General features: G+C 38.8%; 2 protein-coding genes across 3 annotated transcripts; both read right to left on the reverse strand.

Moving 5' to 3' along the window:
* Positions 1-5692: 5692 nt before the first annotated feature.
* KIAA0408 (KIAA0408 ortholog) lies at positions 5693-26056 on the reverse strand. The gene is made up of 5 exons (XM_060692222.2): positions 25821-26056; positions 24168-24476; positions 15848-15927; positions 13653-14901; positions 5693-8612 (listed from the first exon to the last, which is right to left on the reverse strand). Exons 1-5 carry the CDS (start codon positions 25956-25958, stop codon positions 8466-8468), a joined length of 1923 nt encoding a protein of 640 aa, XP_060548205.2. The 5' UTR covers positions 25959-26056; the 3' UTR covers positions 5693-8465.
* Positions 26057-31652: 5596 nt separating this feature from the next.
* On the reverse strand, positions 31653-60573 carry MTCL3 (MTCL family member 3). Of its 2 annotated transcripts, none has more exons than XM_087882782.1 (11): positions 59997-60573; positions 55829-57280; positions 54036-54260; positions 51957-52115; positions 50897-50965; positions 48421-49596; positions 45990-46344; positions 39307-39584; positions 34088-34181; positions 32594-32767; positions 31653-31759 (listed from the first exon to the last, which is right to left on the reverse strand). In XM_087882782.1, the coding sequence occupies exons 2-7, from the start codon at positions 56762-56764 to the stop codon at positions 46234-46236; spliced, it is 2676 nt and encodes an 891-aa protein (XP_087738908.1). In that variant the 5' UTR covers positions 56765-57280; positions 59997-60573; the 3' UTR covers positions 31653-31759; positions 32594-32767; positions 34088-34181; positions 39307-39584; positions 45990-46233. The 2 variants fall into 2 exon arrangements, with proteins under 2 accessions (XP_087738908.1, XP_087738909.1); XM_087882783.1 differs by lacking the exon at positions 59997-60573 and adding an exon at positions 59155-59218.
* Positions 60574-60948: the final 375 nt, after the last annotated feature.

Raw genomic sequence — 60948 nt, forward strand, 5'->3', positions numbered from 1 at the left:
TTTTCAAAAAGGAGACATGTGCAGCGTGCCTTCACCCAGAAGGATTATACTGGTACTTTTTAACATGTTTACAAGTGTGACTTGTAGCTACAGATGATGGATGAGGTAGGGAGAGATCCTTGGTGTTCTCTGAGCTTGCTTATTTTCTTGCAAATGTTTCATTACCCAAACTTGGTAACATCATCAGCACTGATGATGTTACCTAGTTTGGGTAATGAAATGTCTACAAGAAAATAAGCAAACTCAGAGAGCACCAAGGGCCCCTCATTTCTTCAAGACCGCCTTCTACCACATAGCTCCTAGTGACTGGTGAGATCCCACAGAGTTGGTCTTCTCCGGGTCCCATCAGCTAAACAATGCCGGCTGGCGGGCCCATGGGGGAGGGCCGTCTCTGTGGCTGCCCCAGCTCTCTGGAACCAGTTACCTCCTGAGGTCCGGACCACCCCCACCCTATTGGCCTTCCGAAAAGCGGTGAAGACCTGGCTTTTCCGGCAGGCCTGGGGCCGTTGATCTCGCTGTTGTTATCTTGTGAGATCCGGCCATGAATGGTGTATATGGGTTTTAATGTTTTAATGATGTTTTTTTTTTAATGCATTGTAAGCCGCCCTGAGTCTCCGGAGAAGGGCGGCATATAAATTGAATTAATAAATAATAATAAATAATAAATTTCAACCCTGAGCTACAGATATTCTCCTTTATTGGATAAGATAGTGTGGTGAAATATCTAGCAAACTCTGAGAAAAGAAAGAAGAACACAGTACAACTGTGGAAGACAAATCCAACCCAAGTGAGAAGGAAGGGAAGTGTGGAGAAAAAAAGAGCAACTCTGCCTGATTTATGCTGAGCATAAGTTAATAAGGAGAACTGCTCTGACAATCCTTCAAACTAGAGTTCCATATTGGCAATAAATAACTTTCTACAAGTCTAAGAGGTTCTTGTTTCTTAATTTTGCCAGACTTGCAAGGTTTAAAAGACCTCCAACTAGCTGAATGGCAAACTGAATGAAAGCAAGTTTATGGCAATAAGAACAACAACAGCAATGGTTTTCCTAATGGAGTTGGAGATAGCAGTGCAATTGCTATAAAGGGAGAGTACGTTCCATAATAAGTTGCAAATGTACTCCAAATTGCTAACATATTAATGCTCTTCTATAAATCTATGGCGTGATAATAGTTGGAGTATACAGTTTTGGTCACTGCACATTTTATAGTAAATCCTTGAACTGGCAAAAATGGCAAAAAGAAGTTAACCAAAAGACTAGAAAACGTGTACAGCAAGGAAAAATGACATTTGTGTTTTTGTTTTGTTGTTCTGCTTAGAAAGAAGTTAACTACTGTATATATAATGTTTGATATAAAAAAGAGGAGATAAAATTCTTTCCCCCTTCCTATGATTTCAACTCAGAGTAATCCACTGAAACTAAATGGAAAGGACCATTATTAAAAATAAAATAATGAATAAAATAAATGGAAAGGACCAATTAAAAGAAGTGCTTCGCAACCACCTCATACAAATATGGAGATAATTCTTCTGATAGCCCTCAATTTAATTGCTTTAGAAGGACACAACAAATCTATGATAGACTTATCAGCAGCTACTCCACTGAAGAAGTATATTGCTCCTTGAATCACAAACTGTATTCTTAAATGCCACTACTGTTGATCCACTGTGGAAGTGGATTACCACTATCATATCCTTCTCATTAGCTTCTTGGCCTCTCTGAGAATGGGTTTTTATCTGATCCAAGGAGGAATAGGTTTCAGTTCTCATAGTTTAGTTTTCTTTAGTTCTAGATGTAAAAGAATACTGGCATCAAATTATAATAGTACTAGCTTCATACTGTGGTCCAAACTTTTGTTGTTTTATGCACAAGAATGGAAACATTGACTTCAGGCCATCAACAACGAGATGAATCATAGCACAACCCAAGACCTAGCAGTTAAAAGGAAGAGACAGCTGCGATCTCACATTGCTCCTGGAAGCACGAAGCCGAGAACACCAGCCTGAAGATGACGAATGAGACTTCGTCGAAACGTCGCCAAGACACTTCCAATTTTACGTGGGAGAAGACCCGAATAACCAAAGACCTACATACAAACACCCGCAAAAACCTGAGAAAACATATAAAGTTTTGGTCTTTGTATCAGGCCTCAGTCTAGCATTTGTTTTTATTGCTAAGTCTCAGTTCTGCAACTGTGAATGGATAGAAGTTGTCAACAGCAAAAAGCACGTAGATCTAATTCTTCTCCCCCCTTGCTGCAGATGTCATATTTTATTGCAGAAATTGCAGTCGCATCTAAGCTGTGTAGGGGTTTTCTATTTCAACTCAGACAAGGTGACAATGTCTGACAACTTCTATGTAAGGGACCGTGAAGGAGCCATTGCACACAAAGATTAGCTAAGATTAAAGAACACTCGATATGGACAGTGTTTATAGGGACTGTTGACCCCCTCAATCATGCAGGCTATATACCTTGGCAAAATTTCAAGTCACTCTTCCAAAAGAAGAAATAGGATAGAACATTTCAACAAAACAAATAGAAAAATGTAACTGTGGACAAAATATTGTTTTTTCATTGTACCTTTTGTATTTTTGATTTTTAGAAAAAGAAAGAACGAATTGCTGGAGGGGCGCAATATCCTCTTAAATTTCTTCTCTGTTATTTTTCCATATTCAGTCTTGGGAATAAAATTTTACCATGCTAAATTAATTAGTTCTCATCCTTTGGTGATTTGTCTTTGTTTTCTGCTGGGGCTGGCATTAAAATGAGCTATTGCAGTTGTGTGACTACCGCCTACACAAGGAATCCTAAACACGGTTTGTAAAATACTCACAGAACAAGGAATATTGCTCTATGTTCCTAGAAACAACCCAGAATTTGAACAGATTTAATATATTCTGTACCAAAATGCAGACCTGTTCTAATAAATGACACTATAACAACCAACAGCTCATTATAGGTTGAACAATAGAGATTTAATCATGTAAGGAGAAATGGGCAGCCATTTGGTTGAGACTTTACAGTAACAATACCTTTCCAAGATACTATTAACTGAAGGTAATTAAGGCACAAACCTCAGTTTGATGAAACCTCAAGATATAACAGGGACATAAATATTAGATGATGCAGTATGTCCCACCATCCTATGCAGATTTATTTCTAAGGTGACCTGCCACAGTTCTTGGAGTAATAAAAATCTCCATCTCCTCTTTCCACATAATAGAAAAATGAGTATTGAGGTATCACTGTACTTTGTACTCTGGCACTGTGCAGAGACACACAAGCATTCCAGAACAATCCTGTCAGGCCCAGAAGCCATCTTTTTCATTGGATCTTCAGGCCTGCCACATTTACTACTGTGGGAAACTGGGAGGGGGATTGTATGGAGCCAGGGTGATATGTAGTCATAATAACGTTCCTTTCTCAGAAAGTCAAGGACATCTTGCCCTGCACCTGGGAGGCATCTCCAATTGGGATGGTGCTTTGATTGGACCATGTGATGGACATGTAGGTGTTGGGCAGGGACTTGAACTTTCCATTGGGTGGGGAAAACCTGGAAGCTTTCAGATTCGGGTTTTCCCAGATGTGTCAATATGACATCTCTAATAAAATGGAACTTTGAGGAAACTCAAGTCTCTGAGTTTTCTTTGGTTGGGAGTGTTACTTGGAACCCTGACAAATACTTTCTCTTCCTAAGTTTTTGTTCCCTGCAAATTTTGGAAGAGTGTGGTCACATTTTTGCAACCATGAATTTTCATGAAAGGTCTAGTTATGACTACACAAATGATTGCCTCAATACGTGTATGTTGATGTGTGTGGGGGACAGTAATAAAAACCAGATCTAGAAGATCCACCAAGCAGGAATTCACTCCTTATATAAGTGGAGAAAATCAGGCCAGGCTGTTTTAAAGGGGATCCTGAAGCAACTAGAAGGATTCAGACTGGGTTTACAGCAGTGATAATGCTGCAGGCAATTCCCATTTAATATTACAATAACAAATAAAGGTTGCTAAGTAAGTAAGAGTTCAGTTGTAATCTGAAGCTAGAAAATGTGGAGAAGCAAGAATAATGCCAACAAAAATACAGACTCCCAATACTAACAATAAAACAAGATGCAGTTTTGTTCTGATTTTACATAAATCAACCAGGTACACAAGGTCAGATTTGATTTCTAAATAAATCAATGTGATATTGATGGGCAAATCCAAAACTAGATTCAAGGTGTTTCCATATGTTTGACAAATGAGCAGAGGGAGTTTTTTTGCAACAGTTGCAACTACTATCCCCAACAACATTTGTGAATGCTCAGATTAGCAAATTGTTCTAGGCTCTGAAAATAATTTCATCTTTTACTGTTCAGGATTTGACAATGGAACGTGTATGTGACAAAAATTCTGGGGTGAACTTGTATCATGTTCTAAAGCTGCTAAATTGCAGCAGTATGGATGTGACTTGGGAAATGCAGAGATTGTTTTAAAAATTATCTTTCCCACTGACTGGAAATTACTGTGAGGGACCCTGGTGGCACTTTTTTGGGCCAGTAAATGGGGAGGCTTCTTATACCAGCAAAGCTAGATCATATTGAGGTCCCCATGTAAGAACAGGAAATCCATTGGTGGAAGGCATTCTGTATTTTCTACATTGCTACAATAAACTGTTATTTTGCCAGTATACAAATAACAGAGTTGTAAGAGAACAAAAAGAAGCAAATATATTACTATGCAGAGCAGTTACACATGTAAAAAAATAACTTGGAATTTATAGGAATTGGAGAAGCCCACATCCTTAGAATTTTAGCTCTCCCTTAAAGAAAAACAAAACTTGTCACTGGAGTTGGATGGGCAATTCTTCATAAAATGTCCAAAGCTTATGGGGGAAGAAAAAAGATTGAATAGTTTGCAGTATTTTTTGTTACTCATTAAAGAAAGGTAAAGATTTCCCATGTCTGGTCATGCCAACTCCAGGGGGCAGTGCTCATCTCCATTTTTTAGCCGAGGGAGTCATCATTGTCCAAAGACACTTCTGTGGTCATGTGCCCACCATGACTATATGCCAAGGTGCACAGAATGCTGTTACTTTCCCACTGAAGTGGTATTTATCTACTTGCCTTTACACGCTTTCAAACTACTAGGTGGGCAGGAGCTGGGATGAGTAATGGGAGCAGCTCACCCTGTAATATGGTACTTGGGTCTTGAACTGCCAACCTTCTGGTTGATAAACTCAGCGTCTTAACCGCTAGCCACCATGCCCCCCTATTTTGTTACTCACTATGAATAGCAATATCATAAAACATGGGAATGTGAAACTGAATCATTGACACGGGGCTCCACATCAGAATAAGACCTATGGATTTCTGTGAGAAGGTTCAATAAAATTAATTACTGCATTATACATGCCAAGCAATTCTGTCCGGGTGTTATGGCAAGGCAATAATAATATAATTTCTGTCTGAAAAATACAACAATTTTCTTCAAGGTTTCATGATTACTTCACAAAAGCAATTGAAGGGTCTCCTTTTCTTTGCTATCTTAGGAACAGACCCCTTAGATATGTCAGAGATGTTATGGCCCGAAATGCTACTTTTTCTCATGTGTGGTGGAGGAGAGATTAAAGACCAAGCTGATATAACAGAACTGACTCTTTGTTCTAGCTCAGCCAGGTAATTGCCATTCAATGATTGGATGGACCCCTAAAGAGGAAGAAGATTTTTAATGACTTTCAATAAGGCAGCTTTGCAGAATTGATATTTCATTCAGTTGCTGGTAAGAGAAATAAACCAGGCTACATACATAGCATATCAACAGCCAACAACACAGAGATAGATTAAGGGAAATACATGCCTGTAATGGCATTCGTCTAGGATTTCTGGCACCACAGCAATCCCATCTGGACGCAATATTTACACACTCTGTCAAGCTTGTGCCAAAATCAAGTGAACTCATAACTGACAGCCATTTCTATCAGTCAGGGAGCAGAATTACGGAGTTGCCTTGGCTATCTGAAGTTCAGTAAAATAAAGCCTTCCTTAAATCAAGCTCAACTTCTGACAGCTATGTAGACATGACCCTTTGTTCACTTAACAAACAGAGTAGAATGGTTTGCCATTGATTTTGGTAGTGGGTTTCAATTTCGGCTGCTACCGGTTTGCTCATGGGAGCGCGCACGCTTGTGCACACAGAAACTTCTGTGCATGCACAGAGATGTCCGAGTGGGTGGGCAGAGCCTCCTGCCGTGGCCGTTACCGGTTCGCCCGACCCGGGTCGAACCGGTAGCAACCCACCGCTGATTGATTTTTTTTCTGACAGTTGTTTTGGATTTCTCATCTAATATAGAGCGCTGGGATTCCTGGTGAGCTTCCATTCAAGTACTCGCCACAGCTGGTTCTATTTATTATGGTAAGCTGGTAGCTGTCGTCTCTGCTGAGTACAAGTCCAAAAAAGTAGGTTCATGGCAGATAGCCATAATATTGCTTATCTATCTGCCTCCATCCTTTAACTTTGCTTTACTAAAGACCAGAATCTCTAAGTGCAGGTAGGCAATCAAATAAGAAAGTAATTGAATCCATATGAAGAAATCCTTATCCAGGAAAATCTTAATGTTAATTCTGTATGTGATTTCACTATTCCTTTAAAACATACTGGGTGTCCCACAAGGTGGACTAGGCTATGAAACCAATATCATATAGATCAAGACTACTTTTATTGTAACAGCTATAGTAACAGAATCTTGCAAATATGAATGTGCTTCCCCTTTGCTCATTTCATCTGGATGAACTAGGGAGAAGCTTGTCAAAAACATTTTCTCACATTGCTTTTTTAGCCTGGGCTCAAAACCTGATTGTGTGGCCGTTTCCTTGTTGACAGCTCTTCCTCCTATCTTTCAAGGCTATTTCCTATACTTTCACATTGAGGCAAATGGAGAAAAAGGCTAATAAGTGGAATTAAAAAACTACATGAGCCATCATGCGATCACAACTACCATTTGTAAAGCTTGTCTCCATGCCATTAATTTATCTGTTTGCACGTCTAGACATTGTTATAATGCACATTTATCTATCCCTGGGTGCAGCTGGCACAAGCGGTCATATCAGGACAAGGGATAAGTTGCATGGAAAGATCTGTGTCTCTTGATAAGTTTAGCTTTACTTTTGAGATGCTGAGTAGACATCTGTCTCCTTCTTTCCCCAGACTCAACCCATGCTGCTGATCAAATAAGCTTCCCAAGGCTGTCAAGAACTACTGCATGTTATCTCCAAGTCCAAAAACAGACTACTTGAAATACTAACTGCTAGGGGTGTAAAGAAGAGGCTTTCCACTTCATGTCCTACTGCATAGGGTTGGTCACAGGGACAGGATGGGCATTTTGACACGATCCAACCATTTCTTCTGATGCTATTATCTGAGTCTAGTTTCTAAGACATATACAGTAATACTGAATGAAATAATAGAAGTTCTTTTTAGAAATGCTTGTACATTCAGGAAAGCTAATACTTATAAGTAGATGCTTTGAATTGGAAAAAAAAATGTTAGTAAAACATCAGATTGAGCATTGCAACATTTCAAGAATGGCAGATTAAAAGTGACACGTGAAGCATGAATGAAAAACCAGTCCATTCAGCTTCTATGACATCATTGCAAATAACTTTCTATCTGCTAGCATGCATTTTTTTTAAAAAATGCATAAAGTTAATTTTTTTTATATTAAATACTAGACCTGTAAAGCCTATAAAAGATATACAGAATGTAAGTATTGGCAGGAATATATTTCCCTGGGATGTATTGGTCCCTGGGAGACATAGCATGTTGGACTAGATGGGCTTTTGCATAATCCAGCAGGTCACTTTTTATGCATTCTCCCAGGGACTATATTGATATATTCATTCATTCATTCATTCATTCATTCATTCATTCATTCATTCATTCATTCATACGTACGTACCTTGAAACAAATCTCAAACTTTGAAAACTGCATGACTATATGTAGGCATCTTGGTATGGCAATAATCTTTTCTATAGTAGTTACAAACTAAATGCACTTGCTATTTCAACACATGCATCTAACATGACATGATCATGCACACAGCATTTCTTCCTACCCTTTGTGGGGGAAGTCAGAATGTACAGCACTCAATTTAAATTAAAAACAGATTAAGGAGATGAATAATGACATGATATTCAAAGAAAAATTACTACGAGTAATATATGTATACATATACATACATACACATACACATTCAGGGAAAAGGGAATCCTTATCTAACTGATAAAACACTGAAGACAGTAAGAATGATCCAAGAATCCAAAGAGTTTTTCAGCAAGTCAAAAAGATAGTTATTATTGACCGATGTAGTAGAGTTGCATAGAACTAGTTCTGGTTGTGAATATGGAAAAGTGTGTTTCAAAAAACATGGTACTTTCACATCAGTCCTGAATCCAGAAGTACGTTCAGACCCACTGAAATGTCTCAAGCCATTTCATTCAAAAGTGTTCTTCTCATTGCTGGTGGTGCTGATGGAGACCTGGAGGCCCATCTGGAAGGTAAGCGTCTGTTTGCTGGGAGAGTTGGCCGCGAGAATGCCTTGCCATTTGACTGCTTGGCCGCCAGAGATACCTATAACACAAATGTGTTTGCTTGGGTTAAGATCTCCAAACAAAACCCTTCAAAAGTATCCAAGGAATCTGAAGAGAATGGCATGGTGAATGTGGTTGGCTTTACAACAGGTGGCCTCAAGCTATTAAAAGATCTGGAGAATGTATCCACCATTTACATAGTAATGTATAGATGTAATGACCAAATAACTCTTGCACATGTCAAAGAAGTATGTGACATGTAAGTAAGACACAAAATGCATAAGTGGCTTTAATTTAGAATGAAAGCAGATTACCCTCTTTTTGCCCCGCCAACTGCTAGAAAGAGCTGAGCTGCAAAGTAAATGGCCATTTGATGACTTTGTCATGCATGCAAATCCTCTGTCAACATGTACTCAGGATCTTAAATGCGTAAACAATTTATTGCACCCTAAAATAAGGCACTGAAGGATTAAATGGCAACTTGTCTGCACATTACCCATTAGGATCTTTGAAGGCTTCCTGAAATTGCTTTTGCTGTATTTAAGTACTTTATGGATAAAAAGTCATGACAAGGTATGCATGTGTGCATTACACTTACAGCCTTTTCACCCATACAAATAGAGACTGAGTTTCACAGTTGTCACCTCCCCTTAAACAGCTTCCATTCAAATTATGCAAAAAATTCTGTATCTGGCTTTACTTGGGTTAAATCTGCATGTTATGTTGAAATGCAGATAATACTAGATGTCTATGGAGATTCTCAATCATCCAGGTCATGGTTGTCCCAAAGATGCTTTTTCAAAAGGCAACTGGACTTCATTTTTCCCTTGAAGTCGTTTTGCTTCTCACCCAAGCAGCTTCCTAGATGAGAAGCGAAACTGCTTCAAGGAAAAACAAAGTCCACTTACCTTTTGAAAAAAGCATCTTTGGGACAACATGACCTGGATGACTGAGAATCTCCATAGACATTTAGTATTATGTGCATTTCAACATAACATGGAGATTTTAATCCAAGTAAAGCACATAATACTAGCTCAATTTTAATTTAAAAGATTTGCCTCAGGTAAGAACATTAAATATTATGTGTGTATTCTTAAATCTCTTCCTTTCTTCTTCCCAATGAAAAATGCAATTAAAAAAAGAGCAGCATTGGCTCAAGGGCATTATGCTGCTCCTAAGCCACAATGATTGATGGTGCCAACTCCTGCCAATGCAGAGATGTGGCTATTTAAAATAATTGGAAAGGATGGGCAGCATTGGTGCCCTTTTAAGTTTTGGTGTCCTTTAAACCTTAGTTTAAAGCTGGCCCTGCTAATATAGGTTTACATACTGAACATACTGCCAATCCAAGGAGACTGTATATATTTTCTTGAAAGTATATCCATGACAAGTTAGTCATGGAATCACTAAATAACTGTATGTATATTACAACTGTAATTTACAAGCAGTTTAGAAATGTTTGTGTTTTTCTCCATTTGTAATTATCCTCACTGTTTCAACACAACAGTAGTAGTTGTTGTGTCTACCTACACACTGAGGTATCCTGTTTTCCCCAAAATAAGACATCCCCTGATAATAAGCACAATCAGGCTTTTAAGTGCATGGCAATAAGGCCAAGCGCTTATTTCAGGGTTCAAAAAAATATAAGACCGGGTCTTATTTTCGGGGAAACACGGTAGACAGCTGCCTACCTCAGAAGATCACACTCAATTCTGGAATTTCTCTTCTGGACAGTTTATAAATCAGCAGTTTGACATAGTTAATCAAGCATCCATCCATATAATCAGGGCATCTTATATTTTTTCCACAAACCATATTTTCCTATAAGTACAAATGCTATCTTTTTCATTATATTATGTATGGTACCATAGATATACCAAAATGATTATCTAAAAGTATTAGTGCCACTGATCCTTTTTTGTCCTGTTTCTGAGGAGAAAACAGTTAAAACCATACATCGTTTTCTAAAAATTTGAGGATATTGATTAAAAATAATGCCATAGCAATTTATACTGTAATAACATAAATAAGGTTAATTCTTGCCGTAATCAAGACTATGTTATCTTCTTGGAATAGCAGGATACATGTTACAGTTAAAAATCATTAAAAAAAAACCCTAATTACTATTTTTTTCCAGTTGAATTCCTACAGAATGGTAAAGCAGCAGCATTTTTCATAGCAGGCCTAGCTTTTACTTACATTCCAAACAGTTGTCTGTATTTATCAGCTGTGGAGGATCTGAGGAGAATAATTAGAATAGCATGCTGCTTGCGCCCTGAAGAATTCTGACTTTGTTCTATGCATATTTTTTGCTGGCTGCCTAGACCCTCGACCAGAAGTCCCAAAGATGCAGTCTGGAAGCTTTATATGACTCACTTGCATCCTTTCTGTGGACTTCAGATCTTATTTCCTATATCTGGGGGAGTTTGGGGGAGTTTTAAGGGGGAAATTTAGGTGCCATTCTGTTGCAGAATGGCTTATGGTTTAAGGGACCATTTCTTCCCTCAAAAAATCCTGAAACTTGTTCCAAATGTGAACCTGGCTCCCACTCACTTTTAGAGCAAACAAAGCAGAGCAATTTCATCTACCTACACTTTAGGTGGTAGAAGATCATCCAAACAATCCCAAAGAGTTGACTATGTATGAAATATCCCTCAACTTTGCTCAGTTTTAGGCATCCATCTTTGAAAGTGGCAGTTCTGCCCTAAGAGACTCCGTTTCCTCTGTTTCATATAAACAAAAAGCCCCCTGGGTTTAGGCAGAATTGTGTTTTAGTAGACGCTTCTGTAGTGCTTCTTTTAACTTCTGCACTTCTCTCTGTACTGATTATATATTTTGGTCGGGTTTAATCACTTTAATTCCTCTTCAGAGTATGTAAATATCAGAATTGCAAATTAAATAAATATTAAATAAAAATAGAATAGAATAGAATAACAGAGTTGGTTGGAAGGGACTTTGGAGATCTTCTAGTCCAACCCCTTGCTTAGGCAGGAAACCCTATACCATTTCAGACAAATGGTTATCCAATCTCTTCTTTAAAACTTCCAGTGTTGGAGCATTCACAACTTCTGGAGGCAAATCGTTACACTTATTAATTGTTCTAACTCTCAGGAAATTTCTCCTTAGTCCTAGGTTGCTTCTCTCCTTGATTAGTTTCCACCTATTGCTTCTTGTCTTGCCCTCAGGTGCTTTGGAGAATAGCTTGACTCTCTTTTCTTTGTGGCAGTCCCTGAGATATTGGAACACTGCTATCATGTCACCCCTAGTCCTTCTTTTCATCAAACTAGATATACCCAATTCCAGGAATTGTTCTTTATATGTTTTAACCTCCAGTCTCCTAATCATCTTTGTTGCTCTTCTCTGCACTCTTTCTAGAGTCTCAACATCTTTTTTACATTGTGGCGACCAAAACGGGATGCAATATTCCAAAAGTGGCCTTACCAAGGCATTATAAAGTAGTATTAACACTTCACTTGATCTTGATCTATCCCTCTGTTTATGCAGCCTAGAACTGTGTTAGCTTTTTTGGCAGCTGCAGCACACTGCTGGCTCATGTTGCCCGATGGGAGCTGGCTTTCTCAGGGACTATCTATACAAAATGAGTCTGTCTGATCTGTTAGTCATCAAGCAATGGTTCTGCTCAGGGAGCCACCCCAGCATGAAGTGAGGGGGCAGGAACCAGAAGACAGGCCTTTTTGGCTGTAGCTCCAGCTCTATGAGATCAAGAGAGAGCTGGCCTCCTGCCCTTATACCTTACAGGGGGCTCTTAAAAACCTTCACTGTTAAGCAGCCCTTGGAGACCTTGGAAACTTAGTGGGAGAGCACCATGCCTGTTTTATTAATGTTTTCATTACTTTATTGAATTAATGTTTAGACTATAAGATTGCCAAGAGTGGGACAACACAGATGTTACGTTAATACTGTAGATAAATGAAATATTATATTACTAATTGGAATGCATTATCACTTCAGCCTAGTCCTGGAAGTTTATTCCCAAGAAAAGACTGTGTATAGTTAATTGTACAACTTATCATAACTAAATACACTATCTACAATATTCTTTCTGCATTTATTTTAGAATAGGCCCTTGGACTTATTTTTGTTTAAACACACATCTCTGCATCTTCATGTAGTTGGTCCAGATTGTGTGCGTTCTGCTCTTTTTAACAACTCTGCTGTGGTTTTAAAGAATTTAGGGATCAAAATTCTGTGCAGAAGAGAAATAATAAAGAAACCTGGACAACATTTTTACCATGGTTGTCTATGTAAAATGCATATGGAATACAAGTGTCTGGCATCCGATATTTAACTTCTAACACCCAGTTACACAGTTTGCTTTATGACCTTGACTTGGCCACTGTGTCCTCCTACCACCTTCCTGTTTAGATCTTGGCTTATTAAATCACTTTCTCAACCTTTCTTTTCATTTCTGTCCACCGTTATTTTTATTTCAATACTTCTGAGCCCTAGCTGACTACGGGCATCCATCCTGGTTCGGAGTTGGGAGTTTTAATTTTGTTTTCTATGTTTTTGTTTTTGAAACTGTTCTGTTTTCTGTTTCTTTGATGTTGCACATTGCCTAGAGTTCTTTGGAACTGAGAGGAGGGGTTATAAAGTAAAACAATAAAATAATCTTGCTCACTCCCATCCCATACAGTTTGATGGTTAATGGGAAAGAATACGCCTTTCCTTTTCTCACACTTAAATCCAGGATGAGGAAATTGGCACTCTGCTCAGTGAACACCTCAGAATTCTCACTTGATTCATTTTTCAGGGACAGTGTCTCTCCAGGGATCTACAGATAGTAGTCATGCCTGAATCTCAACTTGACAGCTTTCTGAACAGGCGCTAAGCCATCATCCTTGGATGTAAATTTGAGATAGGAGGTGTCAGCAGAAAAAGATACTTGGCAACCAGCATCAGCCCCCATAGATCCTGCCCCAATCTTCATGACTGGAATTCAGATGTAGGTCCTGAAGTCCAGTTTAACAGACTCAATGATATGTTTCAAAATTTTTGAAGGATAACATGTGCAGTTTAAAGAAGTTAAAAGTAGACCAATGTCATGTTCAAAGCATACCTCAGGAAATTTCTGCTTCTCTTTTCCATGCTTGGTATACAGTCCAAGGTGTCTCACTGAACTCTTCTGCTGCTCCTGCTTTCCTTGCTCTGTCTGGATTACTGGATAATGACCCATTTTTTTGCAGCTGCCCTCAGTAAATTCAGCCTGCACTTGTTTTTCATAGTTTTTCAGCAACTTCTCAACAACACCATAGTTGGACCTTGAATCAGCTGATCGTGGACGACCAGACAAATTACTTGGCCTCCAGTCATATTCATGAAGCATGTGCTGGTAGCCACTTAAAACTCCATTTATTTGCTTTTGTTGTCGTTTTGTTTTGACATCTTTACTGGGCCTGTTTGCTTTTTCTTCCTTCTTTGAAGACAGCTTGGAATTCAAATCGTAAGTCAACTCTTCATTTGGTGTCCCATTGTTCAGACTGTCCAGCAGTCCACAGTGGGCTTTAGGAACACCAGGCAGCTCTGTTTGGTTCTGCAGCAAACATTTTTTACCTTTATCTGTATGAAATACAGTCCGGTTGAACTCATCAATTTTAGCTTCCAGTGTTTCATTGCGTTGAGTTTTTCCAGTTTCATACCCAGAATCTTCCAGTGTATCACATGCTACAATGTAAGAATTACTGGTACCATGTCCACTACTTTGAAATTTGGGATGCTGTTTTGGGGTCATCATATATCCATCAGAAGAACACTTCTGGAGAGCATGTCTGGAAGAGCCATTTTCAGGTCCATTTTCAAATTTACTTGCCTCACAAGACCACACACTGTGAAGAATTGCTGCTGGAAGTTTGCGGTCATTATGCTGATCCTGATTTTTGGTAGGCCCACTAAGAGATTTACATTCATCTGACATTGTCAGTGGAGCAGCTGGATAGATTAATGGACTTCCATCTGGATGTTCTTGGGTTGTGCAGCTATTTCTTTGCTCAACATGCTTAGCTAATGCTTCGGAAACATCTGCAAGAGAGCTTGTCAAATGCCGAGAGGTGCTTCTGGGGGGAACAGGAGGCCCTTCTTGTCTTTGCCAAGGCAAAAAGCTGGTTTCCTCAACCTCAGAAAGAGCAGTTGATGGAGTTTCCTTCAAATGCCTGTTGGTGCTAATCAGATTCCTTCTGTTATTTTGCTTTTCCGTCTCAGAGGCAACTGCAGCCAGTGATGGGCTCTTATAATATACATGACTTGTCTCTTGGGTGATCGATGCATTCCCACTTTCAATGGATTCTCCAAGGAAAGGAAAATTTTTTTTCCTGTATGGGGAAGAAAAACAGTTAAATAATAAATTATTTGAAATTAATAGAAATTATGATGTTAGCATCATAAAGCCGCAATTTTCCCCCAACTGATATCAAAGAAGTACAATTAAAGATTTGTCCTGTACTTCTAAAAGTACCTTTCATGCCACTCAAAAACTCAGGAAGTCTTTTGGCAGTTTCTCAGTCACTTCTTGGGGAGAAACAGGATGTTCTTGGAGGGGACAGTGGAGCTATGTTCACATCCCATGCTTATCTTTCATTTATCTAATTATGCTTCCTGACTTAATTAACTAACTCAATGATTAGTATGCACAGCTCTTTGAACCATAACTAGTCCTGCTGATTGGGTTTCTATCACACTAATCAATCTAGTCCAGTGATGACTAACCTTTTCCAGACTGAGTGCCCAAAGCATGTGCAGGCACGCACAAATGCATGTGTGCCCAAACCCCCTAAATGCAATGTACGCAGAGCCCCGTACATGTGACCCGCCCCTGTGCATGCACTTGCTGCCTCCTGCACATGTGCGCCCATGGCCCCCCACATGCTCCCCTCATGCATGCACTTGCTGCCCTGCCACATGAGCCCCGCCCCTCCACGCATGCGCGGCAGAGACCTGAAGACCAGCTGGCCAGCGGGAGGCGCACGCACATGTACGGTGGAGCTGAATGGGGCGACGGCTCGTGTGCCATCAGAGAGGGCAGTGTGTGTCACCTCTGGCACGTATGCCATAAGTTCGCCATCACAGATCTAGTCTATTATAGAAATGTATTACATGCTCATAAGTGTCTGTCTAATTTCTATCATGGGATGAATGCTTCTGCAAAAGTGCTGGCAGCTTTCAACTCAGGAAACTTAATTTCAGGCAGAAAGTAGGACTTGGGGTACTTTATCTTCTTTCATTAGAAGAGCAAATCTTTTTAAAATTGGATCATTTTACCTTCTATGGTTGGCTTTCTTACGGATTTCTTCTTGGTAGGTGCACAAGTCTTCACTTACTTTGGCAAGTTCTTTAAGGGCCTTGAGAAATAGAAAGTGCAATATCTGAGTATAATTCAGTTCCTATAGAATATGTAGAATAATGTAGAATTATGTTATTGGGGATGTCCAATCTTTCTAAATATAGACAAGCAACTAAATTATGGCTTTATTATGTTCATGATTTTGTGCTACAGCATTTTCTTGTGAACCACCTTGGTACTTATTGTAGAAAAGCAAGATTTAAGTTACCGAAATAAATCAGAAGTAGCTTTTTATAATTCTTGGACACCAGCTCAGGAAAACAAACAGCAAGATATTTGGAGAATTGTAATTCAAAATATATATTTGACATCATACCACTCATATCGGCAAACAAGCTAGCCCACTACATTCTGCCATTTGCAAATCATGTGCCAACTCTTAGCTAGGAATTTTTTATTATTATTATTATTATTTTTTTTTAAATTTGATTTATATGCCGCCCTTCTCCGAAGACTCAGGGCGGCTTACAATGTGCTCAGCAATAGCCTTCATCCTTTTTTGTATATTTATACAAAGTCAGCTTATTGCCCCCACAAACTGGGTCCTCATTTCACCTACCTTAGAAAGGATGGAAGGCTGAGTCAACCTTGAGCCTTGGCTAAATTCGAACCCTGCAGTAATTGCAGGCAGCTGGTCCTTAATAACCAGCTTAATAACAGGGTGCCTTAAACCCCTGTACTACCAAGGCTCTTCTAGAAATTCTAGAAATTGTGGTCCCAACACAGCACAAGGACATATGATGGGGAAGACCCATACTTTCACTGTGTTTACTCCTCCCACTGCCATTGATTTCAAAGCATAGGGAATATTCTGAGAACTCCATGGGCTATTCTCCAGCACCAACTGAACAATGCAAAAAAAAATAAAATCCTCAACTGCCTAGTCCTCAAAAATCAAAAATCTTCTCTCCCCTCGTCTACGCAAAGCATAAAATAAAACAAATGGTTTTTGGCCCTTCCACAACTTGCAACAATAGGAAGTTACATGAGAGATGATGGCTTGTTAAAGAAAAGCCAGACACACTCACATCACCTTGCAATGATCATAGAGCTGCATAGGAAAGCATCTGAAGTTATCATGTCTATTAATGGTTTGGCAACTAAATTATTTCCCAATCCTTTAACAATGGATTCAGAGAGAGAAATAGAGGCTGAACAATGGGTTTGTGAACACTTACACAATCCTACTACTGTCAGGTTCCAAGAAAACCATTTTAAAATGCAACTAGGACTGAAACAGACTGTTTTCAGTATTTGCAGATCTTCACCTTTTTTTTTTTTTTGCATATGCATGATAACCCAATTCTGTCAGTTTCCTCCTTTTCTGTTCTGTAATACCATTCAAACTTAGGGTATTTCCCCCCTAAGCAACTACTTTAAAATGAAATTGCTTACTTGAATCCAGGAACTAGGAAACAAAGGGAGGCAAGAATTTCTGCTTATAAGGGAATGGGTAGACTGCAAGCTCTATTACTGCAAAAGAAAATAGCAGTTTTGTTCTGGTTTTAAATGAACTGGCCCAAAGCCAGGAAAGAAAAAGAGGATTCAGCATGAGAATCAAGCGAATATCATCTGATCAGACATATACAGAGCCAGTTTTGAGCTGTCACAAAGTCTTTGTGAGGAGACACCCTCTTTTTCCATTTCTTTGAGCTCCCCCCCCACCTTTTAAGCATTAGCTAGCTTTGTGCTGCATAATCATTGGCATAACTGTGATTACTGAAAGTCCAGATCCTCTTATTAATCAGGGTTTATAACTAGATTTTTGTAGCATCATAGTGATGGAGTCTGGCTTACCTTAGCAATGATAAAAGACTGGGCCTTTGCATTTTTAATTTCCAATTCATATTTCTTAAGCAAATTTATATATATATTTTAAAGTGAATGTGTTGACTTTCTTGCAATTCACAAATCATTAGAGTAATGGAACAAAAGATTATAAGATCAGAAAAATCAGGAAAAAAAATGTAATAATAAAAAAAAAACCTATGATTAATGCCATGAAGAGTGTTGCAATATTTTCAGGATCAGACTCAATAATAATAATAAGAGTTAGAGGTTTAAATATATTTCTCTTTAATTATAATAGGCATTCTATATTCACTGAATATTCACAGATAGAAGCAAAGAAAATGGTGAAGGTGGCTCCTTATATATACAAAGGGTGGAGCCAAGAGTGGGAGTGGTGAATTATGAATACATTAAGAGTCAAAGAATAAGTTAACCCCTGATATCCCATATATACATTATTTACACATTAGGGAATAAGGCATTTACATCTGACAAATCCCCCTCTAAATGCCGGTTCGCTATACAACACCAATTACATTCAGATTCAGGACAATATAAGACATACAATTTGGAAGTTAAGTATTTGTGCTGTTTAGAAGGTAAGGGCTTCGTCAATATGTCAGCTAATTGTTCAGAGGTATCACAATGCACTGCTTTGATAAATCCATCTTGAGACAATTGTCTCACATGCTTAAATTTTATATCTATATGCCTGGATCTTTGTCCAATGGCATCGGATCTAGATATTTCAATGGCTGCTTTATTGTCTTCATGCATAACAAAAGGCAAAGCAGGTTTTTTCCAAACATCTGAAATTAAATCATTAAACCATACAAGGTTATTTGCAGCTTTGGATAAACAAACATATTCCGCTTCTGTGGTTGAAGTGGCTACCAGTTCTTGTTTACCAGTGTACCAGTAAACTGGACAGTCATTTAACAGAAAAATATAACCAGAAGTACTTTTTCTGCATGATATATCTCCAGCCCAATCCGCATCTGCGTAACATGTAAGTTTTGGTTCTTTATTATCACTAGGTTCTAATACTAGGCAAAAGTCTAATGTACTTTTCAGATATCTTAAAATTCTTTTGACAGCTTCCCAGTGATACATTGTTGGTTTGCTAACGTGCCTTGATAATAAATTGAGTGGTAATGCAATATCTGGTCTAGTCCAATTAGATATATAAAGAAGTGAACCTATGACTGATCTATAAAATGTATTATCCTTGAATTCAGGGGAAGATTCATCAGTATTTCTAAGGAAATCAGTTTGCATAGGAGTATCACAGGGTTTGGCATTGTTTAAATTGCATTTGTTTAGAAGTTCAATAATCTTATCTTTCTGAGTAAGTTTGAATCCCCTTCTAGTTTTGTTAATTTGAACACCAAGGTATTTGTTTACTTTACCTAGAGATTTCAACGAGAAATGTTCATTTAGCTTGTTTACAAAGATTTCTCTTCTCTCTTTGTGTTTTCCTATATATAAAATATCGTCTACATAAATCAATACAAATTCAATGTAATCATCACTCTTTTTGACAAAGAAACAGTTATCAGCAGTGGTAGCGTTGAAATCCATGGTCTTAAGTACTTTTACCAAGCAATCGTACCATCTTTTGCCAGATTGCTTTAATCCGTATAAACTCTTGTTCAATAGCCAAATTTCATTTTTATTAGTGTATTGACTGTGAGGTGCTCTTACATATATTTCCTTATCTAGTTTTGCGTGTAGATACGCAGTCTGTATGTCATATTGAAATACATCAAGATTGAGTGCGGATGCTACTACTAGAGCTGTTTTAACACTCTCTGTTCTTACTGTGGGGGAGTACGTGTCAGTATAGTCCTCCGGATATTTTTGTGCATAACCTTGTGCAACCAATCTAGCTTTGTATAGGGTATTGCCTCCTTCTAGGTTCTTAATTTTATAAATCCACCTGGTACCAATAATTGTTTTATCTTTAGGTGCAATCGCAGGTGTGAATACATTTAATCCTTGCAAACTTTCCATCTCTTTTTTCATAGCTAGTTCCCATTTTTCTTTTTCTTCACGAGGGAGTTTTAATACTTCCTCATATGTATTAGGTGTTATTTGTTCACCATCCATATGCATTATGTAATCTCTGTATTTATTTGGTATTTGATTTCTGTTGTTCCTAATAGCTCTTTCAGGTTTGCTATGGTAGTCATGCAAATATCTTGCTTCCTTTTTTGTTAATGTGTCTGTCTTTATTTTGTGTTGACTATTTGTCCATGTTTTGGTTTTGTTTTTATTTTTGTTGATATTTTGATTTTCTATTGTCCCTTCCTCACGAGATTTTGTATCTTTGCATTTATTTGGAAATATTTCATTAAGATGTAATTTAGACCAGTTGGCCTGTTCATGGAACACAGCTGTTCTGGAAACTATAAATTTGTTATTATTATCAATGAATCTGTACCCTTTGGTGCCAGTTTCATATCCCATAAATCTTAGTCTTCTGGATACGTTTTCTCCCTTTCTTCTCAACTGTTTAGGTATGTGTACATCTGCAGTGACCCCAAATATGTGCATGTGTGCTAATTTTGGTTTCCTATTATACATCACCTCATATGGTGTCTTATTCACAATACTGGACCAGGTTCTATTTTGAGTGTAATTTGAATAATGTAAGGCTTCTGACCAAAATTGTTTGCCTAAACCAGCATCCTCTAATGTGCACCTAATCATGGTTTGTAATGTGGAATTCTTTCTCTCTGCAATCCCGTTCTGGAACGCAGAAAATGGACTAGACGTGTAATGTAGCATTCCTCTATCCTTTAACCATTGGGAGAATTCTTTAGACATGAATTCACATCCCCTATCTGTCATAATTTGTTTTATTCTGATATTATGTTGTGTTTCTATGCGTTTGTAAAATTCCTTAAATTTTTGAAAGGTTTCATCCTTGTGTTTTAATGTGTAAACAAAACCATAGCGACTGTAATCGTCTACTATTGTTAGGAAGTAACGTTTTCTATAAGTGATTGATGGAGTTAATGGGCCAACTAAGTCCATGTGTACTAAGTCAAAAATTTTGTTAGTTGATCTGGTGGATTTTTTTGGCCTGGGACTAGTTTTTAGTTTAGTAGATTTACATACTGAGCATTCCAAATAATTTTCACAATTTTTTATTTTGACACCTTCTGCGTGTTCAGTCATTTTTTGTACTACAGGAAAACTTGCATGTCCTAACTTCCTATGTAAGATGTGAGCACACTCGTCATGAATTGGTTTACCTATTTTTGGTTTCTTCTCATTGTGTGTATCTGTGTGATCATGAGATATTTTACATTCATCATTGTCACTGTTACTAATATTTTCATCATCTGCCTCAATACAATCTTCCATATTTGAATCAATGTTATGTAACCATCTTTCTTTTGTTATCAGATAGGGTAGGCCTCCTTTAATCATCACAGTGCCTACATTTGTTTTATTCTTCTCTAAAGTTGCTTTTCCCTTTGAGAAAACTATATTGATGTCAGAATCTCTGCTTAGTTTTATGGCACTTAGTATGTTATGAGGTATTTCTGGTATTAACAATACCCCCTCTATTTTTCCTAGACCAGGCAAGGTCACATTCCCTCTGCCTAATACTTGAACTTTTTCTTGATTAGCTACCTTTATTACAAACTTATCTTCTGTAAATGAAGACAATATATTTTTGTTATTAGTGGTGTGATTAGTTGCCCCAGAATCAATAAGCCAATTATTGTTCTCATTTTGTTGCGTTTTAGTGCTGTCTTGTTTATTTAGTCCATTCAGTGAACCAGATTTTCTCTCTTTTGAATTTTCTCTGCCCCCTCTACTTTCTCTGTAATTTGGTGGGCTTCTATATTTATGTCTATCTGTGGAAGACTGTCTATAATTGTATTTATTCCTATATTCTGACCTATGTCTTTCCTTTGAAATTTTGGGACAATCTCTTCTATTGTGTTCCCTGGACCCACAATTGTGGCATTTAAAAGTTTCATTATATTTTTCTTGGAAAGCTACCTTCCTAAAAGATTTGTGTTCTGTGTGATTGCTATAACGATTTTTTCTTGAATTGTCTTCTGCTATCAATTTGTTAGACAGACTTTCTATTGATAAATATCCTAGATTGATGGTGTCTAAGTGTGACATAAAACTATCCCATGATGAATCAAGTGAGTTGATAATAACACTTTTCATTGTTTGATCTGAAATCACTTCCCCCCTCAAATGCAGCTCAGCTCTTATTTTGTTTAAAGATATTAAATGCTCACTTATGGAAACCCCTGGTTTTACTCTGGAAGAAAAGAAGTCCTTAGACATTCTTGTGGTGGTAGCTACACTATCGCTGTGAAACAAATTAAACATGCGTTGAATTATTTCTGAAACAGTTAGATTTGGTTTGATGCTATGATACATTGCAGGAGACACGCTAGATATTATTAAGAAAAATGCCTTATGGTGTAAACAATCTATTTTTAAAGTCCAAGGTCTTCTTGGGGGACTAGTGATAAAAAATAGTAAATTTTCTTTCATAAAGACAACCTGGAGCTGTTGATACCATTCTTGCAAATTAATGCCATCAACCCTAAGTTTTGGGAAGTCACTGGGTAAGTTTCCCACATTATTTTGTCCATTACTTACAACCTGAGGTAGTCCGTGGTCTCGCAAGTGTAGGAAATTGCAAAACGGCATGGGGATGCTCGCAACGAGTCTGCGCGGTTCTCTGGCCAGTTCAAGTCTTTCCGGACCGTCTACGTAGTTTCGCACATGCGCGTTATTTCATTTCTTCTTTGGCGTCGTCGTGGAAGGTTCTCTCCATTGTAGCTCGCTCGCTCCGCTCCTCTTCAGACGAGTCGGTCCCTGGCTCGGTCTTAGGAGTTCTGATGGCGGCGACTGTTCTTCTCTTTCTTTTGGGTGCGTTGGCACTTGCTTCGGTCTGCGGTGTAGGGCGGAATCGACATGGCTCTCTGGGCTCGGGCGTCGTCGCTCTCGAAGTCAGGATGGGAGCGTGCAGGTCTTGAAGTATCGGCTTGTTCGCTTGCTTCTTTGTTGGCGCTTTGGAAATTTTTAATTTTGGCCCGAATGCGGCAAAAAGTGTCTTCATTGCTGACTTTACTTGGGATTTTGTTAAGTCGTCTTCACTTTCTGATTCTGGCTCTTCCGAAGAGTTTGAATCCTCCTTTTCACTTTCGTTGTCTGATAACGTTTTTCGCGCCAGAAATTTTGAACTGAGCATTTTGATTGGCTCTGCTTCGCTCACTTTGGAGGCTTGTTGAAACCAAGATGGCTGCCATTCAAAATTTCGCGCGGGATCACATTTTTTCTTTTTCATAACGACTTTCTCTGTAGTCATATCACTCACAGTTTTTTGGTCTTTGGGTTTCTCTTTAGCGATGTTTTTCTCTCTCGCTGCTCCGCTGTTCTTCAGCATTTCTTGGAGGTTCGCGATGAGGCTTTCATCATTCTTCTGGCTTTTTAATAACTTCAATATCTCTGACCTGAGTTCGTTATTTTCTATTTCGATTTCCTCCTGGCCATCATTTTCATTTATTAATTCTTCTTCTTCAGTGGTGTATTCTCCGGATTCTCTCGAAATCGCGTTTGTGGATTCGTTGATTATTTCTTGTTCAGTTTCTATTTCTTTGCTGTAGGCCCTGGTGTTGGGCCTATCTTTCTTAGACATTTTTAGGTATTTATTGAGTCAATTAACCATCCTCTGCTACCAGCTTGTTGCAATATTTTCAGGATCAGACTCAATAATAATAATAAGAGTTAGAGGTTTAAATATATTTCTCTTTAATTATAATAGGCATTCTATATTCACTGAATATTCACAGATAGAAGCAAAGAAAATGGTGAAGGTGGCTCCTTATATATACAAAGGGTGGAGCCAAGAGTGGGAGTGGTGAATTATGAATACATTAAGAGTCAAAGAATAAGTTAACCCCTGATATCCCATATATACATTATTTACACATTAGGGAATAAGGCATTTACATCTGACAAAGAGAATGCTTTTTTTCCCCAGAGGTCAAACTAAAAGATGGAGAAGCATTTTACAAGGTTGGTTCCTGCTTCACACAGACCTAACATAATGACTATATCATGCCACCAACTGCTTAAGAAGTTCCATTAAAATAGCAACAAACTAAAGGGAATAGAAAAACATTGATTGACAAGTTCCAGAAACCTCTGCATTTAGTGAAGATATTTTTGGTACAGAAGACCTACATTCATATTCATGCAGCTATAGTTAGCATGTTCTCATACTGATTTAGTTCCAGTTAGGACAGTCAGCTGACCCACTCTTGTTACTTTCTAACTGGTTTAGAAAAGATGAGCTAACCACATTTAAGTAGTCAATAATAAAACTACTGCAGTGTTACAGGGTGAAGCTTGGTTAACATGCAACCTCAGTGAAATCACTCACAATATGAATTTACTCACAATGTTGAGATCCTGAGTGTAATTCTTGGTTGTTTTCAAATCTACACAGTCTTCAGACTCCTTAGAATTTTGAAAAGTGAGATGATCTTTTGCAAAAGCATGGTTTCGCCTTTTGTTTTTCGCACACTTGCTTTCCTTTTCGGCTTGGCTTTGCAAACTCTCTTTATCTGGCGAACAGCTGTACAATCCTGGTGGGTCACTCCATTCTAAGGTGGGGGAGCAAGCCTGTTGCTCTGCCTTGTTATGAATGGGCTTATTCTCTGAGATACTCATATTGTTTTCACGCCTTAATTTTACCTCCTGGTAAAGCTGGAAAAGAAACAAAACGTCTCTCATAGATAAGCGATCATACATATGATCATACATACATCTGATTAAACAAAGGAAGTCATCTGTTTTTGGGGCACGAAATCATTGATTGGCTTAACTATCTGGAAATTTTTCTTTTACTTAAGAAATAATATTACAAGAAGGGCTGCAGCACATTTCCTTCTCATAGACTACAAAGAAAATCCCAAAACTCTTAAAATTTTGGTTGTTTCAAACATATAGCATGGAATGTATGTTTTCTGCCAACCACAAGGAGTTCTGACCAGACTCCAACTATACCCCTAATACTGTATCAAATCAGCTCTCAAACCGAAGTGTTTCTGAGTTAAGGTGGAATAATTACAGTGGCTACAAATGAAAATAAATGTGCTGAAATGGTACACAATCATTTGGAGAAATAAATAGCATCCGTTACAAAAACGGTGGCAATTCATAAAATGCCACCATAGATAAACAAAATGCCCAATGGATAAAGCACCAGAAATATCATTACAGTAAGAATTTTTTGTGGATCTAAGAAAAGCAGTAAGGGAGATGACTAGGGACCAATGAACCTCTAAATATGGGATGAAAATAATTAAAATTTTATCAGCAAAAGACATGCAAAATGCATGCCAAGAAACAGTCAACCATTTTGTAATTTCCGATCATTATCTACTTACACAAATAAAAAGTTAAATGCACCTACTGGTTTATCTGTGTTTATCTGTTCCTCAGTTTTAAAGAATGTGGTTGACATGAAATACAGTATCATGTTTATTTAAAATAATGTAGGGAATGTTAGGTATTAGTTCTGTTGCAACGAATAGTTTTACAGAGCAAGACACAATGGATCTACATAGAAAAATAGCCAGTGAACCCTTTTAAATTGTAATTCCAGGTTAGTAATGGAACTAACAGCTTAGAGTGATTACCAAAAAAATGGTTCCATCGTGGTTTTCACTACAGTATGTACAGCCATTTGTCAGGAATGCTTCAAAGTAAGATAGAGTTAATATAGAATAGTATAGAATGGTGCATATGCTCTCAGTGTACATAAAAGAAAAGATACATATATGTCCTCAACTTCATTATCCTACCTATAATTCCCACATAAAGCAATCAGCAAAAAGCACGGCTAAGAATTTTAAAAACTGAAACCTAGAAAATATTGGAAGCATAAGATCACAGTATCATCCCCCAACTTTAGAAAACAGTGGGCTGATAAATACTAACCAATCCGTTGCAATGTAAAGTCTTGTGACTTTTTTAAAAAAAAAACACAACAGTATCACCACATTAGTTTGGACATTGTTAGCTGATGTTGAAAATAATCCACAATACCTCTTCTATTTTCTTCTGCATGACCTTCCACTGGCATTCCCATTCTTTCCTTTCACTGTCGAAACGTTCCAACAGTTCCATCTTCTCTTTACTCCAGTTCTTCTCAGTCATGTGCTCTAGTTGGGTTTGAAGATCCATAGCGTTGCTGGGTCAGTAGAGGAGAGGATGTGTCCTTCTCTCTTCTCTTCTGAGCTTTTCTTGGAAAGTGGGGATGATGATATTAGAGCAAGCTTTGTTTGTCTTGGGTTCCACCTTCTTTTTCTGGGTGAGAGGAGTAGAGGAAAACAGGGAAAGGAACAGTGAAAAACCAAAAGATACTATTGCATTAAAGGTTAGTTTACAGACTGTATTCTATAAATTCTGCTTGCTTGTTTATATATTTACTTATAACATGTAGAATGCTATCCCTCTGATGGCATTCTATATTTTGATGATTCTGGGCAGCTTTCAAAAGAAATGTTTAAAAATACAATAAAATATCAAAACAAAAAAAACCCCAAAATAATTAAAAAAACATAATCAATATACTGTTGATTTTTGAATTTTAAAAAACACACACACAAGCAAACATTACAAAATAGACTCATATATTGCCCCAGCCCAGTACACAGGAAAAGAGATAGATCTTTATAGCTATATGAAATAGGGTTGGGACACAAGATGAAAAAGAAAAAAAAAATTCCAAAGCATTATATTGGAATTACATCTATGAAAGAGCAGATGTTCCTCTCCATAATTGTAACACATGCTATTTATTTTTTTGTAATGCAGTGGCTCTGTATGTTCACAATAATTCTTCTAAAATGTTCATCAGGACCTTTTTTTAATCATCATTTTGGAAAAACATGCGAAGTATGGAAAGCTGTTTTAATTATTGTCTGGTTTTTTATTTCTTTTAAAATACCGTTTTATATTATTTTTATGTAGTTTAATTTTATTTTAAATATATATATATATTTACTCATTGTGATCTACTCAGAATTATATATTTAAAATGAGTAGCTATACAAATCGAAATAAGAACTACAATACATTTAAAGCTGAAATAATTGCTCAACTCAGTTAGAAAAGTAGTTTGATTAGGTATGTAGTAAGAACATAGTAATGTGCAAAGAATGTAATAATAAAAATTGATTATGACTATGAAACAAATCTTTCTAGAAGTATGATTAACTTTTTGATAGAAAAGTATGAAGTATACTGAAACAGATATAATATCGGAATAAATATACACATATCATTATTAAACAATAACCCTTTGGTCATTGCCCAAAGTGATTAATATATTTTCAACATTCTAGACTTTTGTAATATTAGAATTGGATTTTTAGTCACCTGCTTGCACCATCATTTTGAAAAGGGAAAATATTTTTTAAAGCTGTGCCATATAAAGTATGTGAGCAGCACTGAATTAATTACTCTGCTGTCATATTATTAAGCAACTTCTTAAGAAGAGACAGGCATACATAAAAATACAGGGTATATTCCTGCAAATAAGAAACACATGTTCACACTTCAGTGCCTTTTCAGTATCATGATGTTCAACCTTTCAAAATAATGTAAGGTCCCTAAAGGTTGCTGAGCAACCTCTATTTTCCCTCAAGGATTTGGCACTGAAACTAAGGCCTTCACGACCTTGCAGGGCCTGGAATGCTTAAGATGGTTGTCCACCACTATGTTCCAGATTGTTGACAAGACAGCCTATAACACAAAAATAAACTGTTTGCTAATATGCTTTTACAAAGTTACCCAGTTAAGCTCTCCCCCCGCCTTCAAACAAACATATATAGAAACATAAACAAAGTGTTCTACAACTGTAGTACGCCAGAGTTACACAGCCTCTCCTTCACAAGGTCCATCCACATGTATATGTATTTACAGCACAAGAGAAAAATCACACTGGACATCTATGTCTAAGCAGTTTTGAAGCAATTTAGGAAGATGAGACCAAGCTCTTTTGCTTTGTAAACGTCTCATCAAGCTGCAGATACCAGCTGTTAAATATAAACTGGCCAGTGAGCTGGTTGCTGACCCATGTTCTACCTTCAATGGCTCTCCTGCAATCAAGAAACTTGCAAGATAGATAGTATATACTTAATTAGGATTTAATCCAGTAGTGGGTTTCAATTTCGGCTGCTACTTGTTTGCTCGTGGGTGCGCACGCATACGTAGAGATGTCCGGGTGGGTGAGCTGAGCCTCCTGCTGCCTCCACTACCAATTTGCCCGATCTGGGGCTAACTGGTAGCAACCCACCACTGATTTAATCCAAAATGTCTGTGCTTTATAAAAACATCTTAATCTCTAAAGAGGATGGCTTGCCAAAGTCCTGTTCACACAGCAAGGAATGTGAATTCAATTCACAGGGGTTGAGTCAGGATCACACCCACTGTCCCTGTCTGACTTACATACATTCTATAAAATTTATAGGCTGAACTCACAAGTGTGCAACATGACACTATTTGTTCAAAAAAATCTACTGCAGACAGTGGGGCCAGTGAATATACTTCTAATTGCCTATGTTGGCCCATTCATTCTGCATGCCATATCATGTGAACAAAAATGAAGAAGGCCTAGACAGATGTTACAGAGAGCGAGGGCCCTTGTTTTCCCCAATCCTCATCATGCTGATGGACTTAATACTTCCTGGCAGCCTTGAATAATCCCAGTTACAAAAATACTAACAGGTGCCAACAAAATTATCAGTAATTTCCTTTCCATCTGAAGGGTTTTCTTTTTACTCCTTGAAAAATAAGAGGTAGTTGTCACAAAGGAAGAAAATCTGTGATAAAACTATATCATTGTATTTTGCAACTTTTGGTAGTTTTTAAATAACTTGGTTTCTTCCATTTATAGTTTCTCCTGACATTCTCACTGAAATGCTATAGAAGGTACATTCATTAATGTCAGCCAGCACTTGTCTGACACTACAGGGACCAGCCATAATAACAAAGACTATAAGACTTTTCTATCTTGGAGAAGCAAAGTAATAAAACAATCTTCTAATATAACTGACACAGGTTTTTCTGACAATAGCTGACTTGGAATAAACAATAAACACTCAGCCAGTATTAAGGATCTTCATCAGGGCAAAGTTTATGAACCATGATTTGTTCCTATCTTAGAATAAGAACCTAGGCTAAAGAATTTAGCTTGAAGGTGTTAGTGTTAACATTTTCTTTAATGTTAATACCACTCTGCCATCATACTTTGTTTAAGCAAAACTATTTTCCATTTGTCTCAAATAACAAAAACAAGGCATCTTTGGAAGCTGCTTCTATCAGAATTACAGTCCAGTGATTATTTCATACTTTATATCTAATATAAATTTTGCTTTTTGGTCTCATATTGATTTCTGTAATTTTCTTTTCTTACAAAGCAAAACTAATCATCACTGAAATGCCAACCATCAGATCCAGGGAGAACTCCAATCATGAATGATTCAAAATATTTTTATATCAATTAAACTCCCTTTAACACTTCTATACAATGCAAAGACTAAGCAATGGATTCAATGCTCCAGGGATCTGTAGCTCATTCTTCAATGACTTAATAGGATAACAGAATAACAGAGTTGGAAGGGACCTTGGAGGACTTCTAGTCCAACCCCCTGCTCAGGCAGGAAGCCCTATGCTATTTCAGACAAATGGTTGTCCAATCTCTTCTTAAAAACTTCCAGTGCTGGAGCATCCACAATTTCTGGAGGCAAGTCATTCCAGTGATTAATTGTTCTAATTGTCAAGAAATTTCTCCTTAGTTCTATGTTGCTTCTATCGTTGATTAGTTTCCATGCATTTCCTCTTGTCCTGCCTTCAGGTGCTTTGGAAAATAGGTTGCCTTCCACTTCTTTATGGCAGCCCCTTAGATATTGGAACACTGCTACCATGTTACCCAGGGGTGGGTTCTAAATTTTTTTACTACTGGTTCTGTGGGCGTGGCTTATTTTGTGGGCATGGCTTGATAGTCATGTGACAATTATTTAGGATTTAGCAGAGGTACTGGTCTACCAGGCTTTTAATTGCTTTCAGAGCTGTACCGGTCTACCCATTTGTTTTTACAGGCACCAGTCTACTCATTTGTTTTTGCAGGCACGGTCTACCATCACACTGCCTTTTAACACTGATCAGCTGTAGGGCGGCCCTTTGAAGCCCCGCGACAAGAGTTTAAACAGTTTTTTTCCTTCTAGCTGATCAGCTGGGACTCAGGAGGCAGCAATAGATTGGGGGTGGGGCCAAATAAAAGGTAAGAACAGGGGCTGGGGGGCCACGGGGGGGAAGAACTGGTTTGGTGACATCATATCGTCACCACTACCGGCTCGGTGAAACCGGGCCAAACCGGGAAGAACCCACCACTGATGTTACTCCAGTCCTTCTTTTCATTAGACTGTACATACCCAATCCCTGCAAAAGTTCTTCATATGTTTCATGGAAATATGAAGAAAAATCTACAAATAATAAGGGAGGAGGAAAGAACCAGCTTTTAATGTATATTCTTGGGATGTTCCATTTTAGAACGAGAATGCTAATTATTTTACAGAGCCCAAAATGAAAAGGAGTTGAGAAGCGCTAATTTTATTAAAAGGCCAACATTGTTGTGAACTATAACTAATTAGAGTAGTTAAATTGAAACAAGATTTAGACTGGGATGAGGTCAGGGTGAAAAATAAGACAGGATGGTTATGCAAATGTAAATTGGGCTGTTCCTTCTCAGGCACTAGCTGGCAGGTCCATATTTGCATTCAAACAACTTCCCAATCCAAAGCAGATTTTTACAAGCAAAAAGAAACAACCAGACACTAATGCTAACACAGGAACATATCATGCAATAAACACAGCTATCTACTTTACCCTCACATCTAAGTGAATAGCATCATCATAAGGCCCAACAAGTACACCCATAAGATTAGAGGTGCCTTCACATACTCTTCCTCCTATGAAATATAAGCTATCATCTTCCAGCATCTCCCCTTCTGGATTCTACATAAGACAAATTTTGTGCTTAAGAATGAATGGTGCAAAGTTTGACCTCAGCACTCAGAACAACAATAAAGTAGTATTAGAGCATTTCCACTTTCCAGGACACTGTACTGCAAATCTTAACACGACCATTTTGGAAAGACCATTTTAATTGTATGATTAAGCAAGAGATTGCGGAACTCACATACCTCAAAAGTTTGGGCTATCTCAAAATATTTCAACAAACACAATGGTTTTTAACACATTACAATTGAAAATTGTTAAGGTAGTTTTAATCTGAGTCACAGATAACCTGCATCGGTATAACCATCCTGTTTTCCTCACCCTTCTCACCTCTCATTTCATACCATTTGAAATCCTACTTTAGTTTAGCCACTCTATGTATTTGTAGGTTATGTGGTAGCTAAGGTGGCATCTATCTTGTGGAATGCTTTCTTTTTGCAATATTTTTTCATTACCATGGCTAGTTTTAAAAAAATGTATATTTTGGTCACTGGAACCATACAAATCAACTGGAATGAATTACAAGCTTTTGCAGCGAAGTTGTCTTTGCTTCTTAGAAAATTCCAGTTGACAGATTTCCCTCTGCAGCCCTCAACACCTTTTCAAAACTATTTTCAGAGAACTCATTGGACAGAAAAGAGGGCAAACAATCTGAATCAGTAACTTCCTGCTAATGAAAGGAACATTTCTCTCTGACAGATCGAATCCTTTGTTTTAAATCCATTTATTTTTTTCCTTGAATTCCTTTTCTTAGCAATCAGGCCAAATGAAACGTGTTTTTTTTTAATTGCAACTAATAAATAAACTTTACTGCTTCTCAAAATCAGGTGGGTTTAGATGGCAACATACCATTACCTGTTTGAAGCTCCAGGTAGTGCAGGGTTTTTTTCTTCCCAGCTTTGCTATAAATATTTGCTCCAACCAACTTGGGGTCCAGGAACTTTTGGGGGGTTTATGCCTGTCTGGATAAAGTAAAGAGAGTTTTATTAAAAGTAGTGTTGCTGCAAATAACAGAGCTGCCCCAACATTCCCAGGATACTGCATAAAGGAAGACAAAAGCCGTTGATTATTTAAGCAAATTATCTTGGCTTGAAGGAGTAAGAAGGCAAGCAAAATGAATTTTCTTCACTTCTAGGGCCAAAGTTCTAGCTCAGTGCCAGAGACTAAAATGATGATTTCTCCAAAACAACTGGCTTAACTTTTCCACTCTTCTGAAAGCTTGTTTGCATTCCAAGTGCCATCTGAAGATGATCATGTGCAACCATTTCAATATTTTTAATGAGGATCATTTGGTCTCGCTTTTTTATTTTTAACTTTTAATGTACAGTATTTGGAGGCTGCTACATTTGAGTAGATTTGTTCAGAATGCAGGAAAATTAAAAGGGTCCTCTGGCTTGAATATCTTTCCAGCAGTCTTTATGAAAGGAATCAGTAGAGAAGCTGGAGAAGAGAAAGTACCGTTCAGTCTAGTAATTCAAGGAGAAGCAAAAATATAGAAGTACTACACCCCAAACATGAAAAGAAGACATTTCCACACCAAATGGATATTGATTTCTCTCTTATAATGGACTTATTAACATGAGTGTTAAAAAGCAAAAGAACTCAATTCTAAAATTGCTTGGTTATTAAAACCAAATTCTGCAATGTACAGTTGGTTTCTCACTAAGCTATTTTTCAGAAAGCCACATTGAAGGTAATCAAAATTTAATCAGATTCTGGAGCAGCGTTGCATTACATGTTGCACAAAATGAAAATGACCAGAAGAGAACCGAGGCTTCCACAATTTGATCACTTACCTTATGGTAGCTCTTTACCCAGAGGGTCCTAGCAAATTTGCATGTATCTGCAAAGTTGACATGTGGTTTTAGGCAACAAGGTTGTGGGGTCAGAATCCAGAAAATCTGAATTTGCAGTCCTTTTTCTTCCTGGATTCAGTCTGTGGCAAGTCACTTCCTAGCCTCAAATTTCCCCTTGATAAAATAAAGACAAGAATTGTCTTAATTTACTACTGCAGTATTTAATATCAATAAAGCATATAAGCAAATTTGCAAACTATTCCATTTAAACACTAGAAAACCTAAGCAAAGTGTTTCTAGTACTGCCTATATGAAAAAGCAGCCTTTTTCAAAAACAGAATGTCCAGATAAATATGACTACACCTCCCATTATCCTTAACCACTATCATCAATGTGTGGTGAAGAGGGACAGAGGGCATTAAATTGTAGAAGTAATCAAAACACACACTGACTTTCTCTAGACTGTCTGCTTTGTTGTCTATTCATATTACTGCTATCCTAGTATCATTTTTAACCGTTTCCTTGAGGACTGAGCCTCAAGCTTGATATTTATACACAGTGATATAATCTACAGTTCTATTTTAACCTAGATGCCGAAGCTCGTTTTATAGTGAATAAAATCCTTGCAGGTGCTTTGCTTATTGTCTTGTCTCTTGTTAATCTTTTCTCCTTTAGATACTAGAATCAAATGTCAGTTCCCTCATACAAATAGGACCAGTGCAAGAAAAACTGAATTAGTAAATCCTTGGAAGCATAAATACATCGGGTGCATGGATACATGACTTCTTCGTGTAAAAATCAAGAGTATGCTTTTAATCCAAAATCATCTGTCCATTTGCTGTACCGACAACTTCAGTGTGTCCTAGACAAGATCAGGATCTCAATACCAATGTAAAGTTTCCAAGAACGAGATCTATGTCATCTGCATTGTTCACAGTGCCTCTCTTTCTCCCCTCTATCTTTACTAAGACATACAAGCTTTCCTTAGAAACACAATGTGAAATACCCCTTTGCTCTCGGCACATGCACAAATATACACCAATCCAATTTGAAATACATACTCTCTGGAATATGGAAAGCAGCTACTAAAAATACAAAGCAATGACATCAACTAAGAAGGTTGTATTTTAGTGGAGATGAACAAAATGGGATGCCAAAGACAGATAAACTGGGTCACTACAGCAGCAAGCTTCTCTGCTATTGTGCACAACAGTTGTACACTTCCAAGAAACTTTCATGTTGAAAAACCTGAAAGACTGTTTGAAACTAGGCTATTTAGCTTAATCTTTTCCTTAAGTCTTTTTTTTTTTTTTTTTTTTTACAGTTACTGCCTTTATTCAAATCCAGAAGAACTAACCAGATGCAGAAATAACCTTTTGGGCATCGCATTTACATTCCTGCTTCTTTTGAAAATATTCCAACCCATTTCAATGAAGGAACTTCAGCATTTTTTTTCAGGGGGACAGGGGAATAAAAAGCAAGTGGTAAACTTACCCTTTGCAGTGGAAGAATCCCTTCCATCCAAGTGAAACCAGGAGTGAAAAGAAGGAGGTGAGAAAAAGCCTTTCCAGTTCTGCAAAGAATGACCCTTCAAAGAGAGATGAAGCATCAGCGTCTCTATCAAGACAAAGTCCTTACAGCAACGTTAGTTCAACTTTGCAATTTTCTGCAAACTGACAAACAGTTCCGTTTAGCATCATCCCAGCAGCTGGTTTCCACGTGACGTCAGCCTTCAGAGGTTGGTTTTAAAAGCTCTTCCAATCCCAAGTCCTGTAACCTTAGATCTTCTCATATTTTACATAAACAAATTCATGGCCAGGACATTTTTAGGTTTTATAGTGGAGCAGAGTTCTTAACCTTGTCAAAGCAGCAAGGGTAAGCATTCGACAATAGGCAGTTTTAGATTTCTTTTATAAGATATACCGGTACTTGCCTTTTTCTATATAATTTTAGTATGCTTTGTTGAGTCAAGCTGTACAAATAGCACTGCTGCTGCAGCTGTTTTAAAGAACAACAAGTATTATCAAACTCTGGCTGACAGAAAGATTAATTTTAAATAAAAACCAAATCTGGTATTTTTTCCCCCTACCGCCTGGACAGAATGAATTCTGCCTATGCCTATCTTTTAAGGCACATCAACAGCTGTAGCTGCCCTGGAATGCAGTGACCCCACCTCAGGATGGGTGGGGCATCAGGCTGAACTCTGAGCAATCTTCCAAGGCTTTTCTGGCTGCCTTTGGCCAGCTGCATCAGCACAATTTAAGAAGACAGCATCAATGCATGAGGAGCCAATAAAAGACCTCTTCTTTTAAGGACAAATTGTAGGTTTTATATTGGAACCATTTTGTAAGTCAATTACAAGCCATCGAGTCAGGCCCAAGTTCTGGTGATGACAATGACCAAGGCCTTCCGTTTTGACCAGTATCTGGTGATAATCAGAACAGTTCCAAGATTATTCTATTGATATCTCTAATTCTGTAAATCAACCCACCTTACCTGTTATCTTCCTCCTCTTCTGCTTCCCTCAGCCCTGCCAAACTTAGTCATTTTTTAGTCCATCATCTACTCAAATACATGCCCCAAAAACATATATTTCCATTTCTGATCATTGCCTTTATTTCATTGATTGGTTCTTCTTGCGACTCAGGATATTCTTATTAACCATCAACTATTCTTCACTTGTTCTTAATGTCCAGCTTTGCAGGTATATTTAACTGTTCTAATATTTCCACATGCTCTTCTTTGAATTTGCCACTGCTTTCCTCCCTAAAATTAAGTTTTTCCCTTTTCTAGCGCATTGCCAATTTTAGTATTTTATTCAGTTTTAATAACATCCAAAGTATTGACTACTTTCACTTCTTCACCATTACTTCTGAATCAGTGGTGGGTTGCCCCCGGTTCGGACCAGTTCTATAGAACCTGTAGTAAAACCGGCGGAGGCTCCGCCCACCGACTCCGACATCATCAGGAAGCTTCTGTGCATGCGCAAAAGCGGGGTGTGGGGCTCCATTGCGAACTGGTAGTAAAGGTAAGTAGAACCCACCCCTGTTCTGAATGCACTAAGCATGCTAATTATCAGTATCTTTGTCTTCTTTGTATTTAACATTAACTGACATTTTTACATTCCATTTCTAGTCTCCTAATGTGCTATATCTTTTTTATTTCAGCTAATGAACTAGTATCATCTGCATACTTCAGTTGATTAGTATTTCCATTCCAGCTGTCATATCTTCCAATTTTAATCTACTGGTATATGCTATTCTTGTTAAAAATAATTGAGACAATGTGCATACTTATCACGCACCTTTTAGAATCTTCAAACAGAGTTATTACAGGAAATTCTTGTTTATTGCAAAAGCTCCTCAAAAGAATAATCAGGTGTTCTGACATGCTCATTAGCTGTAATATGTTCCACATTCAGGAATGTTCTATATAATCAGGCCTTGCTGTAGTCACTAAAGGAAAGGTAAACTTCATTCTTCAATTCTCTTATAGACATCCTTATCCAATTTATGTTAGTTGTCTTTCTTTTTGAAAAACTGCTTGTTCATTTTATAATTCTCTCTCCGTGTGCAAATCTGTTTTTTTTTTTTTTTTTTTGTAAAACTTTAAAATAAACTTTTGATTATGTGAAAAATAGGAGGGTAATGTTCAGTAAATTGCACATTGTCTTGCAAAATATCATTTTCTTATTATTGGGACTTAGTTCTCCTGTCTGTTAGTTATCAGACATTTTGTCAATTATGTACCTCTTGGAACTAAAAATGTTCGTAAACTGGTTGGAGATAATTAAAAGAATTGTACATTTGGTCTGGGAAGTTTAATTGATTCTCTGCTTCAGAAGAAGGAAAATTACAGAATTGTTCTTTCCGTTACTCAAGTTCAAAGAATATGGAGACAAGAGGCAGCTTTGCTAAAAATAGCACTTTCCCCTTCTGATAAAACAATTCCAGTCAATCACAGCAAGTTTTTTCTAGGCACCATCAAGATTAAGATAAAATACACATAGGATGGCTGCAAAGGGTCAACCCTATTGTTTCCATAAATAACCCCACATTTGAAGAACTAGGGAAAGAGTGCAGAGATAAGTTTGAGACCACAAGAAAGCATGAGGCATAAACAGAAAAACAGGGTATAAATGCATTAACAAATTATAAAGAATGATACAGGAAAGTGAGGTATTTGATAAAGGTCCCTCTTCCTTTAAAATAGTAACACTCCGAACATGTAGCATGTCAAGAAAAAGGAAATGAAGTCTCTGGTAAAGAGAAAGGGACAAGTGGCATTCCAATTTGAGACATCCAGAGTGATCAGTATTTTCTGCATATTTGGTAGATGGATGACATACAAATGTAATAATTAAATAAATAGATGTTCAGGGCAGTGGTGGGATTCAACGGTTCTGTGGCCGTGGATTGGTGGGCGTGGCATGGCTTGGTGGGCGTGGCAGGGGAAGGATACTGTAAAATCTCCATTCCGTCCCCACTCCAGGGGAAGGTTACTGCAAAATCCTCATTTCCTCCCGATCAGCTGGGACTCAGGAGGCAGAGAATAGATGGGGGCTGGACCAGTCAGAGGTGGTATTTACCGGTTCTCCAAACTACTCAAAATTTCCACTTCCGGTTCTCCAGAACTGGTCAGAACCTGCTGAATACTACTTCTGGTTCAGGGGCACTGGAGGGAGGACAGAGGGGTCAAGTTGCAAAATGTACATTCAAAACTTTACAATGCAAACTTCACTCATTTCATGAAAATATGAAAGAGGTGGAATTTGCTTTGTCACATCACAACACACATTTTGACATCATGGCTTTGGATAATGAGATGGGTGACATTTAATAAATAAAATAAATTTAAAATTGGCTAGATGTAGTGGTCTCTGCATTACAAATTTGCTTTTTATGGAAACATTAAGGATTCTACTTGGATTTTCAATTTTTTTCTCAAATATATTATGTGCTATTCTGTGCATTACATGGCACATTTTTTTTCTTTCATAGGCTGACAACTTAGTTTTAATAGTGCTATCTCAGAATATCCAAAACCAAAGTCTACAACAACTGAGAAAAACTTGACATAGATTAATCAACAATATCACGTTTTAAATATCTATGAATTAATTTGACCTGGCTGCCAATTCACTTCTGACTACCTCAACAGGTTGGGCAAGCAAGTGACCATCTGGGAGTCTAAGAAATGAACTTTTACCACACAAGGGACAACATCCAAATCACATCTTTGGAATGCTGGGGAAGAATGGAAAAGAACAGGCTGAAGGATCATTTTAATGTTTCCAATTTGATGGTGAAAAATCCATGAGCCGCAATGCAGCTTTTAAAAATGTAGGTTCTTTGGTACACATTTTATTATGCTGGATCCTAATGAACAGGGGTGGTTATTCTTTTCTGCTTATTTTCAGACCTTGCATAAACAGTATTATGTCCTGATAAACTTGCCTAGGTAAACGATTTAATCCTACACTTTTTCTCCCTTTGTCATAGCATCAGCCGAAACTTAATCATCTCTGCTTCAAGCCAAGCAAAAGAACTGGAGTGTGATGTTCTGAAGGCATATTGCACATGTTGTAAACAACTCCTCAAGGTCGGCTAAAGTTCATTTTTCTTTTATGACATATTCAGGCACTGTTTCTGGATTTTTAGGGATGGAGCATATTTCTGCTTTAGCATGGCAGCTATTTTCTTCTGCTTTGACTTTAAGGGTAGGTGGCATGTGTCAACCTGATTTTGGCATTTGAAATAGAACTTTCACATTGCTGTTTAACTTATGAAATATTATTTCAGCAGCATATCTATCCTTCAGATTCCCTTTTTTTTTACTGTTGAGATTGGAGATGACTTACAATCCACAGATAAAGCAAGAATAAGCCTAGCTTCCTCTTATTCTGTAATTATTTTGAGATAATACAATGGTCTCAGCTTACAAGAAATGATAAGAGAACCACAGACTCTGCAAATGCTGCCAAACTGTGGCTCCCAGCATTTCTTGCCATTAACTCTACATCCTTCAATTGAAAAGCCTAAGGCTGAGTCAGGTAATGGCTCCCAGCTGTCTTTACCCATCTGTGTTGTTTCAGTAGATAAAAAAAGACTTTTCAGCGGCTCCTTAAGAGCCACACTTTATTACTGCTTTAGAGGAGGTATCTTAAGAAGCATGAAAACCGATAGTTTTTGGAGGATGCTACTCCAAATTTGTAGTGACAGGTTTAAGAGCAACATAGCATGTGTGAGTAATGTAGCAGAGTTAGACAGAGCCCCAGACCATAATTGTACTACACAAATACCACAATGCTGTATCTTCATACAGTAAACCAACAGCTACTTTTGTTTTTGTACAGAAATTTGGTCAATAATATGTCTGTTAGCTACTTCATTTCTTGACAGCTTTTACTAAATGGATTTTAGTCCTGTAATGCATTTCTCCTTAATTGTTCCTATACCAACGATATCCCGAAAGGTCTGTACACTTCCAACTAATGCTGAGTATATTTTCAAATATGAGATATAGCTGGACAAAATTGAGAAGCAATCATATACGACTCTAGAGTATCATGTTTATCTTTAAAAAGAAACATGGATTTGACCACAGAATCAACTTACCAAAAGAAATGAAGTTTCCCCCATTCTCCTGGCTGATGTTAGTGCGTCCCCCCTCCCCCGGAAGTTTTTCTTTCATGTCAGAACTTTCAAGTGTACCTCTCAGGATTGAGACCAGTGCAGCTGTTTGTCTCCATAGAATAGTGGTAATCCATTACTATCTAAATCTAATTGCAGAAAATTCTGGAATTCAGCATCATCATGATCCAGTGTTTTTTTCTCTTGAAGACAAGCCAGATCATTTCGTAATTTTAATCTGTAGCAAGGCATAGTGAAGAAAGTATTCCTTTGACCACACAAAGAGATAAACTGTTCCTCAGCAGCTGTTCCATTCAATCTCTAGACGGACATTCCAAATCCAAATGAAGTTCTAGATCCTGGAATAAAACATCAGATTGTATTAACAGATTTCATCAAGATTGTCAATTCTGTCAACTTGGAAGACCATGGTTATTGAAGAGGGTGAGAAACTGCCATCCTTCTGAGGTAAACCAGGTCAGGAAAAAGACACCACAAGAAACCCTAGAATTATATTGTATTACTCTACAATAACAGAATCTTGAAAGTCTGACAGTTTTTCCTCTTCTGTCCCACTTATAACAAAGAGAATTGAGAAAGTCATGAGGATGATCTAAGAGAAACCAACCAGAAGCTATTGAGATTCTGTTCCTGTAGCTTATCTCAAAAAAGTATAATTCTAGTCTTAATATGGAATCAGTTTCCAGATATAGGTTAAAACAAGGCAATTTTCTCACCTGTACTGACATCATGTTTAACATATTTTCTCCAAAGTCATCTCTGTTTCTCTAGAACAGGGGTGTCAAACTCAAGGCCCGCGGGCCGGATCCAGCCCACAGGGTGCTTAGATCTGGCCCACGGGACCAGTCTGGAAATAGCAAAGGACAGGCCCACGGTGCCTCTGCTAGTAAAAATGGGGGTGCAGGTGGGGCACTCGCGCCCCCCCAAAACCACTTTTGGCCTCCAGGCCTCCAGAGTCATTTAGGAGGCCTTCCAGGCCCAAAACGGGGCCTCCGCTAGTAAAAATGGGGGTGCGGATGGGGCACTCGTGCTCCGCCAAAACCACTTTTGGCCTCCAGTCATCCAGGAGGCCTTCCAGGTTCAAAACGGGGCCTCAGGAATGCTCTAGGAGGCGTTGCAGGTCCAAAACAGAGCCTCCAGAATCATCCAGGCCCAAAACGGGGCTTCTGGAGTGGCCCAGGAGGCCTTTCAGACCCAAAATGGGGCCTCCGGAGTACTGCAGGAGGCTGTCCTTGACTCAGAAGGTTATCAAAGGGAAGAAAAGTAAAATATTTTATCTTTCAGGCTTGCAGGATTCTGCTACTAGCCTATGTCAATAATTTGCAGTTCTAGTCAGTTTCTGGAGTCAGTTTCTTGATCTGGTCTCTCTCTCATAAGGCGATGAAGTAGATAAAATATTAAAAAAAATTAATTATAAATCACAGAAATGTATGCCTCCCTATTTTTATAAGTTTACTTTACAACCTCAATGAAATTGAGTTTGACACCCCTGCTCTAGAAGAACTATCAAAATTATCTAGGCTCTCAGTTTTATCATGCAGACTATACTGCACTCATTGCAACTTGGGAGGCAGGGTGACATTGGTGTTTAGTTTCTCAACTGTGTTGTCCTAGAAGCAGTGGGAGGCTCATTTCATGATAATCTCTCAAAAAATATCTCCAAGGCAGTGAGATACATAACACTGACTCAGCAATTCGCTGTGACATCTGAAGAAGCTTTAATATATTCTCTGGCAGCACTAAACTGACTTTGGCTGACCCCAAAAAGTTAAACAAGTTTGTAATTTGATGGGATGCCATCAAAAAAAATCCCAGGGATTTGAGCTAAATTGGGAAGTAAAAAAAATATCCTAAAAGAATGGAATAGCAGAGCATTTCTGTACTATTGTCAATGACTATTAGCATGCATATATCAGCCTTGCAAGGTAGACCAGATAGGAAGCACGGTCAAGTAAGTTAATTCTACTTTACTGAAGGCTACATTAACACAATCTTGCAAGTCTGAAAGTATCTTTCTCCCAGGGGTGAAATGCTCCCGGTTCGGACCGGCTCAGGCGAGTAGGTAGCGATGATGGCCGGTGGTTCGGAGAACCGGTAGCAATGGCAGCTGGAGGCTCTGCCCACCCGCCCCATTCCCTGGAGTCAGGGAATGCGCCATTTCCCGACTCCGGCCTTGCCGCAGAGCCGCTGCCTGCTCGCCCTTCGCCACGCGGTGTATCCTACTGCTCACCTTTCTCCCGCGGCTGGCTGTCAGGGAAGGCAAGCGCCTGAAAACTGGAGTCACTCACTCTCCTTCTTGAATGAGCCGCTCTGGTCCAAGTGCCGGCTGCACAAGCACACACTGTTTATTTAATTCAGCAGCAGGTTGGGTGTGTGCTTGCGCAGCTGGCTCGTGGACCAGAGCAGCTCATTCAAGAAGGAGAGTGAGTGACTCCAGTATCTTTCGGGCGCTTGCCTTCCCTGACAGCCAGCCGTGGGAGAAAAGTGAGCAGTAGGAATCAGGGAATGGTGCAGTAGGAGTCGGGGAATGGGGCGGGTGGGCGGAGCCACGGGAGAAAGGTAAGGACATGCCGGCAGAATAGAAATTTTAAAAAATTTCCCTTCTGGTTCTGTGGGCATGGCTTGATGAGAAGGGGTCTTGTGACTGAGTGGGTGTGGCTGTGAGTGACATCGAGCCCACTCACTCACATTCCTGCTGTGGGCTAAACCACCTTTAATCTGACCTTTCTCTTGACTATCTCTCTTCACCCTGTCTCCCACATATCATTATCGCACCTTAAACTAAGATTTCTTGAATTGCAGCAAAAGCCCAATGAATATGAGATGCCTAGCCTTCAAATTCAGGTGCTTTTATGGAAAATAATATTCTGGTATGACTACTAAACTTTAAAAGAAAAGAAAAAAGCCTGGCACATATACTGTTCTGAATCCTATGGGTTCTCTTGGTAGTATACCCTGTTTCCCCCAAAATAAGACATCCCCTGATAATAAGCCCAATCGGGCTTTTGAGCGCATGGCAATAAGGCCAAGTGCTTATTTCAGGGTTGAAAAAAATATAAGACAGGGTCTTATTTTTGGGGAAACACGGTAGATTAAGTCAAATTGGAGGATATTAGCTACTTCAATAGGGAGATGGATTCTGCTAGTGATTATAAAGATTGAAAAGGAAGCAGCAGCAAACTGAAGTGAAACTGAGCCAGTGGGCGATCATCATGCCTTGCAGATGAGGTGGCCCTGTCAGATTTGGCTGTTAATGTGAGAGGAAGTGTCTAACACATTTCTGTAATTTGATCAATCATTCTTGCAACCAAAATAGTTTCCACCTCATTCTTGATCAGAAGTCTCAAATTCAGTATTCATTAGGATGAAACTAAGCAACCCTTGGTCACACTCCCTGTAAATCCTAGAAACAACATAGGATGGGTTGCACAATAGAAGTTTTGCCTATGGGGAGAGATCTAAAGAAGTCCAAATATACATAGTGCTTCCTTTGCACAATGATGTTCCACTAGGGATGCCATAACTGGTGAAAATTCTGGCATTGAATTGAAACTGATTGTTGCAGACAAACCTGAGCTACCTTCTATGAAATGGACATATGGTAGCATGGAGTTTCTCCCATGTGGATGGCAGCAAGGAAATCATCTGGGAGAATCTATATTCTAGCTGATCTCAAAGTTTATATCAGGAATATTCTGGGTCTGATGAGACCCTCCATAATGACTATGTTTGTTTTTTTAAACTAACTTCAGAATGCTTAATCTGGCAGAGAGAAAGAGAGAAAAGAGAACAGCAAGCGCAATGAATTAATGCATGTTCTTTTGGGAGAACGGAATAGGGGGATTGAGGTCCTACTTTCTACTTTCAACTGAAGGAATTAATACTTGGCTGGTTCCACTTGAATATTACTGAATGTGCCTTTCATAACAGAGGTTCCATCAATCAGCATGTTAAAATGTGCAGTTATTGTAAGTCAAACAAGTGTTAACATTAGAGATATTCTACTTGAACAGTTTGTGAATGAATCTCAACAGCAACACATCTGCCTGCTCGTTTCACATAATGAAAAGCAACAACTTCAGTTCGTCATATTTCATCAGCCAATTTTGTAATATAAAATTTCCACTGAGTTCCTCCATAACTTTGTCCACCAAATTTGGTGTAACCATAATGTACGTTGTTTCACTTTGGTTATATAAACTAGTGTATTTGACATTTTAGGGATCTTTATCACAATTTCTTATGAATATGACCTTTCATGGCTAAGGAAGGACTAGAAACTGTATTTCATTTGTATTAATCCAACACCCTAACAACCATACACAGTGTCAAATGATGGCATTCACCTTCCCTGTATCTGACATCTAAATCCAAAATTACATTAAGGCAATAAGGTAGATTTTGCATTCATTTGTTTCTACTTCAAAGATATATACAAGATACTAACTGACATACTTTTCTTGGGAAAGAGATTAAGTAACAGAAACTAGCAGTCCAAAATTTCAAATGGAGAAACTCAGTTTTCCTTTTTGACTGGAGTATTCATTAAAATGTAAGAATCTGTCAACTGCAATTGCCAGAAACTGACTTAAGCTAGGCTTCAGGATCTCTCAAGACATCTCTCAATAAGTAGTAAGCTGTCAGAACTCAGCACTACATCATGCATAATAATGTTGTGGTAATTAAGACTACTGTACTTCACAAGTGAAGAAACTTCATGATAACCTCTATGGGGACAAATCATCAACATCCCCAGATGATCAATTCAGAATGAATGCATTCTTCTTAACACTGGGTATAACTTCTCTTCAGGTAAAACATGGACTTGAGGGTCTAAATAATGTTGTTTCTACATTTTCTGCATTGCAGCTTTCAACTCTGATTCAGCAACTGATAAGGAGTTGCAGGCAGCTGAACAACTTCTGGCCATGAAACACAATGAGTTTCTGGTAATTGCTCTCAAATAGATCATGACTGAAATCCAATAATGCTAAAACAGGGGTGTCAAACTCATGTCATCATGGCGGCGTCACGTGACGAATCAAGACTTCCCCCCCCTTCGCTAAATCGGGTGTGGGCGTGGCCAGCGCATGATGCATCTGGCCCACAGGCCAAGAGTTTGACAGCCCTGTGCTAAAATAACAGTAAAGGAAATTTTAGAACGCCTTATGATTGAAAACTAAATGGGGATTTGGATTTCTGAATCTTAATTTACATCACTATGCATATTTTTCAACTACTACCAAATTCCAAAAGCTTTCATGTAGTACAAAATTGTCCTTCCTAAGAATATTTGAAATATTCACATACAGCATAATTTGGGGTTTAAACTATCATAAATCAGATATACCAGTATCTGTATTGCCATTATGTTAACTTTAAAATTGTAATGTTATTTCTGGAAAACTGTATTAGTATCCTTTTTTAATGTAGAAGTGATGTGAAGAAATAATCTCATTCTTAAAATTGAATTAATTTAATAATTTAAAAAAACTTGTTACATAGGAGATTTGGCTAGATAATGGGATTTTTATTTTAGATCAACCAGTAGATAATAATGATGAGTTATAATTTTCTGTATTAAAAGATAAATACCATTTGTCTGTTGCCACCCAATGGCAGCTTTTACAATTACAACATTTATTGATGTCTCCATTTGCAGTAGCATTTTCAGCTTCAGAAACATTTGAATTATTAAAAGGGATCACTAAATCCAAGAGACAAGAAACTCTACAATTAATCTTTGTAAACAATTGTTATCAATAAATCAATTTGATATGCCTATTTTAAAGACTAAATGGATATGATCATTTTAAAAACTGAATGGAACAAGGAAGTGGAGAACCACATTTTATCTACAAATTAGGGAATGGTTTATTTTATTTTATTGATTTTCTATTAAATACATTTCTTAATGCTTAATAAACATCGTGTTGTCTGGGTATTTAATTTGCTTAACAATACAAATTATGGTTTTTAATCTCAAATGTCTCTGTAGATTTTTTTTTTGTGTGTGTGTGTGCCTTTAAGTCAGGTAGTTAGAATAGGATCCAGTTAGGATTTAGAGATAAATCCATGTATTTTTTTCTGCCAATGTTTATCAAAATGGTTTGCCCTTAGGTTCTTTCTAGGTCTAAGAGAATGTAACTGGCCCAAGGTCACCCAACTGGCTTTGTGCCTAAGAGTCACAGTCTCCTTGTGTCTAGAAAACTATATCAAACTGGCTTTCCAACAGATCTTCAATTATAACTTATTCAACAAAAAGTAAGATTTCAGGTTCACTGTACACCATTGAACTTATACAGAAAAGTAATGAATAAATGTTTTTGGAGATGCCATATTTCTTAAGTGGTTGTCCCTTAGGAAGAAGTAATTACTTGACTTTGAGGTAAACTTTAATGTCATAACTAAAATAAAATTAAGAGCTCCCTTGCTTAGCACATAGTCCGATGTAAAGGCAAAGAAACTACACTGGTTTTATGACCATACATAGGTCATTTTATTAGTTATGAATATAAAAGGAGTCTCTGAAGTAGAATGAGTTGATGCTCAAGACAACTGGGTCCTTCTTGGCTGCTGAGCATGCTTGGGTTCTACTTCTGTGTGAATATCCTCCTCCCCAAAATTAACAATCATATATGGGTAAGAATAGCTGATCTCAGGTATTACAGCATCACACACACACACACACACACACACACCCCTAAACGCACATTCTGCGGGGAAAAATTTCACTTGCTTACCTGACTATTTGGATGACGCTAGTTCAGATTTGATTGTGGAGCTCTTTGGTTTGGGCTGCTTGCAACATCTGCATTTTGGCATGGAGGTTGGTTTGTCTTCTTCCTATCGAACAGTCTTCAGTGTTTTTACAGCAGTGATTACTACACAAACTATAGCTCTTGAACTTCGTAGCTTGGGAAGATGGACAACATAAAACAAACTGAAAATAACTCTATAACAAATGCTAAAACGATTAAAAAATGTCTACAGCACAAAGAACAATGTGAAAAGAAAGACAAGTTTAAATATTGTTGTGTAAGAAAGGGATGAAAACAAGACAAGGATGAGAATAAGTAATATGATAGGCTGGAACATCTGGGGAAAGTAAATACAAAGAGAAGATAATGATACATTAATAAAACAGCAAACTTGATTTTTCAAGAGGAAAAAAAAACTACACCAAACCTTTCTGCCTAGTCTTGTGAAAATTGTATATTTCATATTCAAATACCTGTGCAAAAGAATCTGAGGGAATCTTGTAATACCGTGTTTCCCTGAAAATAAGACCCTGTCTTATATTTTTTTCAACCCTGAAATAAGTGCTTGGCCTTATTGCCATGCACTCAAAAGCCCGATTGGGCTTATTATCAGGGAATGTTTTATTTTGGGGGAAACAGGGTAGTAATATTGGCAATGTAATAATTGTAACATTCTCCTGAAATATCTATGAATTTTCCCATCTGGGTGCGGATTGATGCTGGGGAGGTACTTTGGTCTTATAAACTGAGTTATAAACTGAAAGCAAACCCCACTCCCTACTAGCACTGATGATGTTACCTAGTTTGGGTAATTAAATATCTACAAGAAAACAACCAAATTCAGAGAGAATCAGAGATGACCCCTCAGGTCATCCCTGAGCTACAAATATTCTCCTTTATTGTTAGAATTAACAAATTAAAAAGTGGATTGACTCGAATACTGGTAAGCTTAGTTTTGCTTTTTTTCATCATTCCTACTTTTGCTTATTTGTCATAATTATGATTGACAGGGCAGCTGGCAGGCAGGCCCTGGCTAGAGTTGCTCCCTCTGCTAGTCATCCTCTTCCCTCTCTTAGCCAAAGAAAAAGGAAGCAAGCAAACCATTCCAAAGGCGGCTCTAAAACCAAGCTAGAAGTCCCACTCCCAGTGAGAGTGAGATGTCACTCTCATCTTCATCCTCATCCTCCCAGGCCTTTGCCCGGCAAAAGATAGGTTGCTATAAATTCTTTTGCAGTTATGCTGCTCTAAGGGCAGAAAGCCCTCCGTTAGGGAAATCACCTGGCTATCTTTTTTTCAGAGCCAAGTTAAGACATTCTCCCAGGCAGCTGGTATTTTAGAATTAAATAGTTAAGTTTCATTTGTAAACTGTAAAGTATCAAATTATGCTGGGATAATACCTCTTACATGGTTTTTTTTTTGCCTGTGCTATTTATTGTGTATTTCAATTTTAAATTAAGACTTTTACCTGTCTTTTTTCTAACTACCCGTATTTTTTGGAGTATAAGACACACTTTTTCCTCCTAAAAGAGGCTGAAAATTTAGGTGCATCTTTCACTCCAAATGTAACCCCGCCCACCCGGCAGCCCCCACCCTTCGGCCTCCATGTGTCCTCTTCCTACCTGCAAATATTGCCACCAACAATGGCTTATGTTTTTGGGCTCCGCGCGTCGTGTTTTCAGCCTCCAAATGCTTTGTTTGAGAGCCCTTCAAGGCTGCAGGGATCGCCAAAGCACATCGCTGCCCATCGCCGCCCGAAAACGCAACACATTTGGATGCTGAAAACATGACGCGTGGTGCCCAAAATGGCTACCCAGAACAGCTGCTGCCTTCTTTTACCCCTTCCATGCTTCGCCTGCTTTAGTCACTGGATCTCTCTCCGATGATCAGCTGTGCTTTTGAAGCTGTTTTTCAGCCCCAACCAGCCCCAGCCTCAAAACCAGCAAGCAAATTAATGTGCTGAAGCTGACCAGGCTAAAGATGCTAGCCAGATGAGTACCTGGTAGGCAGATTTTTTTTTCTCCTATTTTCCTCCCCAAAAACTAACGTGCGTCTTATACTCCGGTGCGTCTTATACTCTGAAAAATACGGTATATAAGTTTTATAAATCCTTTAATAATATGGGTGAATTTTAAAAAAGCTAAACAAATGACTATTTACTATTCAACTTTTTAATCAACCTACAGAGCTCTTACTAGGTAAGTATCCAATAATGTCTTCCTCTTATGCTATACTTGTACAAAACCTAAGAATCCAATATTGGAACAATAATCTCAGAAATTTAAATTGCGGTCATAGAAATTAAAGGGTGTCCTCTTCATCTCACATAACCTCACATGAACGTAGCTTCAGTATCTAACTTGTATCCTGGGCTGAAACTCTTTCTCCTCAATGGCTTGACTAAATAAAAATCTACCTGACTCACTGACAAAGGTTCATCTGTACTTCGGTCATCGGAAGGCTTTGGAACTTCTAGCCTGTCAATGAAGGCCTGGAGCTCTTTCCTAAACGTCTTCATCTGGGCATTGATCCGATAAAGAAGTTCGTGCTCCCGTATCCTACTTCCATCGTCTTCGTCATCCAGAAGTCCAAACAGGTCCCCATTTGCCACGTAAATTCTCGCCTCAGTTATGATAGTGCTGGTGTCAGAAATCAAGCGGTCAATAGTTTTGCCCAGGCGTTCAGCTTCACAGCGGATGTCCTTGGTTTGCTGCCGGTCATTAAAGCTTTTCTGCCAACTTACCGGGGTTGGATAGAAGGATCTTGTAGGGGTCAAGCAACGGATGTTACGGACCTCCTCTGAGTCACTTTCTCCACCAATGGGCCCTTCTCTTTTGCGGTGAGGGGGACGGGAATCCTCGTCACTTTCTTTCTTCCCTGCCTCACTTTCAGCATCGCTGTCCCTGGGACTCCCTCGGATCCCCAAATGAGAGGCTAAATCATAGCGCTGCATGTTGGACAACAGTATCCTGTTCTCATATTGGAGCTGCATCACTTTGCCACTGAGTTCATTAATTTGCATGCGGGCAGCCTTCAATTCTTCCTGAAGCATTTCCGTCTTGGCGCTGTCATGGTGTCGTGAACTATCGTGAGTTCCAGTCTTGTATTTGTATTTGTTCAGCTCTGCAGTGACACGTTTGTTTTGTTCTTCTGCATCAGATAAGTTCCTCCTCAATAGTTCAGTTTCATCTTCAACTAACTGCAGATGTTGTCGTAACTCTGAGACAGATTCATTCGGTTCTCCCAGGAGGGGGTTGGCTCCCCCGGAGAAATCATCTCCTCTTAAGTCATCAAGCTCTGCTTTCAGTCCTCTGTTTTCCACTTCCAGTTCCACAATTTTCCTTCCAAGGATATTGGCTTCTTCCTCTACTAACCTCAGACGGAGCTTGAGTTCTGCTTCTCTTGTGCTAGGTGGACCTCCTGCTTCCCCTTTTGGTAAGGGACTGTCTAGATCACCATAAAATGACCGATACTTCTGAAGATCATGCTCAAATCTGTCCTTTTCCTTGTCAACTTTGGCTAATTTTTTTCTCATCAGAGTAGCCTCTTCTTTGACAAATTGCAATTGGCATTTCAGATCTTCACTGTCCTCCTGTGGCAAAGAAAGAATAATCCCTGGTTATATTGCTTTACTCATGAGGATGCCAAATGAAAATTTAGCACAAAGTACCAATATATTCAATAAATACAAATATATACATATATGGTAGGTAGGTAGGCAGGCAGGCAGGTTAGAGGAGTAACATGGGAATTGACAGGGTGTCTTGATGCCACACTTGCAACAAAAAGTGTGACTTGAGTGTTCAGTTGCAATCTTTGCCGTCTACAGAAACATGATCATTTGGGTCCTAATCTGATGAATGAGTTTCATAAAAAGAGCTCTGGTTTTCACACAGTTGACTAAGGAAAGGTTTGCAACCATCTATAAGGAATCCTCGACTTACGACCGCAATTGAGCCCAGAACTTATGTTGCTTAGTGAGAAATTTGTTGAGTGAGTTTTGCCCCATTTTATGACTTTTCTTGCCACCTTTGTTAAGTGAATCACTGCATTGTTAAATTAGTAACGCAGTTGTTAAGTGAATCTGCTTTCCCATTGACTTTGCTTGTCATAAGGTTGCAAAAGGGGATCACATGACTCTGGGACATTGCAACCGTCATAAATATGAACCAGTTGTCAAGCACCTGAATGTAAATCATGTGTTGTGGCCCGCCAGTGGCCAGCAGAGCTGGGCGCGGATTCAGACAGTGAGAAGGTTGAGGAGGAACATGGGCCAATCCTGGAGTCTGGGGAAGGCTCTGATGAGGGTTCTGCGTCTGAGGCAGAGAGAGGGCCAGGACATATGCCACTTATCAGTTGCCTTCAGAGTCAGACATCAGTGAGGCAGACGAACAGTTGGAGCCTGTTCCCAGTGTGCGCATGCGCAGAGTTGCCAGATGAAGGGAACAGCTAAAGAACAAGGGTCAACTTGGGAGTAAGGCCACAGGTGGATGATGAATGGCCCCTCCCAGAGGAAATAAAAGAGGAGAGAAAGGAGAGTGGAGTTTGCAGGAGACAATTAGGTATCAGCCTGGCAGCTGCCCTAGCCAGATAAGGTCTGTGACTGTAAATTCACCCTTGAAAGACTTTGCTGGATGTGAATGAGAAGAATTCACAGTAACTTAATAAAAAGGATTTTTTGTCGGGACAAGGAATCTGCTTTGTGGTTTGGGGAAGCCTAGGTCAGAACATCATGTGACCATGGGGATGCTGCAACGGTCATAAGTGTGAAAAATGGGTCATAAGTCACTTTTTTCAGTGCTGTTGTAACTTCGAATGGTCACTAAATGAACCTAAATGGTCATATGGTTTGCTGTATTGTACATGGGGCAGAAAAAAATATTCTGTATCACCTCAGCGGACATCTGCTGTGACTTTTTTTCTGATTTTTGCAAATCTTTACTTCCTCTTCTTTTCATGGACTGTTATAAAAGAAAGAGCAGATATAACAAATATTTTACTAGATGCATGCTATCCAAGTTTATTAAGCCACCATTCAAACAATATGAAAATTCCCAGCTTTTTTTAAATTATATTTTTGGTTTCATCATCCAGAGATGGTTATGCTGAAACACGGCCAGGACAGATTAATTAAATGTTCTTTAAGTGTCCTTGTTCTTATTGATCTAAATGCAATAGCAAGGAACATGCCGAAAATTAAAAGTAGTTCATAAGTACCAGATGGCATTTTTAAACGCTATGAGTCAGGTACTGCTTTCAACACAACTGTATTCACTAAAGAGATCAAAATAAAAAAAAAATAGTCTGAAATAATCATTTCTCAGATCTGCAGGTTGTTTACCATGATAAAATAATATATGGACTTTCAAACCTGTCCGAAAAGCAAAACTGCTTTTCGCCCACAGATCAGCTGTAACCAGTGCAGTCAGAGAAGAGGCAGGAGCAGGGGTGGGCTGCTGGGGGTTTGCAGGGGTTCGCGAGAACCTCTAGCTAAGATTCTGTGCAGTTCAGAGAACCCCCAAAACCCACTCCTGGCTGCCCCCCCGCCCCGCCCCTCACAGGCATCCCCACACAGCCCGTTTTGGATGTAGCTAAGTGCAGGGCGCACGGGGAGGCTCGGGGAGGGTGAAAAACAGACCTACTGGAAATTCGGGAAGGCCAGAAACAGGCCCCTTTCCAGCCTCCGTTTTCACCCTCCCGGAGGCTTGAAAAAAGCCTCCGGAGCCCGGGGAGGGTAAAACCCCTCCACTGCCATGGTGCAGGAGGCCGACTAGGCCATGCCCATCATGGCCACGCCCACCCAGCAAATGGCAAAGAACCCCTTGCTAAAATTTTTGAAGCACACTCCTGAGCAGGAGACATAGCGAAATAGTATATTACAACCCTTGATGTACCTATCCCACCTCAGCCAATTTTGCCTGTCCCCCTCCTGATGAGAAGCTCATCACTGACCTCTTTTATTTTGTCAAATTCATTCTGAAGAGCGTGTTTAGTAATCTCAGCTTCTATCAGCTGCTGCCTCAACTTTTCGTTTTCATCTTCTGTGGTGGAGCGTTTTTCTTCCACATTTTCCAACTCATGGTGAAGCCTTACGGAAACATCTTTTGCAACCTACATGGAAAGACATTTAACATTTTCAAGCAAGAAAATAACTTTCATAGTAGAGCGTAATATGCTTGTGAAGTTCAGGGATGTGTTGTGACAACTTATATTAGTTCTATTAAATACTGAATAAAATGTTCTTCCTAATTAAAAAAAAACAAACGAGTACAATTAGGGTTACTTCAGGCACTCCAGTTTACTCTTTTGAGATCTATTCTGATACTCAATAATAGGATGAATAGAATTCCCAAAGATTAATTCTTTGATCATTAGAATCATGGGCCCAATCCAGCCAGCAACTGGCATGAAGTCTTAGTCTGAGGAGAATTACAACCTTAGGAAGGGAAAGTAGAGCAAAAATTGAATTAACGAAGTACAGGTAGTTCTCAGCTTACGACTGCAATTGAGCCCAAAATTTCTATTAAGTGAGACATTTGTTCAGTGAGTTTTATCCCATTTTATGATCTTTCTTGCTACAGTTGGTAAGTGAATCAGTGCAGTTGTTAAATTAGTAACCCGGTTCTTAAATGAAACTGGCTCCCCTGTTGACTTTGTCAGAAGGTCACAAAAGGTGATCACATGACCCCAGGACACAGCAATGGTTATAAATATGAACCGGTTCCTAAACATCCAAATTTTGATCATATGATCATAGGGACGCTGCCAAAAGTCGTAACTTTGAAAAATGGTCATAAGCCACATTTTTCAGTGCCATTGTAACTTTAAACAGTCACTAAATGAACTGTTGTAAGTCAAGGATTACCTGTACAGTAAATGATAAGGACACATGTTCATCGGTAGACCTAGGAAAGCCAAAACCACCTTGGTATAAAATATTTTGTTAACTATTGAACATGTTTTACTGTAGCTGTTATTAAAAATAAAAACTCTTGTATTATTACAAAGCAATGCAATTATATTTCATACTTTAATCTAGGCAATTATTTTATTATTGCCCATACCCAAGCATTGGGTAATTAATTTGTTTGATATGTAGTCCAGGCAAATGTCTCATAAAAGTCATTTTAATATTCTTCCTCTCAAGTTGGTATGCAACGATTTATGGTTTAATATCCTTTTTCCTAGATTGAGCATCTCAAAGGAATATATATATATATATCAAGTTATTTGCCTCTGACTGTCAATCCTTCAAGCTAGGCCACGTTAGGAAATAGACTACCTGGAACTATACTTTATTGATTTAAGTAATAACAGAATCTTGAAAGCTGGGTTCTGTTTTCCCATCCCTCTCTCTTATATCTCACTGAATTAGGACAAAGTCAGTCTGAGCTTCTTTATCACACTTTCTATTTCCCAAACTTAAACCACGCTTTTGATTTTGCAACTATTTCTGCATACTGTAGTTTCAGAGATCCATTTCTGTGGATCTCTGCATTAATCCTGGGATTATAACATTAACTGGAGTTATATCCTTTTTTTGTTTCAATTCAAAGGAAAAAAACGGTATGTGGCATTAATTTCTAAATGCATTCACTAAAATTAAATTAAATTATAAGTCTTAAGGTTGTAATTTCACTTAGAAGTCTTTGAAATATCTGGAAAATTGATGACCTGGAATGTGATTTCTAGTGATTCCCTAGTGTTTGGATACTTCTAAATAATTGAGTAAAGGGTGGGGGGGGAGTAAAAAAATGAGAGATATGTCATTCTGATAACCTCTAGACGTTTTGGACTATGAGTCTCACAATTGACAAATCAGGTTGGTTCTGATTGATGAAAAATGTCCCAAATATCATGACAGTACCATTTTGCTTACTCTGCCTTAGATAATTAAATTCCAGTTGCCAAAACCACAAGACAGCTCAGACTTATGCTACATTTGCCTTCCCGGAAAAGATTAGGATAAGTAAAGGTATCATAGTCAGATTGTTCTTCTCACTAATTGCTCATCTTCTGGCCCCACATTACCTTTAAATCCTGTTCCAAGCTACGGAGAAGTTCTCCATCGATTTCTCCAGTCTGTGCATAGCGGAGCTTCTTCCGTTCTGCTTTTCGAAGACGATACTGAAGGATTCTACAGTTTTTGTTAGCTCTCTCCAATTCATGGCGCACTTCCTGAAGCTGGCAAGCATCCTCTTCAAAAAAGCTGTCCCTCATTTCATCCATTTCAGTTCTAAGTTCGTCTATTTCATTCTGGCACATGTTCACAAGGAACAGATAAAAAGTGTAAAATGACATCAGGTCACATTGATAAAGAACACAAGATATGGTAATTTACCCATGGTTCTTAAATAACTGTTATAAGAGAAACATATGGTTTCCCACCTAGCTTCCTTATGCTTGCAAGTATTACAAATGGCAGAAGAAAAAAACTGTGATCCCAATTAAGAATTGATCCATTTATATTTCAAATATTCCTTGAATTGGCCAAAAGAAGGCACGAAAAGAAGCATGTGCAATTGTAGCACAATGAAACTGTTCCATAAGCCAGAAGGAGAATTCCCAAATGTCAGCCATGTATGTTCTATAATACATGTATGTGGTAATGAGAAGCATGAAGAAGGGACTAGAACATCTGACAAATCATATTCAACTATCTACATATTTTTATCTTTTACAGGTGCAATAATCGTAGAACATTTATTTAGAAAATAATAATTTCTAAATGTCCACAACTCACGGAATCTCAAATTGGATTGAGGCCACTAGAGAATCAAGAGTAATTTAGAGGGTAGTCCCAATTTCTCTAAAATGTAAGCAAAGCAGAAGTATTATCAAATCAAAATATGGTCTTTAATCCACAGTTTGCCTTAGCAAGTCCATAGAGGGCAGTTTATATACCACAAAGTCTGAAAATCTTTGAGGAACATAGAAAAAAAATGTTAACCATTAAATATTAAGTGTATGTCATACTTCTTGCCCAACCCTGACCTCAATGAAACCATTATCTTTATTTTATTTATTTGATTCATTTATTAGATTTATATCTTGCCTTTATTTTGTGCAACTCAATTTATGAGAAGTCACAGATTATTATTTTATGGAGTTGTAAGTACCACTAGGTTATTAACTCTTTTACTTTGTCAGTTTGCTGGATTGAACCTCATATTAACTTATATTCGTAACATCTCTGATCTCCGGGTCTTTCGCTGTGCCCTCGAGACCCTACTGTTCCTGCAGGCAGGGCTGTCTAATTGAATGATTTTAAATTGGGTTTTAACTTTGGGTTTTAAAATTCGGCCAAAACTATTTAATGATTTTAATTAATTTTAACTATGATATTGTATATTTATGTTTTTAATTTTGGCTGTACACCACCCCGAGTCCTTCGGGAGAATGGTGGTATATAAATAAAAGTATTATTATTATTATTATTATTATTATTATTATTATTATTATTATTATTATTATTATTATTATTATTTAGCTACAGTCAATTTTCTATACAATAGGAAAAGCAAATCAGAGGTTATCCTCTAGAATACAGGGTGAAACATATTTTAAAAAATCCTGCCTGACAAGGGAAATACTGTATTACAGGTATATTCATATCGAAGTTCATAGCCAACCCTTCTGTTAAACCACGAAGCAAACCAGCACGTATCTTAACAACAACTTGGTCTCATCAAAGCAGAATTCACCATTAGCATTCCTTTTCCTTTCTTCTGTGGAACAGACTAAAACATTACCAGCATGTGCACATACACACTAGAACTGAGGCACACCCCCATTATTCCTTCTCTTCTGTATCTTTTGCTCACCTTGAGGTTTTCATTCTCCTCCTCCAGTTTCTCCATCTCTTCCTGCAGCTCCTGCTGCTGGGATTCCTGAGTCATGTTGACTTCCACAGTTCCACTGAGGCCATTGCTACCTTCATTTGCAGGCAGCACGATGGGTAAGGATGTTGAGGAGGGCAAACTGCCCCCGTTACCGTTAGCTTTGTTGTTACCTTTGTTCTGCATCTGGGTTGCTGATAACCCTTTCCTGAGATGAAACTGAATGAGCTCATTTTGGAGGCATCCTTCTTTCCAGTAGTTGCCATTGTTCACTGATAGAGCCTGGCCTTTCCCTGAACCACAAGAAGACGAAGAAGCTGAAGTTGCCTCTCCTGCACTCTTCTGCTTGTTTGTTTTACCCCTGTTCCAGTTCTTGGATGGAAGCTGAGAAAGCACAAAACTGCCCACCCTTTCCCCCTTCCCTCCAGATACAAGCTGTTGCTCTCCAACTCTAGGACCTGTAAACTCGGTGTCTTTGGGAGGTGCCTCTCGTGCTTCGGCTGCAGACCCTGGATTTGGTCTGGGACACCCTCCAGCCGAGACCAGGAATGAGGCAGGCTGCTCTTCAGCACCATCCCCAGCATGGACAGCTCCCAACAGCACCGAGCTCCTTGTTGGCGTAACCTGTGGAGGCAGCTTGTCTCCTTCGGCTACTCCACCCTTGACCCGACTAGTTTTCTGTCCTGTTGGTGACTGCTGCAATAGCTGTTGCCGGGTAGAGCTTGCTTTCGAGGCAGGAACTGCAGCTGCTGCTGTTGTGAAGCGGGATGAATTGGCAGCTGGCAAAGGCTGGCGGACAAGAGACTCCTTGGGTCTGCCCGGAGAGAATGCACGCTGCTGCTTAGTTCGGCTGCTGCTGCCCTCAGGAAGCAAACGAGGAGAGGCGGTTGCAGGACCACCTCCGCTAGGCGGCTGGCTCATGGCTAAATCAGAGGTGTTGCTGAAATATTCAGCCCTCTCTGGCTCATTGTCTTCCTGCCCTCCCTCCCTCCCTCGGCTGGTGAGAGAAGCACACACAGAAGCCTTGTCAACAGCACTGCCACTCAACACAAAGCAAGCCTATTCACCACATGAAGAACAATGTGCCTATAATAAAAGGGGTGGAGTTTTGAAATTGTTCCAAGAGGTTAGCTCACAATCTTAGATGCAAAAGATGCAGCCACTGACTGGAAGCTTGCTTTTAAATTCCTGAAGCAACAAGCAGTCCTCATTTCTCATGTGAACGGACTGAATCCTCTAGCTGAAGCTACTTTTCTTAAAGTGCTACCACAAGCCACATGTTCCAAAGTACTTCCACAGATCAGTGAGGATGGATCCATTCGGTAGCTTCAAAACAGATTTGTCTATGCCTACAAAGTCCAGCATAGTTAAAAACAGTCTCTTCTAGCTGGGAGGAAAAAACTGTGATGAAACTTAAAATAATCCATATTTAACATGCTGTAAAACAAATCAGTAAGAGATCTGTTAGAAAACTCTAATTCCACATATGCATCATATCCCTAATACTGCCTTTTAATGGGAGCAAATAACAGGTTTCCCCCACCTTCTTCCCAGATTTTATCTATGCTTCCTAACAAACTCTGAATGTGTTGAGGGGTATTCAGGGACAATGAAAACTCAAACAATTATGATAAAAAATAAATACGTAAATTTATTCAAATAAGAATATCAGTGAAGGGAGGAAGAGATTGAATAAATTGCTTTCAGTAGGTACATCTTTAAGCTATCAATTGTAAAGTCAAAAGCAATGCTAAGTCACTTTAGTTTGAAGCAAGCCCCACTGAATACAAGTTACAAAGCAAAGTGAATGTAGCATTGCAGCCTTTGTGTAATTCAAATTTTGCTGTTAGCTTTTAAAAATTGTCAGTTTGTACAACCACACCAGCCAAGTGTTTCTTTCCAAGTACTAGAAACAAGAGTGTGAAATATGAAACAATCTTCATTCTTGAATAAAGGATGGTTTGCTTTGTAAGGCTTACTGTAGCTAAATTTGCATATATATCAATGTGCAAATCTAAATTCTGTTTTACTCCACTTCATATGAACACCAAAACAAAGGAAAAGTATGAAAAAGTTTCACATGAGAGTATCAACCATTTATTTAAATTATGAACACAGATGAACCACACCTTCCCTAGCTGGGTATTCTCCAAATACTTTTTGTGTCCTGTTTTCATCGTTCTACCTAGCTGATTACATCTGGCCTGAGAGTCCGGGAACTATATTTCAATACAAGAAAGGTATCAAGTTAGAGAAGATTGATCTAATGATTAATCCCTGATTAAGTAGGATTTTTTTCTTGCTGTATTTGCATAGATGTAATTGTTTGCATAGCAGAAGCAGAATCCCAAAGTTGATTTGTTCAATTAAAGATAAAAAAGTAGTCTACAATTCTTAAAACTTTCTCAAGGTGACCTCTCTTAGCCAATATTGTTATTTACTTATTTATGTAATAGATTTATAGGGCTGTTTAATGTAATTCTCTGTAACCTACAGCAAGACTCAAACAAAAACATCCCCAAATATCACATAAAATAAAAAAAAACCCAACACCTATCTGATGCTGTAATATGTTTGGCACAATAATAATCTTTTACCATGTCACTGAAGCATTAAATTTACTATATCAATTTCAGCATTATTATTAATTGTATAAGTGCATGCACATTGCTTACCTATTTAAACTTGTCATGAGTAAGCTGTCCTCAGATCCTAACAATTTACACCAGGTTATTAACTAAAATGTGTCAGAGTAAGACAATGTTTATTTGAGTACCACTGCTGCAAAGATTATAATACAGCTGGCTCACAAAATTATAATAACAATGACGGCAAAGTATTTTAAAAGTGCACTAACAGAAATATCTTACAGTGCAGGTAGCTACAATCAAGTAGTTATCAAAGAATGAGAGAGATTAAAAATGAGAATCTTCAATACTCCAGAACTCCAATTTTAACAAACACACACAAATCATGAAATGGACAAGATAAACAATAATTCTACTTTGTGTATAACTTTTTGAGTTCAGTGGTGGGTAAGTAAGTCTGTTTGGGACAAAAAGCTTTGCGCTTCTCAATTGCCTTTATTTGCAAACAAGCTGTAAAACTCACACCTAAGGTCTATGTAGATAGCTTCCATGTTTTACAAGTACTTTACAATCTGAAATCAAAGTTTTATCACAAAGACTTTTCGGTTGTTTAAAACAAAGGAAAAGGAACAAAGTTCTTTCTAAGGCTTGGGGATTCTCTGAATGCCATCTCTCTTTACAGCAATTAATTAATACAATTAACCCTTACGGCAATTGACCTACCAGCAGTACCAGCCTTTTTCCCTCCGGAATTTCCGCGGCGGCACATCGGACCGCTGCACAGGTGCAGCCAACGCCGGCTCATCGGACCGCTGCACAGGTGCAGCCAACGCCGGCTCTCAAGGGCATCCGCCGAGGGATCCCTTCACGGCTTGGCGACCCCAAGCCCCGGCTGCTCATCCATCCGGACAAACGGTGGCTCGCACCCTACGGCGTCATAACCAACGAGAAATCCTGCGATGCTGCTCTCAGTTGAACCCCGAGCGACTCGTATTCTCTCCTGCCGGTAATTAGAAACACTCCCTAGAGCCAACCTGGACGGAACACCAAGAACCTTCCGCTATCTCCCCTCTTCCCGCAGTGGTCTCCCGGGATCTCGTCACGTGGGGAAATCAAAGCAGCGGCGGAACGTCGCGACGCTGCCCGTTTCTCCACTGAAAACAGTTGCCAGGAGTGGGGGAGGAGGAGTGGAAAGTGGGGGAGGGGGAGAGGAGAAACAAAAGAGAAGAAGGTCACGAAGCGCCAGGCTAGCGCCGGGCATCCCTCCATTACCCCACCCCCACCCCCGAATCTCTTTGTTATTGCATTGACTTCCCAACTATAATCGCTTTGCAAAGTCCCCTTTTTGTTGCAATCGATGAATCAATCAACACCCTTTGCTTGCGCACTGGGGGGAGAGAGTGACCCCCAGTGCGCAAGCAAAGGGTGTCTCATCCCCCTCACGCTCTAAAAGACTCCCAAACTTGTTCGGCTTTTCGCTTTGCTGAGCAGCGATGCGACGGCCCACCTTTTCCTCACACACACACACACACACACACACACACCTAAACTGAGCGCTGACTTACCCTGCCCGACTTCGTGGCAGCCACGCAGAGGATGTGCGAAGAAGCCCCAAGCCGAGTCAGGGCGTCTCGGGAAACTGCAGCGGTTTTATTCCGGCGCTGACCTCATTGGGCCTGGGAAAGAAGAGGGGGGGGGAGAAAGGAGGGAGAGAAAGAGAGAAGATGGGGGGGGGGAGGAGAAAGTAGTGAGGCCAGATGAAAAGCGCAATGCTGGGCCACGCCTAGGCAGGCCTCGGGGCTCTGGCCGGAATTAGATTACGGCCCTCCGTTGGCAGGAAGGAAGCCGAGGTGCGGGCTGCTGTTTGTGCCTTCGAAAATCAATTCAGGAAACGATCGATCCTCATCCAATATTTCTTCCGTTTTGAACAGCCGTCGACCCTGCAATAATACCGCGTTAAGGTGCTTCCTGATGCAACGCGATCGCCCTGGGGCTCCCTTTTGTTCTGGGACTTAGGTTAAAAAAAATAATAATTGTGCTTCAGACGTATATTTTGTTCAAGGGCACAAGGCTATTCGTGCCAGAGGCGATGCCTACGACTCCTGCTAATTTCCCCGGATAGAGAGACTTAATCCTCTTGTGCTGTAGGCAGTGGTTTCCAATTCTTTTATACCTAGGTTATTTTGTGAATGGAACAGCTTGCCTTCAGACGCTGTTGGTGCTTCATCATTGGAGGATTTTAAGAAGAGCCACTTGTCCCCAAATTGTATTGGGTTTCCTGCTTGAGCAGAAGGTTGGGCTAGAAAACCTCCAAGATTCCTTCCAGCTCTATTCTGATTTATTGATTGATTGAATTAAAACAGGCATTTCTGGCTCAGGCCTGATGTTCGGCCACATATAACTTCCTTTTCAATATAAAACTTGCACCCATTTCTCATTTAATTTTAAAGCTGCTGACATCTAATTTAAAGAGTGACTTAAGAGAAGTATCTGCGTCCAATTGCATGAAATCACAGA

This window comes from Pantherophis guttatus, chromosome 1 (genome assembly GCF_059756535.1).
Source record: "Pantherophis guttatus breed Tessera chromosome 1, ASM5975653v1, whole genome shotgun sequence".
Taxonomy (NCBI): Eukaryota; Metazoa; Chordata; class Lepidosauria; order Squamata; family Colubridae; genus Pantherophis; species Pantherophis guttatus.

Coding starts and splice junctions, on each gene's coding strand:
- MTCL3 (XM_087882782.1), bottom strand. CDS start 56,764: ATGAGCCAGCCGCCTAGCGGAGGTGGTCCTGCAACCGCCTCTCCTCGT. Junction 52,116..54,035: donor GCTTGGAACAGGATTTAAAG/GTAATGTGGGGC, acceptor CTTTCCATGTAG/GTTGCAAAAGATGTTTCCGT. Junction 46,345..48,420: donor AACCTTTGTCAGTGAGTCAG/GTAGATTTTTAT, acceptor TACTTTCCCCAG/ATGTTCCAGCCTATCATATT.
- KIAA0408 (XM_060692222.2), bottom strand. CDS start 25,958: ATGGATCTTCAAACCCAACTAGAGCACATGACTGAGAAGAACTGGAGT. Junction 15,928..24,167: donor ACACTCAGGATCTCAACATT/GTGAGTAAATTC, acceptor CTATTTCTCAAG/GCCCTTAAAGAACTTGCCAA. Junction 14,902..15,847: donor AAGAAAGCCAACCATAGAAG/GTAAAATGATCC, acceptor TTCCCCATACAG/GAAAAAAAATTTTCCTTTCC.